This window comes from Pipistrellus hanaki, assembly GCF_964339955.1.
Source record: "Pipistrellus hanaki genome assembly, chromosome: X".
Lineage (NCBI taxonomy): Eukaryota > Metazoa > Chordata > Mammalia > Chiroptera > Vespertilionidae > Pipistrellus > Pipistrellus hanaki.
In genome coordinates, this window is record NC_140524.1 from 2,045,320 (window position 1) to 2,116,631 (window position 71,312).

The 71,312-nt window shown below is 51.5% G+C and overlaps 1 protein-coding gene across 1 annotated transcript; it reads left to right on the forward strand.

Annotated features, from left to right (window-relative positions):
* Nucleotides 1-43,417: 43,417 nt before the first annotated feature.
* NYX (nyctalopin) lies at nucleotides 43,418-57,254 on the forward strand. Its single transcript, XM_084870117.1, has 2 exons — nucleotides 43,418-43,493; nucleotides 54,370-57,254. Exons 1-2 carry the CDS (start codon nucleotides 43,472-43,474, stop codon nucleotides 55,776-55,778), a joined length of 1,431 nt encoding a protein of 476 aa, XP_084726243.1. The 5' UTR covers nucleotides 43,418-43,471; the 3' UTR covers nucleotides 55,779-57,254.
* The last annotated feature ends 14,058 nt before the right edge of the window (nucleotides 57,255-71,312 follow it).

The following is a 71,312-nucleotide window of genomic DNA, read 5'->3' on the forward strand; positions in this document are numbered from 1 at the left end:
CACACTCTATCCACGGAGCCAAATCATCCAGGGCCCATTTTCAGTTTTTTGAGGAACCTCCATACTGTTCTCCGCAGTGGCTGCACCAGTCTGCATTCCCACCAGCAGTGCACGAGGGCTCCTTTTTCTCCGCAACCTCGACAAATGACATTTGTCATTTGTTGATTTGTTGATTCTCACAGGTGTGAGGTATACCTCATTGTTGTTTTAACAGCCCAAATGTCCATCGACTGATGAATGGATAAACAAAATATGATTTATCTGTACAATGTACAATGCAATATTATTCATTAACTAAAATGAATGAAGTTCAGCCAAAACCAGTTTGGCTCAGTGGATAGAGTGTCAGTCTGGTCAAGGGCATGTACCTTGGTTGCAGGCACATTCCCAGTAGGAGGTGTGTAGGAGGCAGCTGGTTGATGTTTCTCTCTCATTGATGTTTCTAACTCTCTATCCCTCTCCCTTTCCCTCTGTAAAAAAAATCAATAAAATATATTTAAAATAAAATAAAATAAAATAAAATAAAATAAAATAAAATAAAATAAAATAAATGAAGTTCTGACACAGGCTACAACATAGACAAACTTTGAAAACATTCTTCTGAGTGAAGAAACCAGACACATAGGAATACAAATTATATGATTTCAAGTGTATGAAATGTCCAGAACAGGCAAGTCATAAAGACAGAAAATGGATTAATGGTTGCCATGGGCTGGAGGAGGGGGAATGGAGAGTGACTGCTATTGGCTATGGAAGTTCCTTTTTGGTTGATGAAAATATTCTAAAATTAGCTAGTGGTGGTGGTTGCAAAACTCAGTGAATAGACTAAAAATCATTGATGTGTACACTTTAAAAGGCTGTTTTAATCATGCTGAGTGAAATAAGCCAGTCAATGAAAGAGAAATACCACATGACCTCACTCATTTATGGATGATAAAGAACATTATAAACTGAAGAACCAAAAGATAGATATAGAGACAGTAAAGCAACAAGTAGACTGTCAAATTACAGCAGGTAGGGTAGGGAGATCTGGGGGAGATAATAGATCAACCGAAGGACTTGCATACATGCATATAAGTACAACCAATGGACACAAAACTCTGGGGAGGGGGGGTATGTATGGGAGGGGGGCAATGTTAAATTATGTACACAGATAATAAATGAATAAAAAAATTGGGGGGGGGGAAGGCTGTTTTATGGCATGTAAATGATATGTCAGTCAAACTGTTACCAGAAAATACATATGCCTGGGTCCACTCTCAGAGATTCTGGTTTGGTGAGTCTGAGATGGACCCTGGGTACCTACCTTTTTAGTCAAATATACTAAAGGTTGGGGAGGGAGTGGTTTACAAGGACAGAAAAAGGCCTTTCCTTTTCTTTGCGGTGGCCTTCCACTATGTATGAGAAGCCCCTGGTAATTAAACCCCAAGATTGTTGGCTCCTTTGATTCAAACAGCCCCTCTCTTTAAACTGCAGGAGAAGATGAAGCTACTCTCAAGGCTACATTCTTGCATTCTCCTCCTCCATGCTGTTTTCACAACTCAGGAATAATTCCCACCAAGGAGTCTCTAGTAGAAAGTTTCCTTCTCCCTCTTTTCAAACCTCTTTTGAACTCTTCATAACTGTTTTTCTAAGCGTGTTTTACAGCCTTGGGGAATATACTGATAAGACACCTCTCTAGGACGTCTACCGGATTGCCTCCTGGAAAGCAAACAAACTAACTTTTCAAGACAATCCCCTGCATTTGCTCAACTTCAACACTTATGATACCACTTTTGTCTCTCACCATCAGCCTCACTCCATCACCAGAGAACCACAGGCCCATTGCATATCCACCTACCACGGCTCTTTATTCAGTCCCACTGAGACTCACGCCTCCAACTTTAGGACATGGGCGCTTTATTTCACAAATCTTTGACAATCCAGACCAAAGGGTGTGGGGGGCCCAGAGGGTTGGGCTATAGAGGGACTGCTGGCTCATTGTAGAGAGGGACCCCAACCCTGCTCTGGGGACATGCTCTGTGTCCTCATGGGCTGAGTGGCGCCTCCGCAGTGGTGCTGGTGGAGGGAGGCATGGGGCCTGTGGGGAAGGACCCAATGGGTGAACCCAACAGGGGCCCGGGGGAAGGCATGAGGTGGCTGACAGGCCCTAACAACTCCTCGGGGCCCGGGCCTTGGTAGAGCTGGGCAGTGCCTGGTGGGTCCAATGTCAAGCCTGAGGCCACCTCCCCACAATTCCCCCCATCTCTGCCCCCGTCCATGGAGCCTCCCGCTGGCCCATCAGCTGGTCCTGGGCCTCCCAGACTTGACGCTGGCTTCTTTTTTTGCTGTGATGTCTTGCGCTTTCTAGTCTTTACAACATCTTTCCGCATGGTCACTGGTCGGTTCACCTGACAAAAGGGAGACCATGAGTGTTCCCCAACCTCAGACTTTGGCCTTCCCACCCCACTCCTTAAGAATAGGGAACTGGGCCACGGGCTAGGGAGCAGGCCCCAGCTGTGGCACAGATAATGCCTAAGGAATCATGAGCTTGTGAGGCCCTAAGCTGGGGAAAGGCTGGGGGAGCCTCTAGCCATAGGACTAGCTGATGGCTGGAGGGGAGGCGGAAGGAGATGAGAAATGGAGGAGAGAGAAGGGAGCAGGAGGGATAAGGAAGTCAGGGAGGAGATGGAAGTGCAGAGAAGAGAGGGATTGGGGTGGGGGGAAGGAGGAGGGAGGAGAATAACAGGAAGAGAGGGAAGGGAGATAGGAAGAATACAGGAAAGGAAAAGGAGAAGGAAGGGAGTGTTGGTGGGATGGGGGAGCAAGGGGGAGGCTAAGAGGCAGGGCACACCTGGTGTCGCTTGTAATAGAGTCCGCAGGCATTGCATACGGGGTTTCCATTGGCATTCATCCGCCACACTGCCGTGGTGGTTGTCTGGCAGTTGGCACACTGGGCACCTGCCCACTTGCTGACCCTCTGGGGGCAGAAAGAATGTGAGGGTCGTGCACTGGGCAGGGGGGCGGGGACACAGGAAGTGAGGGTCAGGGTGAAGGCAGGGCTTCCTGGACAAGGCGTAGACTGAGGGTTCTCCTGGGGCTTTCCAAATGGTGTGGGGGCTGCATCAGTGGTTCTCAACGTTGGCGGACACTGGATGCACTTGGGGAGTGAAAAACCATCCTGATGCACAGGCAGCGCTCCAGACCAAGTGAATCAGCACATCTAGGGAGGGCCCCACAGTGACCCCAGTGTGCAGCCAAGTATGAAAAAGGCTGTGCAGGGAGTGGACACGTGCCTGCTTGCAGCCTGAGGGTGGGCTCAGGGTAGACACTCCTGTACAGAGCTGGGTCCCTGAGTGGATGGGGCAGGGAGAGTGGTCGGGGTTCTCAGAGTGTAAGGACAGAGATCCTGCAGGGAGTGGGAACAGCAGTACCTGGGTGAGGGGAGGCGGGCCTGGGGTCTTACCTGGCGCGTTTTGGGGGTGTTCTGCCTGTCTATCATCTGACCATCAGCATTGTTCTGGTATGACAGCGGAGTGGCTGTTGCTCTGCAGTACTCACACTCCCTGGCCTCTGGAGAGGTGGACAGGGGGAAGAGGGACCAGGCTCAGCTCAACTTTGCCTTGGACCCGCCCCCTACCTCAACCTCCCTGTCCCTTTTGGGGGACCTCACCACAGGTGGCCATGGGCAGGGTTCCATGAAGATTGGTAGACGAATAGGCCGATGGATTCGCGGAGCTTCTGGTGGGAGGAAAGAAGCCCCTTGCAAAGCCAGGGGCCCCTCTGGGGACAGGGATGTAGGAAGGCACTGCAGGTCCCCGTGTTGACTGGTCCGGACTCAGTCGCTGTGTCCTGAAGGTGCCTCTCGCATAGGAGTCTTCTAAGACCTGAGGCAGGGGGACCTCCCAGGTGGGGCACAAAGGGCAGGGAGGGTAGAGCCCAGTGTTGCCATAGGCCCAGCTGGTGTATGCTGAGCCCCATGGGATCCCCTCCATACAGCCGGGACATGGGTTCACTTGGTAGCCTGTTGAGGGGATGGGTATGGGAAGGAAGAAAGAAGGGGACACAAGGTCTGACGCCATCCTGCTTTCAGGGTGCAGTGGTACCCAACAGCCCCAGCATGGTGGCCAACCTCCCCACCTTCCCATAGGTTGCCAGAACAGCTGCTGGCCCTGAGGGACTCCTGGATCTGAGCCCCACTGGTCACCCTGGCAGCTGCAGTCACCTGAAGCCACTTCCCAATGGACTTTGAGCAAAACTATGTGGAACCCCATGGGCCACTCAACAACGAGGGCCACCCCCACCTACTTACAACATCCATTCCCGATGAGGCAGTATGGGGATGTACATTCCCAGACCTGCACATACGCAGAGAACATGGTCCACATAGCCTTGTGAAGGCTTCTGGCCCTTTCTAAAATGGCCTCTTTGTTGGGTTATACCCTAGCCAAAGGTCTCCATGGCAACCCCAACAGCATGGAACCCTGCCAGGAAAGCCAGTGCAGAAGCTGCCTGCATGTGCCCCAACTGGGGCTGAGGATCGAACCTAAACCCAGGTGCATGCCCTTGACTGAGAATCAAACCTGAGACCCTTTGGTGCACAGGCCCATGCTCTAACCACTGATCACACCAGCCAGGGCCCATGAGGGGTTCCTATGGGCCAGGCCTGGAAGTTGTGTGCAAGTGTCACACATCCCACATGGTTTGAGGTGCAGGTTCAGGGTTCTGATTCAGGCTCTGGAGGAGGCAGCGTGAAAATGAAGGAGGCAGGACAAGAAAGATAATTTGGGGTGGGGGGCATTGGTATATGTATAAAAATAATAACTTAATAAAAAATATATTAAAAAAAAGAAAGATAATTTGGAAATTGGGGGCCAAGCCGAAGCCCAAAGGAGGACCCCGCTTTGCTCTGGCCTTGCCATCCCTTTATCCAGGTTTGGGGTATACCCATAGCCCTTGGGCAGGCAATTCCAGTAACAGCTCAGTGACAGCCCATTGGCAAGGATTTACATGAGACTAAAAGGTGGAGGTTGCTTCAGCTCCTTTGTCTTCACCAGACAGTGGGTGCTTGGCTCTGACCCTTGGCAGAGCCTCAAGGTTGACCAGCCTTCCGGACTCCTTGTCCACCTCTCTCTGCTAGTGAAGGCAATGGGCAGCTTCCAACAGTCATGTATGTCACTGCTCACTCCATTGATCAGAACTGTCACATGTCCACCTGTCCTTGTAAGGGGGGCTGGGAAAGTGAGTGAGTCAGGAAGAAAGGGGAACAGGGTTGACAAGCCTATAGCAGTGTCTGCTTCAGGATTCCGTAGGCTCCCCAAAGCTATGCTGTTTCATGTGAGAGCCACTGGCCACAGTCAGAACAGTGGCTCCTGCACAAGGTGAGGGTAAGGCTTCCAGAACAAGGCTGTCAGAGAGAGAGAGAGTCTCATCGGGGCTCCTGTACAGGGTCAGGAGAGTGTTTCCAGAGGGCAAGTTTCAGGGCTCCTACAAAAGATCAGGTCAGAGATTCCTGAAGTGAGTCAAGTTATAGATTTCTGTTGGAAGTCAGAGAAAGGTTTTCTGCAGAATCTGGTTATAGGCTCCAGCACTATTATAGACAAAGCTTCCTGTAGAGGGTCAGGCCATGGAGCCAGGACAGAGATATGTCATGCGTTTTGGGGGTGTTCCGCCTGTCTATCGTCTGACCATCAGCATTGCTCTGATACGACAGCGGAGTGGCTGTCGCCCTGCAGTACTCACACTCCCTGGCCTCTGGAGAGGTGGACAGGGGAAAGAGGGACCAGGCTCAGCCCAACTTTGCCTTGGGCCCTCCCCCCACCTCAACCTCCCTGTCCCTTTGGGGAAGCTCACCACAGGTGGTCATGGGCAGGTTTCCATGAAGATTGGGGAAGGAATAGACTGCTGGATAGGGGGAGCTTCTGGTGGCAGGAAAGAAGCCCCTTGTAAATCCAGGGGCCCCTCTGGGGACAGGGATGTAGAAAGGCACTGCAGGTCCCCGTGTTGATTGGTCCGGACTCAGTCGCTGTGTCCTGAAGGTGCCTCTCGCATAGGAGTCTTCTAAGACCTGAGGCGGGGCGACCTCCCAGGTGGGGCACAAAGGGCAGGGAGGGTAGAGCCCAGTGTTGCCATAGGCCCAGCTGGTGTATGGTGAGCCCCATGGGATCCCCTCCATACAGCCGGGACACGGATTCACTTGGTAGCCTACTGAGGGGATGGGTATGGGAAGGAAGAAAGAAGGGGACACAAGGTCTGACGCCATCCTGCTTTCAGGGTGCAGTGGTACCCAACAGCCCCAGCATGGTGGCCAACCTCCCCACCTTCCCATAGGTTGCCAGAACAGCTGCTGGCCCTGAGGGACTCCTGGATCTGAACCCCACTGGTCACCCTGGCAGCTGCAGTCACCTGAAGCCACTTCCCAATGGACTTTGAGCAAAACTGTGTGGAGCCCCATGGGCCACTCAACAACGAGGGCCACCCCCACCTACTTACAACATCCATTCCCGATGAGGCAGTATGGGGATGTACATTCCCAGACCTGCACATACGCAGAGAACATGGTCCACTTAGCCTTGTGAAGGCTTCTGGCCCTTTCTAAAATGGCCTCTTTGTTGGGTTCTACCCTAGCCAAAGGTCTCCATGGCAACCCCAACAGCATGGAACCCTGCCAGGAAAGCCAGTGCAGAAGCTGCCTGCATGTGCCCCAACTGGGGCTGAGGATCGAACCTAAACCCAGGTGCATGCTCTTGACTGAGAATCAAACCTGAGACCCTTTGGTGCACAGGCCCATGCTCTAACCGCTGATCACACCAGCCAGGGCCCACGAGGGGTTCCTATGGGCCAGGCCTGGAAGTTGTGTGCAAGTGTCACACATCCCACATGGTTCGAGGTGCAGGTTCAGGGTTCTGATTCAGGCTCTGGAGGAGGCAGCGCGAAAATGAAGGAGGCAAGACAAGAAAGATAATTTGGAAATTGGGGGCCAAGCCGAAGCCCAAAGGAGGACCCCGCTTTGCTCTGGCCTTGCCATCCCTTTATCCAGGTTTGGGGTATACCCATAGCCCTTGGGCAGGCAATTCCAGTAACAGCTCAGTGACAGCCTATTGGCAAGGATTTACATGAGACTAAAAGGTGGAGGTTGCTTCAGCTCCTTTGTCTTCACCAGACAGTGGGTGCTTGGCTCTGACCCTTGGCAGAGCCTCAAGGTTGACCAGCCTTCCGGACTCCTTGTCCACCTCTCTCTGCTAGTGAAGGCAATGGGCAGCTTCCAACAGTCATGTATGTCACTGCTCACTCCATTGATCAGAACTGTCACATGTCCACCTGTCCTTGTAAGGGGGGCTGGGAAAGTGAGTGAGTCAGGAAGAAAGGGGAACAGGGTTGACAAGCCTATAGCAGTGTCTCCTTCAGGATTCTGTAGGCTCCCCAGAGCTACGCTGTTTCATGTGGGAGCCACTGGCCAGTCAGGACAGTGGCTCCTGCACAAGATGAGGGTAAGGCTTCCAGAACAAGGCTGTCAGAGAGAGAGAGTCTCATCGGGGCTCCTGTACGGGGTCAGGAGAGTGTTTCCAGAGGGCAAGTTTCAGGGCTCCTACAAAAGATCAGGTCAGAGATTCCTGAAGTGAGTCAAGTTATAGATTTCTGTTGGAAGTCAGGGAAAGGTTTTCTGCAGAATCCGGTATAGGCTCCAGCACTGTTATAGACAAGGCTTCCTGTAGAGGGTCAGGCCATGGAGCCAGGACAGGGATATGCCAGCAAGCCCTGCCCAGTGTCTGGGCAGGGGGTCCTGTGCCAGGTGAGGTTGTAGGCGCCTGTATAGCATGAGGTCTGGACTTAAAGCAGGGGTCAGGACAGGAGCCCTACCACAGGCTCAGGAAAGGTTTTCCATGTAAGTTCAAGACTGAGGTTCATGTTGAAAGTTGGATCACAGGTTCCTGTGGACTCTGTGGGGTGGGGCGTGAGGTAGGGATTGTGTGCAGAGTGACGTCAGGGCTCATTGTCAACAATGGAAGCAAGGCTCCTGAACTCAATCAGGGTTCCCAAAGAGTTTGCTGATGGGGATTTCTTTCTTTTCTTTTCTTTTTAAATATTTATTTATTATATATTATTGATTTTTTACAGAGAGGAAGGGAGAGGGATAGAGAGTTAGAAACATTGATCAGCTGCCTCTTGCACATTCCCTACTGGGGATGTGCCCGCAACCAAGGTACATGCCCTTGACGGGAATCGAACCTGGGACCTTTCAATGTGCAAGCCGATGCTCTTTCCACTTAACCAAATCGGTTTCGGCGGGGATTTCTTTTTTAATGTAATATGTTTTTATTGATTTCAGAGAGGAAGGGAGAGGAAGAGAGAAATATCAATGAGAGAATCATTAATCGGCTGCCTCCTACACGACCCACACTGGGATGGAGCCCACAACCCGGGCGTGTGCCCTTACCAGAAATTCAACCGTGACCTCCTGGTTCATAGGTTAATACTCAACCACTGAGCCACACCAGATGGGCAATAACTCATACAATTTAATAGCAAAAACAAGACAAAGAATTTGATTAAAAAATAGGCAGAAGATCTGAGTAGAAATTTTTCCAAAGATATACAGATGGCCAACAGATTTATGAAAAAATGCTTAATATCACCAACCTTTAGGGAAATGTAAATCAAAGCCACAATGAGGTAACTGCCACCTCATGTCTACTAGAATGGGTATTACCAACCAGACAAGAAATAACAGTGTTGGTGAGGATGGAGAGAAAAGGAAACTCTTATGCACTGCTACTGAGGATGTAAATTGGTGCAGCCACTATGGAAAATAGTTCCTAAAACATTTAAAAAATAGAATTATTTTTTATTCAGCAATTCCACTTCTGAGTATTTATATAAAAAAAAGAAAGAAAGAAAAGAAAACACTGCCTCAAAAAGATAGATGCACCCCCATGTTCATCGTAGAACTATTTACAATAGCCAAGATATGGAAGCAACCCAGATGTCCACTGGTGGGTAAGTGGATAAAGAAGTTGTGATATCTCTCTCTCTCTCTCTCTCTCTCTCTCTCTCTATATATATATATATATATATATATATATATATATATATGCACATACACACTGGAATATTACTCTGCCATAAAAAGAATGAAATTTTTACAATTTTCACAACAAAATGGATGGACCTAGAGGGTAGTGCGCTAAGTGAAATAAGTCAGACACAGAATGACAAATACCATATGATCTCACTTATATGTGGAATCTTTAAAAAAGGGAAGGAAAGGAATGCACAAAATCCCCCACCAAACCAAGGTCATAGATACACAGAAAAGATTGGTTGTTGCCAGAAGCAGGGGTGGGGCGTGAGAGAAATGGATGAAGGGTGTCAGAAGGTACAAACTTGCAGCTATAAAATAAGTAAATCCACCCGGCCAGCATGTCTCAGTGGCTGAGCATCGACCTATTAAACAGGAGGTCACAGTTCAATTCCTGGTCAGGGCACATGCCCGAGTTGTGGGCTCCATCCTCAGTAGGGGGCATGCAGGAGGCAGCTGATCCATGATTCTCTCTCATCACTGATGTTTCTATCTCTCTTTCTCTCCCCCTCTCTTCCTCTCTGAAATCAATAAAAAAATATTTTTAAAAAAGGAAAAAAATAGTAAATCCTTCTATGTAATGTATAGCATGGTAACTATCCTATCTAATAAAGAGGGAATATTCTAATTGAATTTTCATGCACCGAGCCTCTAGTAGTTAATAATACTCTATCATATATATTTGAAAGTTGCTAAGAAAGTAGCTCTTAAAAGTTCTTATAGAACAAAATTGTAACTATGCATGGTTATGGATGTTACCTACACTTCTTGTGGTGATCATTTCACAATATCTACAAATATTGAATCATTGTGTTGTATACCTGAAGTTAGTATGTCATTAGAGCCCCGGTGCATGGTTTCATGCACCCGTGGGGTCCCTTGCACCAGTGTCAGATCGGGGCCGGGGAGGGACTGTGGGAGGGCTCCAGGGTGTGTCTGGCTCTTCTCACCCAGTCCTGATCGGTGGGACCCCAGCAGCAAGCTAACCTACTGGTTGGAGTGTCTGTCCCCTGGTGGTCAGCGTGCATCATAGCAACTGGTCAAACGGTCGAACAAAAGGTCAAATGCTTAGCTTTTATTATATAGGATATGCCAATTACACTTCAATAATAATAATAACTATTGATCCTGGGGCATTCTGATCATAATAGTTCTGTGATGGAGACACAATACCTTTCCCATCAGCATTGTGGCCTTTGGGTAGATCTAACCTACAGGAAGTGAAAACCCAGCGTTTACCCTTCTGCTCCCCAAGGACTATGGGCAGAAACATGGAGGCGGGGCCAGAAGAGGCATGGCAATGGGTCCCAAGGTTACTTTTCTGGGCTCCTGGCCAGAGAGAGGGTGGAGAATGGGAAAAGTTGAAAGGGGAGCTACAAGCAGAAGGCCTTTGGTTACATTCACGTTGTTTGGGACTCTGAGAGAAGTGTGCCCCAGACTTCCCCCTCCACCCACACCCTTAGGGCCACATGGGAACGTCTTGGGGGTACAGCACGCTGAGACAGAAGGCGCAGGAGCATAGCTGGCCACGAATGCCTGCCATGGATGCAGGGCCCGGACGGCACGTTCTCTTGGGGCTGGATTCAGGCCAAGAAGAGTGAGTCAGGCTACAGGTAGAATGTAAGAGGAAACATCTACTGAGCGCCTAAGTTCTTCCCTGGGAAAGACGTTGAGAGTGGTACAAAGGTGAACTACAGTGTGAGGTCCCAGAAAATGATCCTTGAGCCCTGGCTGGTGTTTCTCAGTGGCTAGAGACCAGCCTGCGCACCCAAGGGACGTGGGCTCAATTCCCAGTCGAGGGCACTTCCATGGGTTGCTGGTTTGCGCCACACCCTGGTCAGGCAGGTGCGGGAGGCAACCAGTCCATGTGTGTCTCTCATGTTGATGTTCCTCTCTCTCCTCTCCTCTCTCCTCTCTCTCCCTTTCTCCCTCCCACGTTTCCACTCTCTTCAAAAAGCAGTGGAAAAATTACTCTTTGGTGAGGATTAACAACAACAACAAAGATCCTTTACGCCAAGCTGCTGTGCTCACGGATGAGCAGGGTGTGGAGAGCCATCAATCGGGGAGGACAGGGCGGAAGCCTGGGCGCTCCGGGCCAAGGGGAGGAGGGTGGACAGTCACAGAGCGCCGGGAAGTGCGGCAGGAAAACTGCTGTGTCAGAGCAGCGGGGCAGGGCCTGGACCTCAAGGAGGAGGTTCGGTTCCGGTGCCTGCGTGCTGGGTGTGCGCCCGCTGCTCTGGGGGCCCTGCGCCTGGTCCCCTTAATAATGTCTTTCTTTTGCAAGTAGCTTTCTATTTTCTTTCTTTCATTCATTCATTCATTCATTCATTCATTCTAGTCCTCACCTGAGGGTGCTTTCCCAGATTTTTAGGGAGAGTGGAAGGGAGGGGGTGAGACAGAGAGAAACATCGATGGGAGAGAAACACATCCATTGGCTGCCTCCTGCGTGCGCCTTGACCAGGGCCCAGGCCAGGGAGGAGCCTGCAATCGAGGCACGGGCCCTTCACCAGAACTGAACCTGGAACCCTAGGATCCACAGGCCGGTGCTCTATCCACTGAGCCACACTGGCCAGGGCTTAAATGTGCTCTTTTCTGAGGGACCTGGAGGACTTCTGTTGGGTCCCAGGCTGACAAGAAAGCAGGTCCCAGTGCCAGAGGCCACCCCGGCCCTCACTGGTGGAGCCCCTGCCGCGGCCACGTGTGCGGAGGGTGGGGCGGTGAGTCAGGGCCTGCGACAGCCCAGGGCAGCACGCCAGGGGCCCGGGAGCAGCGAACTCCCCTCCGCTTCCCTGGCAACCGGGGCAGGTGGCCCAGTCCAGGTGCCACCGTGGCAGAGGCTGTGGGAGTGCCCGGGGTGGGCAGGCCACCTGCAGGGCCAGGCCTGCCTGGTCCAGGTCCCCGAACTGGGCCAGGAGGGCGTGCCGGCCAACGCCGGGGACATGGGAGGCCGTGTGTGCGCACAGCCCGGCTGCCACAGGCCTGCCGCTGCTTGTTCTGTCCGGAGAATCTCAGGGTTTTGCTTGGCTCTGACTTTCAGTAACACTGGGACCGAAAAAGGATGTGAAACAGAAACAGCCCCTCAATTTGGACTCAGGAAGACGTGGGAGGTGGATTCTTTTTTTTTTTTTTAATTAAAATATATTTTATTGATTTTGTACAGAGAGGAAGGGAGAGAGATAGAGAGCTAGAAACATCGATGAGAGAGTCATCAATCAGCTGCCTCTTGCACACCCCCTACTGGGGATATGCCCGCAACCAAGGTACATGCCCTTGACCGGAATCGAACCCGGGACCCTTTGGTTCCCACGCCGACGCTCTATCCATTGAGCCAAACCGGTCTCGGCATGGGAGGTGGATTCTTAAGCCCCTGGTTGGGAAGGGAAGAGCGGGGACCTCATTTTTGAGGTTCTTGGATGCAACAAGAATCACAGAAGTGACAGAAATGGTTGTCATGGGATACATTTTGAGTTTTCTAATGATTTGAAACTCTTGTGTTCCCTGCTAATTTAAAAAAATTTTTTTTTAAATTGATTTCAGAAAGGGAAAGGAGAGAGAGAGAGAGAGAGAGAGAGAGAGAGAGAGAGAGAGACCAATGATGAGAAAGAATCATGGATCAGCTGCTCCTGCACGCCCCCCACTGGGGATGGAGCTCGCAACCCAGGCATGTGCGCTGACTGGGAATCGAACTGTGACCTCCTGGTTCATGGATTGATGCTCAACCACTGAGCCACACCAGCTGGGTTCCTCCTTTCCTTTAAAGAATTGTAGTTTTAGTCTCAAGTACCCACAAGGGCAAAGCTAATCTTGCTGTTTTGTTTGACTCATTTTTCTGAACACTATATACACCTTTGTTCTCAAAAGGCCTGGTCTTCCGCCTTCCTCTGTTGCTCTAGCCAGTGGCCCCTCCCTAAAGGCCAGCTTTGGGACCTTGTGTATCTTCCAGAAATATTCTGTGAGTTTACTAACATGTCTGATTATATATATTTGTTGGCCCCACATAAATAGTAGAATTCCACACACAACCTAAACCTTCCGTCTATATAATAAAAACCCAGTGGTTGTAACGCCATAACGACCAAAGACCGGTCACCAGGAGGTGCATGGATGGGTCCCATGGCGCCGGTGGGACTTGACGCTGGGTTCCATGGCCCGCCGGGCCTGGGTCTTGTGCAACTTCACATGCTGGGCCTCTAGTTTTTATATAAAATTAAAAAAAAATCTTGGAGCTTTTTCTATCAGTGTATCTGGAGTGGCTTCATTCCGGGGGCCTCACCTTCATGTATTTCGCTAGCTTATTATCTTTTTAAATTGATTTCAGAGTGGAAGGGAGAGGGAGAGAGATAGAAACATCAACGATGAGAGAGAATCATGGGTTGGCTGCCTCCTGCACTCCCAACATGGGGATCAAGGCCACAACCTGGGCCGGTGCCCTGACGGAATGGAACCGTGACCTCCTGATTCATAGGTTGATGCTTAACCACTAAGTCATGCTGGCAGGCTTGCTAGCCTATTATTGATAGACATTTAGGTCGCACACCATCCCTTGCTGTTATAAACAATGCTGCAATGTATATTGCTCAGAGATCATCTTGCATACGAGTGATTATATGTGTAGGATGAATCCTTAAAGGTGGAGTTGCTAGGTCAAACGGATGAGCAACTTTAATTTCCATAGGTATTGCCAACTTGCGCTCGATAGAGGTTATGTCTATTTACACACTGACTAGCAACGAATGAGTGCAGCAGTTCCTCCACACCCTTTTAAGCACAGCATGTTAGCTTTCTATGGCTGCGTAACATTACCACGAACTCAGTGGCTTCAAACAATACCCCTTTATTAGCTCGCAGTTCTGGAGGTCAAGGCTGGCATGGCGTGGCTGAAGTCTCTGTTCAGGGTGTCTCAAGGTTAAAAGCAAGGTGTTGTCTGGAGGCTCTGGTGAAATACCTGCTTTCCAGCTGTTTATGCTATTGGTAGAATTCAGCTCCTTGTGACTGCAGGCCACTCTGAATTCATAATAATCTGGCCACTCAGTGCATATCCTATATAACAAAAGGCCAATATGCAAATTGTCCCCTCAACCAGGAGTTCGACCAGCAGGCAGGCCAGCCAACCACCCATGTCCCCTCCCCCTGACCAGGCTGGCTGGATCCCACCCATGCACGAATTCATGCACCGGGCCTCATATATATATATATATATATGTGTGTGTGCGTGTGTGTGTGTGTGTGTGTGTGTGTGTGTGTGTTAGAAACATCCATGATGAGAGAGAATCATGGATTGGCTGCCTCCTGCATGCCCCACACTGGGGATGGAGCCCACAACCTGGGCCTGTGCCTTGACTGGGAATTGAACCCTGACCTCCTGGTTCATAGGTTGATGCTCAATCACTGAGCCATATGGGCTGGGCTCTTTCTGTATATTTTTAAATACAAAGGAATGATAGTAAGCTGTTAGCAGCTTGACACTATTTCTTTAGCAGACAAAGGAACAGAGCTTGGACTGTGCAAGCTAAGCATTTACCCACTCCACCATCTTGACCCGGTCTTTCCTTCTTAATGACTTTGTTTGTCTTATTTTACCTGGAACCACACCCTCCTTCTTGCTGCCTCCTGAAACACCATTCATTCTTTACAGCCCAGGGCAAACCCAGAGGACTGTGCCCGACCATACCAATGCTCACTCAACTCCTCCTGATTTTTTTCTTGTGCCGCATCCTATGCTTTGTGATTGTTGGTTATTCTTGGCCTCCCAGCTGGGATGTTGAGCTTTTCTATGGCAGAGAGCTAAAGAAAGATTCAGGTGTAAGACTGAGCGTGTGACATGCATAGAACTAGCAACAGCAAACTGGTAGACCAATATCTTGAACTTTGTCTCCCATGTTCATTACAAATACATGTCACCATTTACCTCAAACAGCCTTGCCTTGGTAACTTCCACCTACATTTATTTATTTATTTATTTATTTATTTATTTATTTATTTATTTATTTAATATATTTTATTGATTTTTTACAGAGAGGAAGGGAGAGAGATAGATGAGAAGAAACATCGACCAGCTGCCTCTTACACACCCCCTACTGGGGATGTGCCCACAACCAATGTACATGCCCTTGACCGGAATCGAATCTGGGACCTTTCAGTCCGCAGACCGACGCTCTACCACTGAGCCAAACCGGTTTCAGCCTTCCACCTACTTTTAGAATTATTAAGTGACTAGAAGCCTGGTGCACAAATTTGTGCATGGGTAAGGTCCCTAGGCCTGGCCAGTGATCAGAGCTGATCAGGGTCTTCCAGCTGCCAGCCAACCAGGATCTTCCTTCTGGCTGCTGGCCAGGGCCTCCCTTCATTCCACACTGCCCTTTAGTGGTCAGCATACATCATAGTGAGCAATAGAACTCCTGGTCTCCTGGTCGGGCTCCTAAGGGGACACTTGCATATTAACCTGTAGCGGCCGCCTGGGAAGGCACATGGGCATTTCTTTAAATTGTCAGCTGAGTTCCGGAGGCAACTGGCAGAGCTGCATCTTGGATACACATTTGCCCAAGATGGCGGACAGTGTAATCAGCTTGGCCTTCATATCAGCCCATGTGTTGGCAGGGGCGGGACTAGATATGTAAATCCAGGAATGCTAGGGCCTATTTAAGAATGCAAATAAGCTCCTTTGATCCTATAAAAATAAACACACTGCGTGAGTTGTCCTTGTCCTGCCTCTCCATCAGAGAGAATGGTGTCTTACCCAGCTCCCAGCTTTCAAATCCATTTCTGTGTCTTGCTTTCTTTCTTTCTATTATTTCTCAATCTCTAGCAGCCTCCACTTAGAACTGGTTAGTTCATCTCTCTTTCCGTGCTGGATGTGGAAAAGGGAGATCTCTGCCATGTCTGGCCCCTGCCGCATCTGGCCCCCACAAATCATCTTCGTGCATCGGGCCTCTAGATATATATATCTAGAGGCCCGATGCACGAAGATTCGTGCAAGAATGGGCCTTCCTTCCCTTGGCTGCTGGCATCGCCTTCCCTCTGGCCTGAGCTGCCTTTTTGCTCCGGCCCTGGAGCTGCCTTTCTGCCTTCCCATGCTGTCCAGAGGCCCGGAGTAGCTGAGATGGTGTGGAATGCCCCCAGTTGTTTGGCACCTGTGTATGCAAATTAACCCACCATCTTTGTTGGTTAATTTGCATATTAACTCCTGATAGGCTGGTGGGCATCCTGAAGGTACAATTAGCATGTTACTCTTTTATTAGTGTAGATATTAGAGCATGTTAATGATCAATCTCTCATATAATCACATTTTTTTTGGTTTGTTTCTCTTTAGCATAGTTTAATTAGTGAGATTTGTCTCCAAATCTGTAACATTTTAACGTTTTTGTTGGTTTGAATTAATTTAAGATTTTTATCAGAGAATATGTGTTCTTTTTCAAAAAAGAGTCAAGTGGGCTCTAGCCAAAAGGCTGCCTGTTCGATTCCCAGTCAGGACACAGGTTTCAGGCTCCATTCCCAGTAGGGGTGGTGGTGCATGAGGCAGCTGATCAATGTTTTGCTCTTACATAGATGTTTCTCTCCCTCTCCCTCTCTCTCTCTCCCTTCCTCTCTTTCTAAGAATCCATAAACATATAAATAAATAAATAAGTCAGGTGGAGCTGAAACCAAAGTATATGCTCTTGACTGGAATTAAACTGGGGACCCTTCAGTCTACAGGCCAACGCTCTATCCATTGAACCACACCGGCCTGCTGCTACCCTGGGCACTTGACCTCTGATCATACTTCCCACCCTTGGCCCCAGGCCTGCCCTCCGGCTCTCCCTCCCTCGGGAGGAATCTGTGTGCCATCTTTGGCTCCTAGTTGCCCGCTACTGCACTCCAAAGAGGCGGACATTGCTGGGGAAAAGGGTCTGGGAATATTCGCTTCTCTTCTTCTCTTCCTCTCCCAGCCTCGTGCCCCAGGCCTCCTGACCAGGACATGCTGCACCCACACTTTCCCTCAGCAGAATGTGGGTCACCATGACCTCACTTTAGGAGGGAGTGTTTCTCTTTTTTTCAGCCCTAAGATCTCAGAGATGCTTAGCGTTTTAGTTTGTTTTAGATGTTATTCGTCAAGACCCTGGAGTTTAAGGGAAAAGGATGATTTGTCATGACAAGCAAATAGACTCTGAAATCACAGCTGCCCCAGAAGAGCCAGAACATGTGACCAGCATCTGGAAAGCATCTGCATGACTGGCGTGGCCACAACAGACCCCAGAGAACTGAGGGTTTCTGGGCCCGAAGGACAGCAAAACAAAGTCCTTGTAATTAGGCAGCAAGCTGATGTGCCAGGGGATATTTAAAAAAAACCCTTTTGACTGTAAAATAAAACACAGACACAGCGAAACCGATGCGTGACTTAATGAACCAATCTGAGCTGAACATCCTGGGAACCTCCGCCCAGGCCACGGCTCAGAGCTTTGCCAGGCACTCTGGCCACCCGTCACGTTTCCCACCGAATCTCAGCTCCTCCCCTCACCCAGAAGGAACCCTGATCCCAACTTTTATGCTGATCACACCAGAGTGCTGCCATCTTATTGTGCATCCCTACCCCTGGAGTTTAGTTTGCTTCTCAAATGTCTTCTCACCTTTCACCTCGTTTCCTCCTTCTCTCCCTTTCTTTTTCTTCTGGTTCATCTGGTGAAGAGCCGGAGCCATGTTGTCCTGCGAGTGTCTCCCCACGCCCTGCGTGGTTCAGGGTTCAGGTTCAGGGTGCGGGTTCTGGAGGAGGCTGCACACAAATGAAAGAGACTAGAAAATATTAATTTGGGAATTGGGGGCCAGGCGGAAGCCCAGCTCAAGGAGAAGGACTTCACCCTGCTCTGGCCTTGTGATCCATTAAAAAAAAAAAAGTCTTTATTGATTCCAGAGAGGAAGGGAGAAGGAGAGAGAGATAGAAACATCAATGATGAGAGAGAATCATTGATCTGCTGCCTCCTGCACGCCCCCTACTGGGATCCAGCCCGTAACCCAGGCATGTGCCCTTGGCCGGAATTGAACCTGGGACCACTGAGCCAAGCTGCCTAGGGCCTTGTGCTCCCTTTTATTAAGACTTTGGGATCCACCCATAGCTCTCGGCAGGCAATTCCAGTAATAGCCAATCAGCAAGAATTTACATAAAACTTGCCAAAGCCGGCTTGGCTTAGTGGTAGAGCGTCGGTCTGCGGACTGAAAGGTCCCGGGTTCGATTCCGGTCAAGGACATGTACTTTGGTTGCGGGCATATCCCTGGTGGGGGGTGTGCAGGAGGCAGCTGGTTGTTGTTTCTCTCTCATCAACGTTTCTAGCTCTCTGTCTCTCTCCCTTCCTCTCTGTTAAAAATCAATAAAATATATTTTAAAAAAAGAAAAAGAATTTACATAAAACTAGAGGGTGGAAGTTGCTTCAGCTACCATTGTCTCAATTGGACAGTGGTGGTTGGCTTTGACCTTTCAGAGCTTCAAAGTTGACCAGCCTTCCGGGTTCCCTGTCCACACCTCTCTGCTAGTGAGGACAATGGGCGGCTTCCCACACTGTCCTGTAGGGCTTCCGGAGTCTGCATGATGCCCATTCACACACATGCGCTGTTAGCCATGTTCCTCTGGCCGCCATCAGAAAGGAGGAATGGAGACTGTGACCACCTGGCCAGCTCATCCATGGTCTTTCCCCAGGAATCCTGGGAATGGGGCTGGCGCATGTGGAGCTCTCCATGTCCATCCTGTGTGTCCCCTCGCACACAGCCACTGTCGCCTGGCATCATTCCCAGCTCTGGCTGCCTTCAGTGAGGTGGCCGGGCCAGCAGCCAGCTGCTCACCACAAGAATGCTGTGAAGCCCGCATGGAATGGGGCCCGTCTGCCCACAAGACAGCACTGCAGCGGCCAGGCCATCTGCCCACTGGCAATGCCCCTGGCAGGTGGCTTCCAAAGCGAGGCTGTGGCCGGGGAGGAAAGTGACTGCCTGAGCTCATTCTTTGCAGGAGCTTGTTGCCCTGTCCTGGGCGGGCTGACAAGATGCGCTGGGCTGCCCGGGTGGCAAAGGAAGCTGCTCATCCTCGTGCCACAAGAGCGTGCAGAATCCACGTGGTGGACACTGCACAGGCACCTCTGTCCGGAGACCCAGTGGTTAGGCCCCCACGGCCCTGAGCCTTGAGCCAGGCCCTTGTGGGGACAGCCACTGCATGCCTCCCACCGCTCAGGCCCCAGGAAATGACTGCTGTCCCTCTCACCCCTTGTTCTGGAAGTCGAAGGCAGCCATTGACGGAATCCAGGGAGCCTGTGGCTGCTCCTCCTTGACCTTGGAGGTGGCCTCTGCTAGGGGGGCCGGCAGGAGCTGAGCAGCAGAGGCTGTAGATGGAAGAAGAGATGAATGGACTCGCCAAACCCTTCCTTCCAGACAGCATGACTGAGAGATTTCCATGGACCGAGTGTCATGTCCCACCGATGGTGGCTGTCCTTGTTGCTGCTTCTTTGTGTGCCAAACTGTGGTTCCACAGGGAACCCTATGAGACAGTAAACAATTCATGTTACTCCTGAATTTACATGTATGTATGATATCTATACACACACCTGCACATGCATGCACACACACACACACACACTTATATAGGAGACAGGATTTTGATTTTGTACAATGGAACCCAGATGGACATTGATCACTAAGAATGCAAAAAGTTATGTCTATATCCTATCTAATAAAAGAGTAATATGCAAATTAACACACAGCCAATAAGGAGGCAATATGCAAATTGATGTGACAAAGATGGCAGTGCGGGCCGGATCCATGGAGTTAGCCAAGTCAGCCGGAGAGCAGTGGGAGGCAGGGGCTTGGCTTTTTTGGTCGCACCCTGGGGGATCAGGCCTGAACTGGCAGTCGGACTTCCCTTGAGGGGTCCCAGATTTAAGAGGGTGCAGGCCAGGCTGAGGGACACCCCCCCATGCATGAATTTCGTGCACCGGGCCACTAGTATATATATAAAAGCCTAAGTGACCCTTACAGTGGAAGGACCAGAACAACCAGTCATTATGATACACATTGACCACCAGGGGACAGATGCTCAACACAGGAGTTGCTCCCTGGTGGTCAGTGAGCTCCCACAGGGGGAGGGCCGCTCAGCCAGTACCTGGGCTCATGGCTGGCGAGCACAGCTGCCACAGCAGGAGCCTCTCCCACCTCTGTAGCAGCACTACCGAGCGGCAGCAGCAGGCGTGCAGAGCGGACGGGCCTGCCTGGGGGTGGGCCTGGCCTTGCTGCATGCCTGCGGCCTCTGTGGGGCTGAGGGGACTGGGCGCCGCCATCTTGTGGCTGTGGGTGCCGCCATGTTTGCAATGGCGTGAGGGTCAAGTAGCACAGCCGCTCTATTAGAGAGGATACGCACTTGGAAAAGCCTCGGTGAGAATGATGAGCAGTTGCCGCAGGCCCACTCCTGGAGGCCCGGTTGGGGGGTGGGGGAGACCTGGAGCTGCCTCCCTGGGGAGAAGCTGGCTGCCGATGGGGCTTCCAGCTCAGGGCTCCAGGAACAGCACAGAAGGTTCCCTAATTCGCTGGCGGGGCGGGGGGAGGTGCTGGGGCACACCCTGGTGAAGCCGGATCTTGGCAGCTGCTGAAGGGTAGGCGGGGCGGAGACTCAGCCAGAACAAAGCTCAGGCCAGGCCCGGTGCCCCTTCCTGGTCAGCTGCCGAGCCCCTGGCCTGGGGTGGGAAATGTCAGTATTTTGTAAATTGGCCCCAAATTGAAGAGAGAAGGGCACTTCCAGTGGAGGGTGGGAAGTGGTGTTCCCCTGGGGGGGGCGGGTAGGAACTGTAGAAGGAGCACCCCCTTCTGTCCTTACCCGGTGGTGGGAGGGAGCAAGGGGAGGCCTCAGTGAGGGGCTCCGTGGGGTGGGCTGTGGCCAAGCCAGCATGACTCTTTTCCTGGTTATTATTATTATTATTTTTTGTTAATCCTCACAGGAGGATATTTTCCATTGATTTTAGGGAGAGTGGAAGAGAGAGGGAGAGACAGAGAGAAACATTGATGTGAGAGAAACACACGGATGGCTGCTCCTGCATGAGCCCCGACCAGCGCCTGGGCCCGAGTGGAGTCTGTAACTGAGGTGCATGCCCTTGACCAGAATCAAACCCAGGACCCTTTGGTCCTCAGGCCTTCGCTCTATCCACTGAGCCACACTGACTAGCGCCCTGGTTGACATTGACCTTTAGGTCAGATGGCAATGCCTGCAGAAGCACTGTTGCTGCCTTCTGTTTGTAGAAGGGCAGAAAGCTAGTCAAACCTACCCTCGCCAGAGTCCTGGGTAAGGACCTGCCTCTTGAATTGGCTTTGATCTGCTCAGGGTCTCACAGCCAGTCCCATCTTAGATCTGGGCGAGAGGGGCCCCTGCCTGCGCCCCCCATTTCAGAGAGCCCGCAGGCTACAACACACGTCTCTGAACACAAGGGCGCCGCTTGGCTGAGGATCAGCTCATCAGCACTGGCACAGCCTGGCCGTGACCTTGAACATCCCCTCCCAGTACTGACAGGATGTTTAGACATCCTGTGTCCATCAGACAGAAGGTAACCATGGCCACACGCTGCGGAGACTTGTGGGTTGTGCTGCCTAAGGCGGCAGAGATGAAGAGCACTGCAGAGTGGGAGGAGGAGGGGCGGCAGTGCGCGGGGAGAGAAAAGGCATCATGGAACTTGCCAGAACACAGGAGTATGAGCAGCCCCTCCCTCCCCCCGGTGCTGAGTGTCTGTCCACTCTTCTGCTTCTCTTAGAACCCCGATGCATGGATCTGAAAGGACTCATGCATTGAAAGGATTTTTCACATCACGGCAGGCGAGGGACAGTGAAATATTAATATAAATATTTCAAGTGAACTATACTTGAAAACCTAAACAATACAGACAATATTTTACAACATATAACAATATTAAAGACAATTTCTGTTACTCTTAATTTGGTAGACATGTAGCTCTCGACCAAATGTGTGCAATATGATGCCAGTTTTTAAAAATATATATTTTTATTGACTTCGGAGAGGAAGGGAGAGGGAGAGAGAGACAGAAGCATCAATGATGAGAGATAACCATGGATTGGCTGCCTCCTGCACGGCCCCCACTGGGGATTGAGCCTGCAACCTGGGCATGTGCCCTGACCATGCATCAATCCTTGACCTTCTGGTTCGTAGATTGTCGCCCAACCACTGAGCCACACCAGCCAGGCCCATTATTTCAATTTAGAAATTTGATGTAAATATTTACAACGTGTACAATTTTAATGCAAGTACATCTCGTGAGATAACAGGAAGTAGATATATTGGTCTCTGTCCCCAGTTCCCGACTCAGAGCTCCGGAAATTCTTGTAATTTCCTACGTGACGCGGGTACTAGGAGCATCTTTTGTTCTGATATTGGACTCCCAGACCGTTCCAGTGGCCAGATTTAGCAAATAAAAATACAAAAGCCAAGTGAAATTTGAATTTCAAATAAACGATGAATAATTTTTTTAGGATGAGCATGTTCCGTGAGAACTTGAAATATACTGACAGCGCCATGCGGTTTGTGTCTGCGATGCAAATTTCCTGGGCAGCTGCCCTCTGCTTCATTGGCAGCCCGCCCTGAGCCCCCAGGTGAGGAGGGGACCCACAACCACTCCAGTCTGCTCTGAAGCTGCTGTCAGGTTTTTCTTAAACCTTTCTTACTGGGAAGTGAAAAATCCCAGAAAGGTGTCTCAAACGGACACTTGTGATTTAAGAAATGTTTAAGAAATGTTTATAAAGCAAACACCCAGCCAACAGCACCCAGATCAGGAACTAGGACACGGCCCCACCCTTGAAGTTTCCACATGCCCTCCCAGGCACAGCCCTCGTCTGTCCTCAGAAATAATTCCTCAAAAAAAAGAGGGGGTCAGTGGGGAAAAAAAGAAGACCTATGTATTACTCTCTGTAATACTTTAAGCAATCAAATAAAATTTAAAAAAGAGAGAAGAAAGACAAGGAAAATAAATAATTCGTCTCTCCTAACTTTAAAATAAATTTAAATATATATATATTTTATTGATTTTACACAGAGAGGAATTGAGAGGGACAGAGAGTTAGAAACGCCGATGAGAGAGAAACACCAACCAGCTGACTCTTGCACACCCCCCACTGGGGATGTGCCCACAACCAAGGTACATGCCCTTGACCGGAATCGAACCCGGGACCTTTCAGTCCGCAGGCCGACGCTCTATCCACTGAGCCAAACCGGTCCCGGCTCCTAACTTTAAAATAATTTTAATATATTTTTATTGATGTCAGAGAGGAAGAGAGAGGGAGAGAGAGAGAAACATCAATGATGAGAGAGAATCATGGATCGGCTGCCTCCTGCACATGGGGATCAAGCCTGAAACCCAGGCCTATGCCCTGACTGGGAATCGAACCCGGGACCTCCTGGCTCATGGATCAGGGCTCAACCACTGAGCCACGCCAGCTGGGCTCTCGTGACTTTTATAGTAATTATTTCCTTGCTTTTCTGTATCTTTTGCCCACTCCTGTGTGCATTCTAAAACAGCATGGCGTAGCTTTGCCTGTGTTTGAACTTTAGAGAAATCAATGGCACCACAGGCATTGGAGGGGAGCTAACACTGTGTTGTGGCCTGTCGCTCCCGTGTTCGCTCTTCCTGCTGTGTAGGATCCTATGGTGTGAGTACCACGTGGTTTAGTTCACCTTTCTGATGTTAGTGGACAGCTGAGGTTTTTCCAGTTTGGAGCACTTATATGCTTGTTAAAATTTAAGCCAGAAAGCAGTGTCATTTCTATATACACCTGAGAATATATAGTCCCTCTTCCCCCACTTCTTTTACAATACTTAAATGTAGGTATCACAGGCTTTTACTGTGTTTTTCCGTGTATAAGATGCCTCCACATATAAGACTTTTCCAACTCCAGATTAAGAAATCAATATTGTAAACATTTGCTGGTCTCCTCTGAAGGCCTTCTTCGTTGCTGCCATCTTAAGAAGCTGTTCTTCCTGTTTTCCCCACTGTCCGACCATGTACTCAGCGGGAGGAGGTCCACGTGGTCTCTCTGCAGCGCTAGGTCCATGCTCTCTTGCACAGCTGATGACATTCTGTTTGAATTTTGCAGAGTAAGACCATCGCTTGCCGGTATTTACCTTTTTATTTTCTGACATCTTTATGGGCTCAGAATGCTCTGGTCCCTGTTGCATCTGCGCACTCCCTACCTCCACCTCCAATTACAGCATCAGCTGACGTCAATAACAGTAAGGCTCGTGATTGGAGGAAGCCTGTTTGACAAGGTGTGGGCAGCTGTGCACCCACATGGCTCCCTCCTCAGCTGACTTCTATGTATAAGATGCCCCTTGGTTTTCAGTCTAATGATTTTAGAAAAAAAAAAAAATAGCATCTTATACACGGAAAAATACGGTAGTTTGTGATTTCTGAAGTTTCCATGCCTGGGAAAAAGGGAATACCAAGCAACTACCCTTAGTTTTCTTGACCTTTTTATCTTGCCAGCTTTGTGGTTGTTCCATCAGCTCAGCTGGCCCACCTGTGAGTGTGGGTCTGTGTGCGGGAAATCAGGCTTTTGGGAGGAATCAGAAACAGCTCCTGCTGACCCGGGTCCATCTTCCCAAGAGAGATGAGGTCAGTCATGATACTTTCCTGGAGAAAAAAAGGAGTGACTTTAGGAAAAGAGTTTTAAAGCCGAAAACGCCAGATAATGTGAGAGCTTGTTGCAATGTTTACCCACTTTCCGTAAGAGATGAGTGTTCGTAACACCAGCCTGTCCTTCAGAAGTAAAGGAAGATGAAAGTGTTGGAAAGAAACGTGGCAAAAAGAAACAAAGAAACATGGTGATTAAAAAATGTATTTTGGCTGGGAAAAGTCTTTTAAGGCAAGTGTTTCCAAACCCAGAATCCACAAAGCAAAAACAGGTTCGTTTAATTATATGATATTTAAAATGTCTGTGAAAACAAAAGTACCATAACTAAAGACAAAAGATAAATACAGACCGAAAGGAAATCTTTGAAATACACACGGCAGTCTACAAGCTGCTTTTCTTAATATACACAGAGGTCTAATTAATGAGAACTAAGACCAGTAATCAACAGGAAACAGGCAGAGGTCAGGAACTGGTCACTTACAGAAAAAGAAGTATAGCCGGGGCACATGCCTGGGTTGTGGGTTCCATCGCCAGTAGGGGGGCGTGTAGGAGGCAGCCAATTAATGATTGTCTTTTATCATTGACTAGACTCCAGGTGCACGAAATTAATGCACTGGCGGAGTGGGGGTCCCATCAGCCCAGCCTGCATGCTCTCCAATCCAGGACCCTTTGGGGGATGTCTGACTGCCAGTTTAGGCCCAATCCCCTCTCACATTCCGGGACCACTGGCTTCTAACTGCTCACCTGCCTGCCTGCTTGATTACCCCTAACTGCTTCCCCTGCTGGCCTGGTTGCTCCCAACTGCCTCCCCCTCCAGCCTGGTTGCCCCCAACTGCTCCCCTTGCCTTCCTGATTGTCGCACGCAGCCTGCTGCTCAGTCGTTTGGTCGTCCCTCACTAACCTCCCTGCTGGCCTGGTCACCCTATGCAGCCTGTTCGGTCATCTGTTCAGTTGTTTCGGTTTCAATGGTCGCTTAGGCTTTTATATATGTAGATGTTTCTATCTCTCCCCCTCCCTCCCTCTCTGAAATCAATAAAAATATATTTAACAAAGAAAGAAAGGAAAAGAAAGATAGATCCCCGTGGTAGTTATTAAAGATGTTCCCAAGTCCTGCCTCTCTCATTTCTCCCCACACAGGGTAGAATTGAACTCTCCCCCGCCGCTGATGAGATCTGAGCAGAGGTGACATGTCCCTTCTGAGTGAACACCTGACGTGCCAGCACCTGCCATCCCCCCCCCCCCCCCCGCCCCAGTGACCGTGGACACAGTGTTGAGCTGGGGTTGGGCCTCCGAGGGACAGGGCTGCGTGCTTTTCATCTCCTCAGCCTCCTCTAGCCCATGGTGACTAATCCCATCTCCCAGAGAGAAAGCCCGAGTGCAGAAAGAGTGACCTCATTGGTGTGCACGTGTGTTTATGTGCTTAAGACTTTTCTGGAAGAAATCCCGAGGAACTTAATAGGGCTTACGACACAGGTGCTGAAAGGAGGCAGAGACCGGGGAGGCGGCTTCTGCTTTTCACATCACAGTCTGTAACGCTGGGTTTGAAAACCAAACAAAACCATGACCACGGTTAGTGTGAGCTTCAAACCAGCTGATGTTTCCACAAAAAGCTTTCCACAAGATCTCTGTTTGTGGCAGCCTGATGCAGAGTAGCCCCAAACCGGAAATAGCCAGGTGTCCATGGAGGAGGAGAAACAAATTCTGATTGAGTCACACAGTGCGAGCCTCACTGTCTAGGAATGAGAATCAGTGAACTGCAGCAAATGTAGCAACATGGACGCGACATTGAGCGGAAGAAGCACACGAAAGAATATAGTTCATCCCGTTTATGTCAAGTACAGAAACTGGCCAAACTAATTGATGGTGTTAGAAGTCCCATCTACCAGGTGGGGTTTTAAAAAAGTATATTTGTATTGATTTTAGAGAGGAAGGGAGAGGGAGGGAGAGAGAAACATCAGTGTGATGCCCTGGCTGGTTTGGCTCAGTGGATAGAGTGTTGGCCTGCGGACTGAAGGGTCCCAGGTTCGGTTCTGGTCAGGGCACATGCCTGGGTTGTGGGCTTGATCCCCAGTAGAGGGCGTGCAGGAGGCACCTGATCCATGCTTCTCTCTCACACTGATGTTTCTTTTCTTTTCTTTCTTTTTAAAAAATATATTTTATTGATTTTTTACAGAGAGAAAGGGAGAGGGAGAGAGAGTCAGAAACATCGATGAGAGAGAAACATCGATCAGCTGCCTCCTGCACACCCCCTACTGGGGATGTGCCTGCAACCAAGGTACATGCCCTTGACTGGAATCGAACCTGGGACCTTCAGTTCACAAATGTGTGGTCTCAGAATCCCTTTACAGTCTTTACAATTATTGAGGCCCTTGAAGAGTGTTGTTACAGCTCTCAATCTTGGCTGCATTGCAAATTAAAAACTGAGTCCCGGCCTGCGTGGCTCAGTGGCTGAGCATTGACCTATGAAGCAGGAGGTCAAGGTTCAATTTCCATTCAGGGCACAGGCCCGGGTAGCGGGCTCAACAACCACCCCGCCCCCCCGCGGTTGCAGGAGGCAGCCGATCAATGATTCTCATCACTGATGTTTCTCTCTCTCTCCCCCTCTCTTCCTCTCTGAAATCAATAAAGATATATTAAAAAAAAACACACAACACTGAGCAAATGTTAAAGAATGCATTTGTTAAATCATTTAATACAAGATAAGAAGCCCATGCAGGCACAGTAGCATAAATCATATACGTTTATGAAAAATATCTTTCCCAAAGCAAAACAAATTGAACCAGAAAAGCGCCCTTGTGCTGCATTCTTGCCAGTCTCTCCTGTGTGACTTACAGGAGCCAGCTGCGCCCTCCAGGGGCCCTCCACCTCTGTGCCACCAACACACAGCCCCGGACAGATGTCATTGCGGCCAGGGTGGCTGGGAGGAAGGCGAGCGTATCTCAATGTGATTACAGAAGCGCTTGCAGCCTCAGGGGACCCGGCGTTGGCTCTGCGGGAATTTCTTTCTTTCCTTTGCTTCTGTGTCCCGAGAAATGGCTGCGATCAGATGATCAGATCATATCCTTTCCGGGCGTTAAAACAAAGCAGGTCCTTGCAGGAGCTCACTCAGCACCGTGCCACCCGCTTCCCTAATGCTGGCATCTTGCAGCATGTACCTTAGCCACAATGAAGGAGCCATGTCTGTATATTGTTATGAACTAAGCTGCAGGCTTCCCTCAGATGCCCCCGTTTCTCTGCTAATGTCATTGTTCCTTCCAGGATCCCATTCAGACAGCACATTCCATTGATCGGTTTTTCATTTCTCCGGATTCAGTAACGGTCTTTCATGCTTTGTACATGCAGGCACGATGGGGGGGCCCCCGCTCTGCAGTGAGGACGTGCGGTGAGCTCACATGAGCTGGGTGCATGGTCATTGTGAGCATCCAGAACCCAAAGCAGCCTCTGACCCAGAAGCCCCCTCACGCCCCAGGCCGCAGCCAGCTGTCCGGGATGAGAAGCAGCTGGGGCCCCAGGGCAGGACCCGGACCCTGGAGACAGGAGAGCTCACACAAGGTCAGGCGGGGCGGTGCTTTGCAGCTGGTCCCAGATAACAAGCCGTTATCTCCGGGCCAAGGACAGGGGAGCACGAGAGCAAATGGTTAAAAGCCTCCAGAAAGGGAGGAGGCAGGAGAGGGGGAGGGGAGGGGGGAGTCTTTTCCAGCCACTGAACAAAGAACCCAGCCCTTTGGGGGAGGGGAAAGGAAAAAGGGTCATTTCTCTCTCTCTCTCTCTCTCTCTCTCTCTCTCTCTCTCTCTCTCTCTCTCTCTCTCCTCTCTCGTGTTTATTTTTAATTTTTATTTTTTACTCCCTAGAGCAGAGAAGCCAGCATCCTCAAGGCTGGGCAAGATAAGATTGCCAGGTGCGCCTCAGGAATTCTGGGAAGGTCACAATTAAGAATAAAGGGACCTTGAGAATTCATCTGCACCAAGATATTCAGCAGAGGAATTCCGAAACCTACAGACAGGGGGTGCAAGGCCTCGGACCCCCACCCAGCCTGCTCCTCAGATTATTTGAGCTGCTGTCTGCGCTTCCTAAGCCGGATGCACAGGTTTGCTGGCCTTGCTTCTCTAACAAAGGCACCGGCTTTAATTGCCTTAATAAATTAGCTTAATCACAATGCAGTCAGTGCTGGTTTTTCTGCCAACAATCTGCTTCTGAGATCTGGTACATGAACTGGAACTTGAAGGGAACAGGATCAGTCAGGAGGATCTACGAGAAGAGCTGGGAGCCTGTGGGAGTTCTTGAGAGATCACTACCGGAAGAACTCTATGTTTACACTAAAGCTCTATGGTTCTAACTTCCTTTCCCTTCACTTCCGGTTTCCCTCCATCTGGGGGCGCAGGCCATGACTGCATGCCCTGGGTTGCAACCTTTTCTTTTTTCCAGCCCTTTTCCGTGGCCACACCCAGTCGATAATGTTTTCAGTGGGTAGAATCCTTCATTGGCTGCCCGTACTTGCAGTTCATTCACTCTCCTTGTAGATAGCAGGGCTCAGCAAGCTTTCTGTAAACGACTTAGGCTTGTGGCTATAAAAGCGGCCACAGACCATACAGAAACATGAGCATCTATTTTCATATTTTTACATGATCCATGTCATGTCATTAAAGTTTTGGCCTAGTTGTCACCCATATTGCTATTTATCTAGCATCTTGTTTTCATAATTCACCATTATCAATAGTTTGAATGCTTTTGTTTAATATAAGTTTATTGAGTGAGGTGGTTATTTGGGTTCTGTTCCCCAGAATAAAATGACTGTGCCAAACAGTATGAATATTTTTATAGCTCTTGCTATACTATCTAATAGAGGGAATATGCAAATTGACTGTCATGCTGTCACAAAGATTGTGGCACCCACAGCCACAAGATGGAGGTTCCCAGTCCCCTCAGCCCTGCCAGGGGGTGGCAGGCGTACAGTGCGTCCAGACCCTCTCTCATCCCCCCAGCCACCCAGGGCCACCCACGGCTCAGGTAACCAGGGCTGGCCAAGGCTTGCACTGCCAGCAGTGGCAGCAGCAGAGGTGTGATGGGGGTGTTACCTTCCCCTGATCGCTGGGTCGTCTCCTGCCCCTGAGGGCTCCTGGACTGTGAGAGGGGGCAGGCTGGGCTGAGGGACCCACCCTCCAGTGCATGAATTTTCATGCACCAGGCCTCTAGTATATGATAATTGTATATTTTGTATTATGTTTTCATTGTTTAAAAAAATAAACAGTGTTGGCTCTTTTGATTGCCTGGTACACAAATGGAACTCAAAACAGTTTAAACCTCAAAGAAAACCTCTTGGGGGAAGGCAGAAAGGGGAGTTGGTTATTTAACGAGTACAGAGTTTCAGTTTTGGATGGTGGAAAAGTTCTGGAAAAGAAAGTGAGGCCTGGCCAATGTGGCTCAGTGGTTGAGTGTTCACCCAGGAACTGAGAGGTCACATGTTCAATTCCCGGTCAGGGAACATACCTGGGATGCAGGCTCAATCCCCTGTGTGGGGTGTGCAGGAGGCAGCTGATCAGTGATTCTCTCTCATCACTGATGTTTCTATCTCTCTCCCCCTCTCCCTTCCTGTCTGAAATCAGTAAAAATTAAAAAAAAGAATAGTGGGGATGGTTGCATAACAATGTGAGTGTGAAATGCCACTGAATTATACTCTTTTTAAAAATATATATATATTATTGATTTTTTACAGAGAGGAAGAAAGAGGGATAGAGAGTTAGAAACATTGATGAGAGAGAATCATTAATCAGTTGCCTCTTGCACACCCCCTGCTGGGGATGTGCCCGCAACCAAGGTACATGCCCTTGACCAGAATCGAACCTGGGACCTTTCAGTCCGCAGGCCGACGCTCTATCCACTGAGCCAAACTGGTTTTGGCTGAATTGTACTCTTCAAAGGGCTAAAATGGTCAATATTTTACCACAATTTTTAAGACAAGAGGAGAATTTCTTGAATCTCTCACTCAGTGAGGGCTGGATTGGGGGCCCATGTGGCACCAGTAGGACTTTGGCCCTCTCGCTCTGGTATTTTAGTTCTTGGTGTGGGCTCCATGTGGCCAGTGACATAGACCCCGGTGTCACTGGGTTTAGGTCTCCCTTAACCCTCACAATCCCGGAGAATTCACCACAAGTCTCTCCCCAGGGTCCATGCCAGGGCCTCACAAAGGCTCCAAATGGCCAGTTAGGGTCACAGGCCGTTCTAGCACACTCAGCGCCTTCAGGAGGATGAGTTACTCGGGCCATCTGACTCATCTCATTCCAGACCCGGGGCCTGAGCATTGCACCAGAATCGGGGAGGGCAAGTTCCCCAGAGAAAGAGGAGAAACAGCAGATGTCCCCTGCACATGTTTTGGCTTTCCTGTGCAACCCGAGCGCAACCAGAGAGCATTTCAATGTTTCAAAACATTCTTATGTTGTTGGTCATCTGTTTTTGTTTTTAATCGCCATGCCTGCGGTTTGACCATTTGGTGGCCAGCATTTCTGCCTCTCTGTGAATACCAGCTCATTTGAATAAACCAGTTCAAGGGGAGAATGAGTCTTTGTGATCAAATATGGGACAAGTGAGGTATGTGTGTATTTAAATATGTTTTTATTGAGTTCAGATAGGAAAGGACAGGGAGAGAGAGAGAGAGAGAAACATCAATGATGAGAGAGAAACATCAATCGGCTGTCTCCTGCAAGGCCCCCTCCTGGGGATCGAGCCCAAAACCGGAATCAAACCCTGACCTCCTGGTTCCCAGGTCAATGCTCAACCCCTGAGCCACGCTAGCCGGCTAGGATCAGTGGGATGTTCCATATGCACTTGGAGGGAGACTGTCCTGAGTTGCCCCATTGTTAGTTATTCCATGTCTGTTAGACTCATTACTGCTCATGGCATTGTATTCTAGCGCAGAACCCCATGGGCCTCAACCCCCCTCAAGTTTGATCGAATGAGTTATTCAATCATATAATATTTCCCAATTTATTTTATTTATTCTTCTCCTTTCTTTCCCAAAATGGAATGCTGAGTGTTCCAATTAAAATATTTGTTTATTTCTTCTTGCATTTTTGTCCATTTTATTTGTTTGTTTGTTACAATGAGGTTGCATTTTTCCCACTAATATTTCTTTTTAAAAAAATCTTTATCGTCGAGACCAGTTTGGCTCAATGGATAGAGCGTCGGCTTGGGGACTGAAGGGTCCCAGGTTCGATTCCGGTCAAGGGCATGTACCTTGGTTGCGGGCATATCCCCAGTAGGGGGTGTGCAAGAGGCAGCTGATCGATGACTCTCTCTCATCGATGTTTCTAACTCTCTATCTCTCTCCCTTTCTCTCTGTACAAAATCAATAAAATATATTAAAAAAAAAATCTTTATCGTTGAGCATATTACATAGATCCTCCTTTCCCCATTAATTTCTTCCAGCCATTCCCCTTCCCCTCACCCCCCCACCCCCTGGTCCTTGTCTGTGTCCATGGGTGACGCATATATGCACACATGCTCATTGGTCGATTCCATGTTCTTTTCTGGCCTTGGTTGCAATGGCTTTTGTAGCACACTAGAGGCCCATTCCTGCAATAGGGCTTCCTCCGCTGCCTGCTTCCCTCCCTTCTCCACCACCCCACTTGCTTGCTTCTCCGAAGCTGCACTCTCTTCTGCAGCACTTGGCTTCTTTCTATGCTGTCTTCAGTCTTCTCTCTGGGCCTGGATATGCAAATTAACTGCCATCTTGGTTGGGTTAATTTGCATACCAGCTCATGATTGGCTTGTGGGCGTAGCGGAGTTATGGTCAATTTGCGTGTTTCTTTTTTATTAGAGAGAATAAGCATTCTCTATTTGTATGTTCACAATGGAACATACATTTGGCCATTATGTAACAACCTTGTTTAGTGATTGTACTGCCTTTTGCTATGGCATCTGCTTCATCTGCTTCCACATAACCATCCCGGCTTTTCCTCTTCACCGGAACGCCCTCTGACCCCACCACGCTGTGGGTTTCTGCTGCTTTGCATGTCTCTGTAGCCACAAAGCGTTAGATTGGGTCGTTTTACCAGCCTGAGAGGTGCCTGCTTTTTCTAGCAGAGCTCAGCCCGCTTGTAACTGATGAATTAATGCGGTACCTGGTGAGATGTCCTCACACCCCATTTCCTTTGAAGGCTGTCAGCTCCCTATGCAGCCACATCCTGCCTCGCAAGGCGCAGAGGCAGCGGCTGCCTCCTTGCCAGGAGCCGGCAGGTAGTGGCAGAGGAACGGGATGTGGGAAATCAGCAGGCTCTTCCCTCACGTCCCCTGTGAGCCAGCCCTGTGCCGTCTCATTCAGTAACCGATACATGTCTTCATGTTCCTTGAAATATGTTTCTATAGATTTGAAGGAGAGGAAGGGAGAGGGAGAGGGAGAGAGAAACATCCATGATGAGAGAGAATGATCAATCGGCTGCCTCCTGCATGCCCCCTGCCCGGGCCTGTGCCCTGACCAGGCATCGAACCTGCAACCACTCGGTCCATGGGATAACACTCTAGCAACTGAGCCACACCGGCCGGCTGTCTTCATGTTTTATGGTTGTGGTTCTCAAAGGAGGCCTCTGGAGAGCCCATAAGAGGCCCCACGAGGACAGAAGGCATTTTATGGTACATGTGAAGGTGCTGCGGGCTCTTTTCACTTTGCTTCTCTCACGAGCAAGCAGTGGGGTTATTGGGGTGTGTGTCTGAATCACAGCAGCCGAAGGGGAAGCAGAGCCCCAGCGCCTCCTAGGAGCGCAGACCAGAGAGAGCTGCAACAACGTGAAGCAGCGCCACTCTCCCCTCCTGTTGGCTTTGAAAAGCAGGGCTATTTTTTCATAAAAATGGACCATTTGGCCCAGACCAGAGTGGCTCAGTGGATAGAGCATCAGCCTGTGCACTGAAAGGTCCCAGGTTCGATTCCAGTCAAGGGCATGTACCTTGGTTGCGGGCACATCCCCAGTGGGGAGTGTGCAGGAGGCAGCTGGTCGATGATTCTCTCTCATCGATGTTTCTGACTCTCTCTCCCTCTCCCTTCCTCTCTGTAAAAAATCAATAAAATGTATTTTTCAAAAATGTCCTATTTATGTTAACCTGTAATGGGCTTATTTTGAGCAAATTGATAAATACAAATGAAAATGTGCCCCAGCTTTCATTTGAGTGGTGACTACTATTCATAGGTGTGACCTGCACAAGGGCTTTGTGTTTTTCCCGATTAGCCAATTTATTATTTTATTTTTATTTTTAAAAATGTCTTTATTGATGAAGGTATCACATATTTGTCCTCATTCCCCCACACAAAGGCTTGAAGTTGTCGGGATAAGAGGTGTGAGGCTGAGAGAGGCATGGCAGACGCATTCCGCTGTCAGTGCCACAGGCGGTGCGTGCGGAGCGGCCTTCCTGCGGGAGGGGGACCGGCCTTTGTTCGGAACAGCAAACCGGGGGCCCTGGGGCCTGGGGTGGGGGGCAGCGCCAGGCTCCTGGCAGAAGGAGGGGGTGAGAATTGGGGTGCGGGCAGGGAGAGGAACAAAGGAGAGGGAGGAGCCTGCGAGGTGGGGGGAGGCGGAGCCCAGCTGCGGGGAGGGGGCCTGGGTGGGGGCGGGGAGGCGGAGAGGCTGGCTGCCAGGCTGTCACATGCCCCCCTGGGGTCCTCTGGGGCCTCCCCATCGCAGCCTCCAGAGCCTCCTGGATGGCTGCTGCACGCCCCACGCAGCCCAGAGTGGGGCGGGGGGGCGGTGTTTCGGGGAAATGAAGGACAGCAGCTGTGTTGATGTGCAGGTTGGCATGGAGAGGAGAGGAAACAAGAGGAGGCATGGGGGGGGGGGGATGGTCAGGCCGGAAAGCAGAAACGGGAGCCACTGGGTAAAACGTGGGGTCTCCTGTCCCACCCCACTCCCGGGGCGCTGCTCCCCAGATATGGGAGCGAGACAGGGTCTTCCCGCCCATCCAGAGGCTGTGGACTCGGAGGGCAGGCAGGGGAGGGGCGGGAAGAGCTCACCCCAGACCTTGTGTGCAGTCTGCAGCTCCGTGCACACAGGCAGTGGGCGGGGGGAGAGCCTGGGGGGGGGGCAGGCTGGGAGAGGGTAATGGGCAAAAGAGGACCGATGTAATGCTTTCCACAACAAAGATTAAAGAAACAATATACATAAAAAGAAGCACTTCTGTCGCTCTGTTTAACAATGAAGACACAGGGGATTTGCAGCCATGGCGGTAGCATGGCAGAGCCCATGGCTGTCGCTGGTATCTGCCGAGCCTGGTGCCCTGGTGCCCAGGGAGGACTCAGAAGGCAGGTGCAGGCCGGTGGTGGTGTGTGTGTGTGTGTGTGTGGGGGGGGTGTGGAAGAAGGGGGCGGGGGGAGGGGGAGGGGGTTGTATTGTTGGAGGCAGCGAGGAGATTTCTCACCTAAAGGACGGCCCTTTGAACCTCTGGTCTCGGGTCACAAAGACAAATGTCTCCTGCCAGCATGCCTCCACTGGGGGGGGGGGGGGGGGGGTGGGCGGGGGGGTGGGGGGGGCAATCCACACGCATTTCGCCTGTTTTATTTTTTTTATTATTTTTAAAAAAATATATTTTACTAATTTTTTTACAGAGAGGAAAGGAGAGGGATAGAGAGTTAGAAACATCGATGAGAGAGAAACATCCATCAGCTGCCTCCTGCACACCCCCCACTGGGGATGTGCCCGCAACCAAGGTACATGCCCTTGACCGGAATCGAACCCGGGACCCTCCAGTCCGCAGGCCGATGCTCTATCCACTGAGCCACACCGGCCAGGGCCCGCCTGTTTCAGAAGGCTGGCGCGGAGTTAGCACGTGGGGCCTTCGCAGCTTCAGGATGAAAGCAGTAGGATGATGAAAGCCATCACGCTGTTAATGACCCTTGGCCAGCACCCGCCTGATGAGGAGAGCTGGGTGTGTCCGGGCATTCAGTGGATGCTGAACATACATAATGATGGGTTTCCTTCTCCAGCAGCTCAGGGTCCTCTCAAGGTGCGTTCCTGCCTCTCATTAGCCCGCAGAGCTCTGAGGCGGAAGTGAAATGGCCCCCATCGGAAAGGGGGAAGTGAAACCCAGAAGGGGCCTGGGTGTGTGTGGGGGGGCGGGGGGAAGGTTTGGGGAGAACGCAGCGGTCTCCCCACAGCGCGGTGATGAACCTGACCTTCCTCCCCGGCTTCACCCAAGAGCTGCCACTCGCAGCTTTAGATGTGAGCACACGTTTGTTCCTAACTTGAATCAGAACGGCACATTTTGGGGCCCATAAGAAATTAGAGATTACTACAATATATGCCAGCTCCTAATACTATCTAAACAGAGAGAGAGAGAGAGAGAGAGAGAGAGAGAGAGAACAATAAACCAAATGGGCCATAAAACTCAGACTTTCTGATTCTCAGTTTGTCTTTAGTTTAACCATTCTGAATTTGGGATTATGCATAGACCTGTTCGAGATTTTTAAAATATATTTTATTGATTTTTTACAGAGAGGAGGAGAGAGGGATAGAGAGCTAGAAACGTCGATGAGAGAGAAACATCGACCAGCTGCCTCTTGCACACCCCCTACCGGGGATGTGCCCACAACCAAGGTACATGCCCTTGACTGGAATCGAACCTGGGACCTTTCAGTTCGCAGACCGACGCTCTACCACTGAGCCAAACCGGTTTTGGCCTGTTTGAGATTTTTAAAAGGAAGGGAGAATTGCTAATTATTTTCACTCTTTGTAGATTATTTTTATTATAAAACCAGAGGCCCGGTGCACGAATTCGTGCACAGAGCGGGGGAGGGACTGAGGGAGGTTGACCACTGGCTCCAAGGAGGGAGCCGGCCCTCAGCCCACCTGGGAAAGGGCGTGCATCTGCTGCCACCCACCCCAGGTTCCCCATCCCAACCCGGGGCCCGAAGGCCCTGCATCCCCCCCGTCCTCCTTCCCTCTGTGCCACGCTGCCACCATGGCAGGTGGGTAGCTCCCGGGGAAGGGAGAGGACAGTAGTGAGACAAACCGTGTGTGGAGGGCTGGCTTTCAATAGTTCTCAGTGAGGGAGCTGCTCTGCTACATACGAAACCCGAACCCAGAAGCAGGTCTCTACGAATGGTTTAGCACCAGGGGCCGATGGGGGCCGGCTGGCTGGGGGAGGGGCCATGGGAGGTTGGATGTGGGAAAGCACTGACCACCAGGGTGCATTGATCATCTGCCCCTGGTGGTCAGTGGGCATCATAGGACTGGTCGACTGGTCGTTTGGTCAGAATGGTCACTTAGGCTTTTATATATATAGATAAAGGACATGTAGGAAGGTTGATAGGAATGCGTGGCAGTAAATGCAGAGAAAACTAGAAAAATTTCTTCTCACTGAATTTACTTGGCTATTTGTGTGAAAGGGGCCAAACGAGGGGCATACTTAAAAAAAAATAATTTATTGATTTTTTCACAGAGAGGGAGAGAGAGGGATAGAGAGTTAGAAACATCAATGAGAGAGAATCATCGATCAGCTGCCTCTTGCACACCCCTTACTGGGGATGTGTCCGCAACCAAGCTACATGCCCTTGACCGGAATCAAACCCGGGACCTTTCAGTCCGCAGGCCGACGCTCTATCCACTGAGCCACACCGGTTTTGGTGAAGGGCATACTTTTAAAAAGCCGTCATTGACAAATACTTTTCACACACACAGAAGTGGAGACCCCAGGCCATCGTCACCCAGGTCCCTCAGCTATCGGCCTTCAGCTATTTTTGTTTCCGTTCGGCCCCGCCATTTGCTCTGTGGGAGCGTTGTAAGCAAACCGCAGACAGATCATTTTACCATAAAATTTTCTGTATTTTTTCCCTGCTGGATAAGGACCTTAAAAATAGAACCATAACACCATTATCACACCCAACAGAAAGCCAATTCTGTATGTTATCTAATAATCTCTCTGTAAGTTCTGTCTACGATTGTTCCAAAATTTTCCAAAGGCTGGGTTGATTGATGTTTCTTAAGTCTTTTACTTAACAGATGGCCCTCCCTCGTCCTCCCGCATTCCTTTCCTGAGTCGGAAAAACCGGATCATTTGCCCTGTGGAACTTTCCACAGCCTACCTAGTCAACTGATTGTATCTCCGGTGTTTTTTGTTTTGTTTGTTTTTAAACATCTCTCTCCACCCTTCATCTTTCTTTAAATAGTAGCCAGATCTAGAGGCTTGATCACCTTCATCCCCCCCCCCCCTTTTTTGCCCAGAATAGGTCAGTGGCAGTGCTGCGTACTTTCTATTATGTCACCACAGGAGCTCTTTCATGTCTGGTTGCACCATTTTGAGGATCAGAGGATCCATGATTTCATTGCAACATAGTGATTTCCTCATCTCATCACGTGTGCATTTACTAGCTGTGATTCTTCAAGAAAGAAAACCTTTCTCTCATCAGCGTGTGCATTTGGTGACCCTGCGATGCAGTCCCTGCAGGAAAGGAAGGGAAAGGCTTGATTCGTTCCCTTCAGTTATCCCCTTCCGGAAGGCAGCCCTGGGTACCTGCAGAGTCTACAGATGAGGGCTTGTAAAGCATCATCACAGACTCACTGGAGGCCCGATGCACGAGGGGCTCAGCCCTTGTAGCCCCGGCTTCATCAGGAAGGTTGTCCAGACGGTTGTTCTGCTGTTCGGTCTAATTAGCATATTAGCTCTTTATTATACACGGAGTGGCCAGATGATGATGATCTCTGAACACATAATGATCTGGCTACTCCGTGTCTGTCCTATAGAATAAAAGGCTAATATGCAAATGGTCCCTTCCACCAGGAGTTCGACCAGCAGGCAGGCCGGCCCACTGCCATGTCCCCTCCCCCTGGCCAGGCTGGCTGGACCCCACCCATGCACGAATTCATGCACCGGGCCTCTAACACACACACACACACACACACACACACACACACACACACACAAACACACACACACACTAGTGACCAGGTTATTATGCGTTCAGAGGCCATCATAATCTGGCCACTCAATGTACAGGATGGATGGAACATAGACATGTATTTTACATGATGTGTTTCAATTGATTACAGTCAGGATTCTTATTGAGACTAGTGCCGCCTTTGGACACTGGAAGCACTCAACCTGCCTCCCACCGCAAGCCTCTCTGATGACGCTCGCCCTCTAATGGCTTGCCCCTGAGCTGGTGCGGTGCGCCCAGACCTTGAACGCTGCCTGCTGCGGCCTCTGCCTCAAGGAGCTCTGGTTCCTTCTCCTGGGAGAGGCGGAGCGAGCTCCCCAGGAGGTGTTTGTGGAGTGAAAAGGCAGGAAGGGACCTGGGCCCGCTCTTCCCTCCAGATGGCCAGCCAGGCTGGCAGCCACCATTAGGACTAAGTGGCCGCCCGGAGGACAGGTGCCGGGAGACCCTCCCCAGGGCGTGACCTTGGCCGAGTCAGGCCCTGGCCCTGGCCCCCCTCCCAGCCGGATGCGGTGCGGCTGCAGGTGCGTGACTAACGTTTCCCGCGATGACGCGCCTGGGACTTTCCCGGCCCGGCCCCGCCCCCGGAGCGCGAAGGGCGGGGCATGCAGGGGGCGGGGCATGCAGGGGGCGGGGCCGGGCGCTGGGAACCGGCTCGGGGCCTGGGCGCCCCCTGGCGGCCGCGCGGCGAGGAGCGGCTCCGGGCGGGGCGGGGCCGCGGCTGCCGCAGTAGCCGCCGCAGAGGTTTCGCCAGGACGCGGCCTGAAGCGGCGAAAACCACTGAGTCACGCGGAGCTGCCGCCGGGGCGGGCGGGGGAGTGACGGGGCCGTGCACACTGTCACTGGCTGCCCACGGCCCCTCCATTAGCGGGGGAGCGAGGGGGACGCGAGCCCGCACCCCAGGGTCCTGGCCTGCAGCTGGGGCGACGTCACTCGGCCGGACACGGAGAGAAAGCTGGGTGGTCCCGGCCCGCCCCCTCCCCGGTTCCAGGAACAAGGTCCGAACCCGGGCTGATCTAGCCGCCCCGCCCCCGGAGGCTGGAAGGGAAGGGCCAGGGGGAGTGGGTGGCTTAACCGAGAACAAAGGGGGGAGGCGCTTCAGCCACTGGGGAGCCCCCTCCCCCTTCTCCCGCCGGCAGCGGAGTGGCCACGGGGTGGGGTTCCCTCGGGTCCCTGCCTCGCTAGCGCCCCAGAAAGCCCAGGGCTTGGGCAGGAGGACTGGTCCCAGCTCCACCTCCCCCTCTCACCTGCCTTTGTGGGCCTCAGTTTCCCCACGTGGAGAAGGACGGGTTGGACACGATTATGAGTCTACTTTAAGGAGGATAAGGCCCAGGAAGGGAGGGGGCCTGTCCTGAGCCCCTTCCTCCTCCCCCCTCCCAATGGCAGAGAACAAGGGGGGCCAGGGCCAGAGGTGTCGCTCACCCCAGGGCTTTGTCGCCCCCGCCAGCTACCCCCAGGGCCCGTTAGCAAACACTGTGCGCCGGCCTGTGTGCGGGACATGGGCCGCCCTGCGTGTGTGCGGGCCCACAGCCCATATGAACATGTCTGAAAGCGCTAAGCCAAGCCAACAAAGTCTTAAATAAGGTACGTTCTGCATGCCTGCCTCCGGCTCAGAGGTTAAGCACTGACCTGGGAGCCAGCAGGTCAGGGTTCGATTCCCGGGATTGCGGGCTCCATCCCCAGTGGGAGACGTCCAGGAGGCAGCCGATCCGTGATTCTCTCCTCGTGGATTTTTCTCTCTCTCTCCCTTCCCCTCTCTGAAATCATTAAAAAACATTAAAAAATATATTCTATCGTAAGTGAGATCATGTTTGTCTCTCTGAGAGCCTGCACCCAGGGCGGAAGTTGGCGGGTGAATGCCCGCCTCCTCCCCGCAGCTGAGATAACTGAGGGGTGTGCCAGCGCGCCCGGATCCCCATCTCGGGATCTGCTGCTGGGGGCACCCCACTAAGCAAACGGGCATTCCTGCGGCCCTGGGCCTCAGGCTCCTGTGGGTAAACAAAGGCGGGGAAGAGAACGCCTCCTCTCAGCGGAACTGGGCCCCTGGGTGTGGGCACACCTGCCCTGCCCCTGCCTCTGCCCTTGCCCCTGCCCCCCAGAAGGGCCTGGTCTCTGCCTGCTGTGTGCAATGCGGGTGCATGCGGAGGGGTTGGGAGCAGAGAAATAGAGGGACCTGGTTTAGCCCGGCCTGTGTGGCTCAGCGGTTGAGCGTGGACCTTTGAACCAGGAGGTCAGGGTTTGATTCCCGGTCAGGGGAGCGAGCTCCATCCCCAGTGTGGGGCGTGCAGGAGGCAGCTGATCATGATTCTCTCGCCCTCTCCCTTCCTCTCTGAGATCAATAAAATATATTAAAGAAAAAAAGAAAAGAAAAGAAGGAGCCTGCTTTAATGGCCGAGTCCCCTCAGGGGCCCGTAGGAGACGCTGAACTGCGGAACCCATGGAGGGACTCGCTCTTTTCCTTCCATCAGAGGCCCCGGCGGTCCCGGCTCACTGCCTCCCCCCCCCGCCCCCACCCCCCCGCAGCAGCGATCAGAGAGAGGCGGGGTTCCCACCGCCCCGCGGGGGGGGGGAGCTTTCTAGAAGGCCACCTGCCCAGGCAGAGCGGTGCATCCTGGGCCCCCTTTGTCTCAGGCTCCCCTCCCCCTCCCCGCCGCGGCCCCTTCTGATCGGCGGCCAGACGCTTTGTGCGGAGCCAGCGGGGTGCGGCCCCGGGCCCTGAGCGGCGGGGTGTGTGTGTGTGTGTGTGTGGGGGGATGGGGGTGCGGCGGGGGATTGGGGGGGCTGCTAGCTCTCGGGATGACAGGGTCCTGCCTGCAGCTCCGCCTCGGGGCGGGCCAGGCGATCGCCTTCCTGCGCGCCCCCCCCCCCCAACACTGTTTATCCCAAGGCCGCGGGTCCCCCCGGCTGCAGTCACAGGGGGGACGGCCCCTCGCTCCGGCCCGGAGAGCCTCTGAGGCTCCCGAGGAAATGTCTGAGGTCAAGGGCGGGAAGGGCCCGCAGGGCGATCCCCAACCCAGAGCAGCCGGCCCTCGAGCGGAGGCCAAGGGCTATAGAATAGGTGCGGGCGCCCTCAGGGCCTCTGGCCGGCTGCCGGGGGGTGGGGGTGGGGGAGGATACACACGCTGAAGTGCCGGATGAAGACTGCAAAGGATGCTTCCTGCCCTGGCCGGTGTTGCTCAGTGGCTAGAGCATGTCTGCGGACTGAAGGGTCCAGGGTTCGATTCAGGAGGCAACCAATGGATGTGTCTCCCATCCATCCATATTGCTCTCTGTTTCTCCCTCTCCCTTCCACTCTCCCTAAAAATCAGTGCCAAATATCTCAGGTGAGGATTAAGAAAACAAAGAAAAAACAGAACCCCCCACCGCAGATGCAGATGCTGATTCCAGAGGGGCTGGGTGCTGAGGCCCCATTCCTAACCAGCTGCCCGGCTTGCTCTGAGGCCTGATGGAGTGGGCCTGGGCGGTGGCCAGCAGCCTCTCCCCAACCAGGTCTCAGCCTGATGGGCAGGCGGGCGGCACCGGTCACTGCAGAGCAAGGCCACTGGCAGCCCGCAGCCCGCATTGGGGAGAACATCCGGCTTTCACTGCCCTGGCCGCCCCACCCCCGGTTATGTAACGTGTCCTCCTCCTCGTGGAAAATGCTGGAAATGGCTTTTTGCTGGGCAGGAAGCCAGTTCCTGGGTGCTTGGTGCTTGGGGCCGGGGCTGGGGTCGGCCGGGAGGGGGGTCTGCAGAGGGTTTAAAGGGGCCGAGCAGATGGGGGGCCAGGGCCTGGGGAAAGCCGATTGGTGTGTCAGCAGAATCTGCCGCTGGCTTTTGTGATTCTCACGGCGGACACATTCTGTCATCTGGGCTAATCCTCATCCCAGACCGGCTTTTCCTGCCATTACATCTGGAGGAAGGAGAACCAGCTCAAACCTGCACAGGCGACTCTGCCTCCCGCCCCCCCCCCCCCCCTTCTCTGCGGGAGGGTATTCAGCGGCCGTGGCTGCATGGCCTGGGAGATGGATGGGCTGGGAGAGCCCCAGGGAGCCTCGGAGGAGGAGGGGACCAGGCCGACCCCCAAGGCCGGTAAGCAACACTTGGGGACCGCCCGCTAAGGCCAGCGAGTCCCCCAGTGGCTGTCAGGGATTTAGCCCAGTGGAGGGTTTCTGACCGCACCCAGGCAGGGAGCTCTGTTTGGCTGTTGTTACTGGTTGTTCTTCTTCTTTAAAAAAAGAAAATAATAAAATAATAAAAAAAATATATATATATATATATATATATATAATTGATTTCAGAGAGAGGAAGGGAGAGGGAGAGAGAGATTGAAACATCAAAGATGAGAGAGAATCATGGCCCCGCACTGGGAATCATCCCACAGCCCGGGCCTGTGCCCTGACCGGGAATCGAACCATGACCTCCTGGTTCCTAGGTTGATGCTCAACCACTGAGCCATGCTGCCAGGCTGGTTCTCCTGTTTGTTTTTTTGTTTGTTTGTTTTGTTTTGTTTTGTTAAACATGTTTTTATTGATGTTGGAGAATGAGAGAAAGAAACATTGATGAATCAATCGGCTGCCTCCTGCATGCCCCCTACCGGGAATGGAACCGTGACCTCTTGGTTCATAGGTTGACACTCAACCACTGAGCCATGCCAGCTGGGCTGTCAGTGGTTCATCTTAATCTTAACCCAACAGCATGGTTGTTGCGAGAAGTGAGTGTGAAGAAGAGAGGGAAGCCAGGCCATCAGGGAGGAAGGGAGGAGGTGGGAGAGGCACCCGGGGTCCCGGTTCTCCAGGCACCGCTCCTGGGCGCCTGCTGACCTGCGCTCTCTCCCTCAGGCAGGGATCCAGCTGGGCGGCCCTAGGCCGCCAGGCTCCTGCAGCTCCGGGATGCTGGCCCTGCTGCTGCCTGGTAAGTTGCCAGGCCGCCCCTCTGGCCCGCGTCTGTGGCATCGGGTGCGGGTGGGTGAGCCTGGGGAGGGGGTGGAGAATAAGAGAAACAGTAGATGGTGGGTTTTTGTTTGTTTAAAAACAAAACTCAGCCCTAGCCGGTGTGGCTCAGTGGATAAAACGTCAGCCTGTGGACTGAAGGGTCCCGGGTTCGATTCCAGTCAAGGGCACATACCCGGGTTGCGGGCTTCATCCCCAGTAGGGGGTGTGCAGGAGGCAGCAGATCCATGATTCTCTCTCATGGATATTTCTCTCTCTTCCCTTGCTCTCCGAAATCAATAAAAATATATTAAAAAATAAAATAAAAACAAAACTCTGAGCCAAATATATGAAATAACCTCTTGGAGATTTTCTTATTTTAATTTCAGATATGAAGTCATTGATGTAGTCACCAAAAAGTACAGCAGCTCTCTAATTACTTTATTTTAAGATCATTTTACTTTAAAAAAATCCCTTAGCCCTAAAAGGTTTGGCTCAGTGGATAGAGTATCGGCCTGCGGACTGAAGGGTCCCGGGTTCGATTCCGTTCAAGGGCATGTACCTTGGGTGTGGGCACATGCCCAGTAGGGGGTGTGCAAGAGGCAGCTGATCGGTGTTTCTCTCTCATCGATGTTTCTAACTCTCTATCCCTCTCCCTTCCTCTCTGTAAAAATAAAAAAAAATATTAAAAAAAATCCCTTAAAGGAGGGGCGTGGACTGACAGTTATCGGGGAAAGGGGGAGTGGTGGATGCGGGAAGAGACTGAACATAAACTGTGCACCTATGGATGAGGACAGTGGGGGGTGGGGAGGGGGCGGAGGGTGGAGTGGGAACCTGGTGGAGGGGGGAAGAAATGAGGAACCTTTGTAATAATATGAACAATAAAGATTGATTTAAATAAATAAAAAAATCCCTTAAAGAAACCATGGAAGAAGAAGAAAAGGAAAACTATCAGGGTGGAACTGTGATTATGGATGTTGAAATCCTGCCCCCGCCCCCCCGCCTCCCCCCAAGTTTGTTGCCCTGTTGTTCTATAGCTTTTAATAAAATCAGAAGATTCATCACAAATTAAAAAATATATGTTTGTATTAATTTTTTAGGTAGAAAGAAAGGGAGAGGGAGAGAGAGAGAAACATTAGTGATGAGAGAGAATCCATCAGCTGCTTCCTGCATGCTCCCTATTGGGGATAGAGCCCGCATCTGGACAAGTGCCCTGATCTGGAATGGAACCAGTGACCTCTTGGTGCATAAGATGGTGCTCAACCATTGAGCCACACCAGCCAGGCTCATCCCAAATTTGTCACCGCACATCTACAGGTCTAGGTGCTCAAACCTGAGCTAGCCCAAGGAAAAATCCCTTGTGAAGTTCTGCAGTGAGTAATTCTAAACGGAGACTCTGCTGTTCTGACCCTCGGGCAAATATAATTATTTAAGGTTGTAATGACCCATATAATAGCAGCGTTGGCAGAGAAAATCTACCAGATAATTCTAAAACGGGAATAGAATTTTTTCACTTTTAAAAAAAATATTTTTATTGATTGCAGAGAGGAAGGGAGAGAGAGGGAGGGAGAGAACATTTTTATTGATTGCAGAGAGGGAGGGAGAGAACCATTGATCGGCTGCCTTTTGCAGGCCCCTTCCTGAGCATCAAGCCCACAACCCAGGCATGTGCCCTTGACCGGATTTGAACCTGGGACCCTTCAGTCCCCAGACCAATGCTCTATCCACTGAGCCACACCAGCCAGGGCGAATCTTTTCACTCCTAATTCTACCTTTTCAAACAGCAGAACTTGCTCTATTCCTGGAGTCCACAGATGCACGCGGTCCCTCCCACACACTCCCAGGTCTTAGGAGAGAGGGCTGCAGAGACTTTGTCCTTGAGAAACGTACAGTCTTTTATGGGAGACCCCCAGGTAAATGAGAACAAAATCAGAACAAGGTGCAGGGAACATTATGATAAATAGGACACGGCTGCCTACCTCCAGGAGGCTGCGGAGGACAGGGCTGACATTTAGATAATTACAGACAGCCTGCTCCTGGCCGCCCCCCGCCTAGAAACCATAGGGAGTTTGATTGTCTCACTGGGACAGAGTGTTTACTTCCAAGAGCCAATATTCTTCTCTTTTCTTTTTTTTTAAGTCAAGGACTGATTTTTTAAAAACTACATATTTTATTGATTTTTTTTACAGAGAGGAAGGGAGAGGGATAGAGAGTTAGAAACATCGATGAGAGAGAAACATCCATCAGCTGCTTCCTGCACCCCCCCCACTGGAGATGTGCCTGCAGCCAAGGTACATGCCCTTTACCGGAATTGAACCCGGGACTCTTGAGTCCGCAGGCCAACGCTCTATCCACTGAGCCATACCGATTAGGGAAAGGACTGATTTTTAAAAAATATAATTTTATTGATTTCAGAGAAGAAAGGAGAGGGAGAGATAGAAATATCAATGATGAGAGTCACTGATCAACTGCATCCTGCACAATCCCCACTGGGGATGGAGCCCACAACCCGGGCCTGTGCCCTGATCTGGAATTGAACCATGACCTCCTGGCTCATAGGTTGATGCCCAACCACTGAGCCACATAAACTGGGCCAAATATATATTTTAAAAATATATTTGCATTGATTTCAGAGAGAAAGGGAGAAAGAGAGAGAGAGAGAGAGAGAGAGAGAGAGAGAGAGAGAGAGAGAGAACATTAATGATGAGAGAGAGTCATTGATTGGTTGCCTCCTGCACGCCCCCAACTGGAGCCCACAACCCAGGCTTATGCCCTTAGCCGGAATTGAACCCGGGACCCTTCAGGCCACAGGCTGATGCTCTATCCACTGAGCCACACCGGCCAGGACCAGTCTTCTTTTCAATGTGCACCCACAGCTCTGCCGCCCGCACAGAGAGCAGGCAATGCGCCCAGCCCGGTGCTGCGGGACAGGACGGTCCCTGCGGCAGGAGGCGGCTACGCAGACGCCTGTGACAAGCTGGCGAGTGGAGCAGTGACATCATGCGCTAACAATAGCCGCACTCAGAATTGATGGCCGTCCCCTCATCCCTGGCACCGCATTCCGCACGCTCCGCGGCACAGATAATGTTCCTGGGGCTGCAAGTCACAGGAGGAGGGACACCGTGTTCCCGAGAAGCAGGCGGCAGGAGCACTGCCCCAAGCAGAGACGTGACTCAGTGGGCCTGACAGAGGAATGGTCCCTGGCTCACGGGGGGGGGGGGGGGTAGGGGAGGGGAGAGCTAGGCAACCAGAAGCAGAAATTCTCTGGCCACGAGGGTCTCCTGGAGGGGCTAGGACTCTCCCACCCTCCCCCATGTCAACCTCTTTCCGGTTCATCCTCCTTCTCACAGCACAGTATCCCAATTCCTTTAAAAATATATTTTATTGATTTTTTACAGAGAGGAAGGGAGAGGGATAGAGAGTTAGAAACATCAATGAGAGAGAATCATCGATCAGCTGCCTCCTGCCCACCCCCTACTGGGGATGTGCCCACAACCAAGGTACATGCCCTTGACTGGAATCGAACCTGGGACCCTTCAGTCTGCAGGCCGACGCTCTATCCACTGAGCCACACCAGCTAGGGCAAGAACATTTTTTTATTGAAATACAATTTATGTAACATGAAATGAGCCATTCATCATTTAAAAGTGTACAATTTGGTCCGGCCAGTGTGGCTCAGTTGGTTGAGCTTCAACCCAAGAACCAGGTCAGGGTTTGATTGCCATCAAGGGCACAGGCCCACGTTTCGGGCTCGATCCCCAGTAGGGGGCGTTCGGGAAGCAGCCAACTGATGAGTCTCTCTCATCATAGATGTTTTTCCTCTCTCTCCCTCTCCCTTCCTCTACCTCTCTGACATCAATAAAAACATATTAAAAAATAAAAAACAAAAATGTGTATGATTTGGCCTTGTTTAGTTATTTTTAAAATATGTTTTTATGGATTTCAGAGACGAAGGGAGGAGAGAGAGAGAGAGACATCCATGATGAGAGGGAACCATGGACCGGCTGCCTCCCGCACACTCCACACTGGGGATGGAGCCAGCAACCCGGGCCTGTGCTCTTGATCAGAATCGAACCATGACCTCCTGGTTCATAGGTCAACGCTCAGCCACTGAGCCACACAGGCCGAGCCTAACCTCAGTACTCTGAGACGGGGTGCCTTGCTTTTCACTCGGGCAGATTTAAGTGGCAGTAGCCGGGTGAGATTCCATCCGGGGACAGCAGAGGCTCCTGGAGCCTATTGTTAGGGTCCTCCATGCTTTCCCAACTGCTCCAGCCCCTCCCCCCCTTCCCCCTCCTGCTGTCCAGCTGGTACAGACGAAGAAACCGAGACGTAGATAGGTCTCCTGAGGTTAGAAACAAAACCCCAGCGGGGCGAGAGAGCGGGAGGATAGGCGTGCCAGGGGAGTTTGGGAGAGAACCAGGGAGCCACACCCTGGGGACAGTGATTCCAGGCTGACTCCCTGGAAAGCCCCCATGTGGATCCTGGAGCCGGACCGTCCCTCCCCTTCCCCCAAATCCCGAAGAGAAATGATTGAGAACTGCCAGTGAGTTGGACCTTCTCTTCTCACGAACTGTGAGCTTTGAATTTGGTAAATGTGTTCCCGGCCCAAGCATCGGCATGGGGCTCAGCTTGGGGCAGCCAGGGAGCCTGGCTTCTGGAGTGATCGCACTGGTTCCAGGGGGACCCCTTTCCATCTGCACTGGGGGAAGCCGGGCGGCCTGAAGGTCACGGTTCGATTCCCGGTCAGGGCACAGGCCCGGGTTTCAGGCTCCATCCGCAGTAGGGGGCGTGCAGGAGGCAGCCAATCAATGATCCTCTCATCATTGATCGTCAATTAGCATTTATTAGCACTCAATGTGCAAAGCACTGGGTTACATGCAAGATAACTTTTGTTATTCCAAAGAGGACTCTTTAAATTTTAGTACTGGATGGAACCTTAGAGATCACCTAATACTCCACTTTCATTTTGCACATGTGGAAATTGAGACCTAAAGTAGACACATAACTCTTCAAAGTTACCTGCCAAGCACAACCTCTGATCTGTTTCTGGTTCCATCCCACCCTTATCAACATCTCACAACTTGATACCAATTGCTTGAAGCCAATGAATTTCTGTCTGATGTTTCTTTTTTTAATTTAAAATACTAGAGGCCCAGTGCACAAAGATTCATGCAAGAATGATCCTTCCTTCCCCTGGCTGCCGGCACCACCTTTACTAGGGTCTGGAGCTGCCTTTCCACCTTCCCAGGCTGCCCAGAGGCCCAGAGCAGCTGGGGCAGTGAGGAATGCCTGCATCCCACCCCACCCCCGGTGCCTGCATATGCAAATTAACCCGCCATCTTTATTGGGTTAATTTGCATACACACTCCTGATTGGCTGGAGGGCGTCACAAAGATATGGTCAATTTGTATCTTACTCTTTTATTAGTGTAGATATTTTAATTGATTTTTAGAGAAAAAGGAAGGGAGAGGGGTAGAGAGATAGAAACATTGATGAGAAAGTCATCGATTGGCTGTCTCCTGCATGCCCCCACTGGGGATCCAGCCCACAACCTGGGCATGTGCCTTAACTGGGAATGGAACCAGCGACCTCTTGGTTCCTGGGTTGATGCTCAACTGCTGAGCCACACCAGCCAGGCTCATCGCGGATGTTTCTGTCTCCCTCTCTCTCTCCCTTCCTCTCTGAAATCAAGAAAAACTTGTTTTTAAGAAAGCGATCCCATCCTGGGAACCCGAAAGCCAGGTGCCTGTGCACTGTCCCGCCCAGAAAATGGTCAGTTCGAAACCCAAGTCTTGCTGAGTGTGTGTGACCCACAACGCTGGTCCCGTGCCTGGGCCCCAGCTGCAGGGGCCGTGGGGAAGTTTCTGGTTTCAAGCTTGAGCAGGCAATGGACACGGCAGGAAAGCCCCTGCCTGTGGCAAGAGCGCTTCAAGGACGTGGGGGAGGGGGAGGGGAGGGGGGACGGGTGCAGGAAGAAGGGGTCCATGGGGAGAAAAGTGGACCTCTGTCATACTTTCAACAAGAAAGAGAAATTAACAAAAATAAATAAAAATGTAAGAAGAAACAAGACATGGTCTGGGGGAGCCAGAAACAGTGTCAAATGTCCACTCTTATCAGAGACTAGACGGCTGGGGGGTGGGGGTGGGGCGGGGAGAGTCCCTCAGCCTGGCCTGCACCCTCTGTAATCTGGGACCCCTCGGACATCCCTCTCACAATCCAGGACTGCTGGCTCCTAACCGCTCGCCTGCCTGCCTGCCTGATCACCCCAACCTCTCTGCCTGCCTGCATGATCTCCCCTAATCCCTCTGCCTGATTGCCCCTATCTGCCTGCCTGTCTGATCACCCCTAACTGCCTCTGCCTGTCAGCCTGATCTCCCTTACCTTGCCCCCATGCTGACCTGATTGCCCCTAACTTGCCCCCCTACCAGCCTGATCTCCCCTAACTTGCTCCCCTGCTGGCCTGATGGCCCCTAACCATCTCTGCCTTGGTCCCCAGCCTAAGTCACAGTCTGGCCTCCCTCTGTAGGAGGCAACCTGGCAGATCAGGGGAAGGCACTGCCCCCATCACCCCACTGCTGCTGCCACTGCCAGCCTAAGCCTGCTGCAGCTCTGTCCTAATTAGCATATTATCCTTTTATTAGTACAGAAATCACGTGGCCATGCAGATGGTTGCAATGGGTTCCTGACATGAAAACAGGGAAATGGCACAGCAACAGCCATTAGCAGGCTCCGTGGGAACCGAGAGTGAGCCAGGCTCCCGGCTCTGGCTCCCTCACCCTCGTTGGCGCTGGTCTCCGCACACCAGCTTCCTCCCTTGCCCTTGGCTCCTGCCTCCTCCGGCCTTGACCTGTGCGTGGTCTGTTACAGGTCCCAGCCCCGAGGCCATGCAGTGCCCGCAGGACTGACCAGTCTGTACCATGTTCACGGTTGTGGCAGGGAGGCGGCAGGAGGGGCATATGGGCACATTTTTGCTCAGATGGTGGTTGGCACAGCTGCTGGGCACACGTGGGAACTGAGGGGCCCCGAAGGCCAGGAAGTGCAGGCCGTCGGGTTACAGTCAGAGGAGCGGAAGCTGAGAAAGGCCAGTGAGGGGGTGAGGAGCGCGCACTCCCGGAAGACAAGCAGAGGCTGGGGTTGGTGAGCCACTCTGCACCTCCGCTTCTTCTCCTGTCAGAAGGAGGAGAGATTACCTCGCAGGACTGCCATCTGAAATGAAATGATCTATGTATCAAGCTTAGCCTGCAGCAAACACACATTCAAATGTGGCTGTTCTCAATGGAATGCTACGCTGCGGTAAAAAAGAAGGAATTCTTACCTTTTGCAACAGCATGGATGGAGCTGGAGAGCATTATGCTAAGTGAAATAAGCAGTTCAGAGAAAGATACATATCGCATGGTCTCACTCATTTGTGGAATATAATGAACAACATAAACTGATCAACAAAAACAGATCCAGAGACAGAGAAGCATCGATCAGACTGTCAAACCACAGAGGGAAGGCAGGGGAGGGTGGGGGAAGGGGGAGAGAGCAACCAAAGGACCTTTATGCACGCATATAAGCCTAACCAATGAACACAGACACCAGGGGGTGAGGACATGAGTGGGGGTGGATGGGGGTAAATGGAGGGGTAAGGACAGATATGTAACACCTTAATCAATAAAGAAAAAAACTTAAAAAACGTGGTTGCACTAAAAGCAAAAGAAACCCATACAATTTGATGAATTACAGTAGCACAAGACATGGGCACATCACCCAGATAACATTTCTGAATCACATCGGTCACGTGGTATTTGCTGTCTCTCTCAATGGGGCCCATCTGTGGGTCTGGTTGCCAGCAGCTGTGCTGTAGGGCCACGTAGAAAGGCGGTCATACAGTGCGTAGTCATTTAAAAAAAATCTTTATTGTTGAAATTGCTACATACCGTGTTTCCCTGAAAATAAGACATCCTCCAAAAATAAGACCTAGCGCATGGAAAGATAAGACATCCCCTGAAAATAGGACCTAGCGCAACTTTGGGAGAAAAAATTAATATAAGACACTGTCTTATTTTCGGGGAAACAGGGTAGGTCCTCCTCTCCCCCCACTAACCTCTTCCAGCTGCTCCCCTTCCCCCACCCCCCAGGCGCTCGCCACCCCATTGTCTGTGTCCATGGGCCATGCCCACATGCACACACGCTCATTGGCTGACCTCCTCCCCTTTCTCCCCTCTTCTCTGAGGTCCCACAGTCTGTTCCACATCTCTGGGTCTATTTTGTCTGTCAGTTTATTTGGTTCATTAGGTTCCACAGATGAGTGAGATCACGTGATAGACTTCTCCTCCCTGACTGGCTTATTTCGTTTAGCATGACAGCATGTATTCTCCTGTGTCAAGTTTCTCTGCTCAACAGAATGCTTTTGTGTGTTCCCCTTTGGTGCTGAGTAGCCTTCTGCTGAAGAAATAAATGCATTGTAGTTCACTTCTCCACTGCACTGCTGGGTAATCTCTAGCTTTGATCTATTATGAACCAGTCTTTATGCAAACATTAAAAAAAATTTCTTTTGGGTAAACACCTAGGAGTGGAATTGCTGAGTCACACGTTTAGCTTTAATAGACACTGCCAAGTTTTCCAAAGTTATCGAACTGTTTTCACTCCCACCAGCAATGGAAGAAAATCCAGCTGTTCTATATCCTCAGCAACATCTGGGTTGTCAGTCTTTTGAATTTTAGTCATTCTAGTGGGCATGTAGGGAAATCTCATTGTAGCTTTAGTTGCACATCCCTAATGGCTGATGTTGATCACCTCTTCATGTGCTAAATGGCTACTTAATATATTCTTGCTCTGGCCACGGTTGTTAAGTGGTTAGAGCATCACCCTGACCAGGTATGTGCCCTTGACTGGAACTGAACCTGGGACCCTTCAATCTGCAGGCTGACGCTCTATCCACTGAGCCAAACTGCCTAGGGTGATAGTTCGGACTTTAAAAGGTAAAAAGGATATATAATAAGAAAAGTTCACTCCTCTTGCATGTTTTCTTTAAAAAAAATATATATTTTATTGATTTTTTACAGAGAGGAAGAGAGAGGGATAGAGAGTTAGAAACATCAATGAGAGAGAATCATCGATCAGCTGCCTCTTGCACACCCCCTACTGGGGATATGCCCGCATCCAGGTACATGCCCTTGCCCGGAATCGAACCCGGGACCTTTCAGTCTGCAGGCCGACGCTCTATCCACTGAGCCAAACCGGTCCCGGCTCCTCTTGCATGTTTTCAAAAATTTGGCAGCTACATTTGTGACTCTTATACTAGAGGCCCGGTGCACGAATTTGTGCAAGAGTAGGCTTTCCTTCCCCCAGCACCCGGCACCCAGCTTTCCCTCGCAGAGGCAGGCCCCGCCCACCCCCTGCGGCCCGCTGGTTGGTGGCCTGGGCCTCACTCTTTGGGGCGATCATGGGCTGATGGCTAGGCCCCTGACCAATCACATTGCACCTGCCTTGACCTGCCTGGTGCCAGTGGTGGTAAGCGTGGTCCTGGATGGTCACCAGGATGGTCATTCTGCTGTTCGGCTGTTTGGTCGACAAGCAAATTGGTTGTATCTTCTGTGTCTTAATCCCATGAATTCCTTGACAAAAAGTATTTTTTTTTTTTAAATATCCTCAGGTGAGAGTTTTTTAAATTTTTTAATTTTTATTGATTTTTCACAGAGAGGAAGAGAGAGGGATAGAGAGTTAGAAACATCAATGAGAGAGAATCATCGATCAGCTGCCTCTTGCACAACCCCTACCGGGGATGTGCCTGCAACCAAGGTACATGCCCTTGACCGGAATCGAACCCGGGACCTTTCAGTCCGCAGGCTGAAGCTCTATCCACTGAGCCAAACCGGTTTAGGCAAGAGTACTAAAAAAAAAAAAAATGACACCCTGCAGCAGGAATCATTATGGTGGAGGGCCTCAATGCCACTGAATCCTGCAGACATTGACTGAGCCATACTGTGCCCTGGACCAGAAACCTGAGTCCCAGGGGTGAGCGTGCACTCCTGTCAGTCCGGGAGGAGAGAGAATGGCATGGAGGACGCTTAAAGAAACCTGATCCAATCTGCTTGACCCAGTTGGAGACCTCGACAGAAAAAGTTCTGTCTGGGTCCAGCTGACACCTGGACTTAAGGTTACATTCTTGGCCTTGTCTGTGCATCAGGGTATCTCTCCAGTCAGCAGCTGCCCTGTCACAGCCAAGCTCAGCTCAGGGTCCAAGAACTTAACCCTGAGCTTGGTGTCTAGTTCACAGTTCTTAGGGACAGGGAAAAACCAAGTCAAGCTTCTGCAACAAGAATATTGAACTACTGGCTGGTGTGGCTCAGTGGTTGAGCATTGGCCCATGAACTGGAGGTCATGGTTTGATTCCTGGTCAGGGCACAGGCCTGGGTTGTGGACTCAATCCCCAGTAGTCAGTGTGCAGGAGGCAGCTGATCCATGATTTTCTCTCATCATGGATTGTTTCTCTCCCTCTCCCGCTCCCTTCCTCTCTGACATCAATCCTATATAATAAAAGCCTAATATGTAAATTACCCCCTCAATTGGGGGGCGTGGAGCTGGCCAATTTCCCAAGTTTCCTCCTCCGCTCCCCTCCCCCATCGGCCAGACTCCACCTGTGCATGAATTCCTGCACTGAGCCTCTAGTATATTAAAAATAATAATTGGGCCGAAAAGGAGTGGGAAACCCTGTCTAGGGCCTGGGAGGCTGAGAGACCATTTGGACCATCCAGGACGGATGAGGACTTGGTGGCGGGCTGCCTCCTGCCATGCAGACAGGTAGGATTTCACCTCCAGTTGACGATCACTCCTTCTGTCTTTTCTCTCCTTCCCCCCTTCTCCCCCAGCACTGATGCTGAGCCGGGCGGGCGCCTGGGCCCCGGAGGCCTGTGCGCGGGGCTGCCCGGCTGCCTGCTCTTGCGGCCCGGGCCCCGGGGAGCGCGGCTGCTGGGTGCGCTGCGACCGTGCCGGCCTGCTGCGGGTGCCGCCTGAGTTCCCGTGCGCGGCCGCCTCCATCGACCTGGACCGCAACGGCCTGCGGCTGCTGGGCGAGCGTGCCTTCGGGACGCTGCCCGCGCTGCGCCGCCTGTCGCTGCGCCACAACAACCTGACCTTCATCACGCCCGGCGCCTTCCGCGGCCTGGGCCGCCTGGCCGAGCTGCGCCTGGCGCACAACGGGGCGCTGCGCTACCTGCACGCGCGCACCTTCGCTGCGCTGGGCCGCCTGCGCCGCCTGGACCTGGCGGCCTGCCGGCTGCTGGCGCTGCCCGAGCGCCTGCTGGCCGGCCTGCCCGGCCTGCGCGAGCTGGCGGCCGCCGCCAACCTGTTCCGCCGCGTGCCCGGCGCCCTGCGCGGCCTGGCCAACCTGACGCACGCGCGCCTGGAGCGCGGCCGCGTGGAGGCGGTGGCCGCGGGCTCGCTGCGCGGCCTGGGCCGCCTGCGCGCGCTCAGCCTGCAGGCCAACCGCGTGCGCGCCGTGCACGCCGGCGCCTTCCGCGACTGCGCGGCGCTGGAGCACCTGCTGCTCGGCGACAACCGCCTGGCCGCGCTGCCTGCCGGCGCCTTCCGCGGCCTGGGCCGCCTGCGCGCCCTGCACCTGGGCGGCAACGCGCTGGGCCGCGTGGCGCGCGCCTGGTTCGCCGACCTGACCGAGCTGGAGCTGCTCTACCTGGACCGCAACGCCATCGCCTTCGTGGAGGACGGCGCCTTCCAGAACCTGTCGGGCCTCCTGGCCCTGCACCTCAACGGCAACCGCCTCACGGCGCTCGCCTGGGCCGCCTTCCAGCCCGGCTTCTTCCTGGGCCGCCTCTTCCTCTTCCGCAACCCGTGGCGCTGCGACTGCGGCCTGCGCTGGCTGCGCGACTGGATGGACAGCTCCGGCCACGCGGTCGAGGTGCCCTGCGCGTCCCCGGGGTCCGTGGCCGGCCTGGACCTCAGCCGCGTGGCCTTCGGGCGCGCCCCCGACGGCCTGTGCGTGGACCCCGAGGAGTTAAATGGCAGCGCGTCCAGTCCGGGCCCGTCCCCGGAGCCCGCGGCCACCACCGCGAGCAGGCTCAGCAGCCTCCTCTCCAGGCTGCTGGCCCCCAGGGCCCCGGCGGGGGAGGCGGCCAACGCCACCGCGGGGCCGGGCAATGCCTCGCTGGCCCTCCCCTCGGGGGCGTTGGGGGGCTCAGGCCACAGCACCCCATGTCTCCTGGGCGCCGGCATCCTGCTCAGCGCGGCCCGGCACGTGCTGTTTGTCCTCCAGGCACACTGACCTGCCTCTCCGCGGCCCACACTGCCTGGCCGGTGGCGGGTCGTTCACTTAATTGGGCCAGAAGGTGTTCGTGGTCGGGGACAGGGGAACAGGAGGGAGAAGTTTGCCTCCAGAGATGGCCCCCGGGAGAAGACAACCCTGGAAAGGGCACCTGGGATTTGGGGAGGGCATGGGTTTCTATTCATGTCACATGGGCATTGATTGGCAAAGAGATGCAAGAATGAACATGGGCCCTCACCAGTTTGGCTCAGTGGATAGAGGCCGGCCTGCGGACTGAAGGGTCCCGGGTTCAATTCCGCTCAAGGGCATGCACCCAGGTTGTGGGCACATCCCCAGTACGAATTGTGCAGGAGGCAGCTGATCGGTGATTTTCTCTCATCGATGTTTCTAACTCTCTATCCCTCTCTCTTCCTCTCTGTAAAAAAATCAATAAAATATATTAAAAAAAGGAAAAGAAAAAAAGAATGAACATGGACCCTTCCACCTACAGGCTAGGAATTGGAAGCTCGCAGGGTCCTGGGACTCCACCTCCTTCCCTCCCCAATCCTTCCTCTTCCAGGAAACGGACTGAGTTAGAGCCAGCACCTGGCTAAGCATTAAGAACGGTGCCAGTTCCAGTGGGGCAACCCATGAGGCCCAGTCCCTGTGTTTCCTGCCACAAGCCTCTCCCCTCTGGGCCTGGGGACGCCAGGGTCCAGCAGATGGACAGGACAGGAGAGAAGGGGGGTGGGAGGAGGACTGAGACCCAGGGGGTGGTGGTTCCTGGAGTTGGACATGTGTTAGGAGGCGGTGAAAGCAAAGGGCCAGCGCTAGCTCGCCTAGCTCCCTTGGTTGGGTTGGTTGGGGGTCCTCCCTGCACTGAAGCATTTTGGGATTGATCCCTGTAGGGGGTGTGCAGGATGCAGCTGATAGATATCTTGATCTCACATCAATGGATCTCTCTCCTCTCCTGTCCCCTCCCTTCCCATCCCCTCCCCCTCCCCCCTCCCCTCCCTGCCTCTCCTCTCCCCTCTTCCTCCTTCTCTTTCTCTCCCTTCATCTCTGAAAAGAGAGAGAATCACTGATCGGCTGCCTCCTGCACGCCCCCCACTAGGGATGGAGCCTACAACCCGGGCCTGTGCCCTGACCAGGAATCGAACCATGACCTCCTGGTTCATGGCTTGAGGCTCAGCCACTGAGCCACACGGGCCGGCTGGAGCGTCCATTCTTCACGGTGAAGTACTTTGGGCCTCCAGGTCATGTTACATGTTAGCAATGCCGCGGACAGCACCGGTGGGGGGCTGGGGGGGGGCGGGCGTGTACAGACAGGTGTGACCCTTGTGCTCCTCACCCCAATTGAATGGCTCATACCAACATTTCAAAACCAAGACGGAACGCCAAGTCACAGAGCATCACGTGTCTGTTATAAGAGGAAGTTTTGGTTTGTGAGCCTTTTTGTTAAATTTGTATGCGTTTGTTCAGATTATGTATGTTTGTGTCTGGAGTGCTTAACACAATCTATGTTTATTGTGAGCTAGCATTAAACAAGTTTGAAAGTCACAAATCTGGAGCATGCGTGATTAAAAAACCCCTCTCATCTGGAGTAATCTCAAACCTACAGAAAAGCAGCAAGAAAAGTGGAATGAACACTTTGGCCTAGGCCAGTGGTCGGCAAACTCATCAGTCCATAGAGCCAAATATCAACAGGACAGCGATTGAGATTTCCTTTGAGAGTCACATTTTTAAACTTCAACTTCTCCTAATGCTACCTCTTCAAAATAGACTCGCCCAGGCCATGGTATTTTGTGGAAAAGCCACACTCAAGGGGCCAAAGAGCCGCATGTGGCTCACGAGCCGCAGTTTGCCGACCACTGGCCTAGGCTTTCCAGTTGATAGTATTTTACTATATTTGCTTTCCCTTCCTCTCTCCATGTTATTATTTCTTTTAAAAAATATTTTTATTGATTTCAGAGAAGGAGAGGGACAGAGAGAGAAACATCAATAAGAGAGAATCATGGACCAGCTGCCTCCTGCACACCCCACCCTGGAGACTGAGCCGGCAACCCAAGCATGTGCCCTTGATCCAAAAAGAACCTGGGACCCTTCAGTTCAACAGGCTGATGCTCTGTCCACTGAGCCAAACCAGTCAGGGCAGGGCTATTACTATTTTTTTTACTAACACTTTGAGTTAGTTGCAAACATCACGATCCTTGATCCCTAAATACCTCAGATGTATTGCCTGAGTCAAGGACATTTTCTCATCCATAATACCATTATATCAAAACCAGGAACTGTCATCAATACAATACTATTATTTAAACTATACTGTATATTGAAACCTCAACAGTGGTCTAAAAGATTAAAAAAATACATTTGTATTGATTTCAAAGAGGAAGGGAGAGGGAGAAAGAGAGAGAAACATCCATGATGAGAGAATCATGGACCGGCTGCCTCCTGCACGCCCACTACTGGGGATGGAGCCCACAACCCAGGCCTGTGCCCTGATCGGGAATCGAACCATGACCTCCTGGTTCCTAGGTTGATGCACGCTGGGCGTGCAGGATGATTTTCAAAGCAGCCATTTCTTTTCCTGTGGGTGGAAAACAGGTTCCTAGCGTGTGGCTTGTGTCCATTTGATTGCAATGCTTCAAAATTGTCAGTCCCTCGGTTGATTTGAATGTTCCCAAATGCAACCATTTCCCAAATGGCTTACTTTCCAAATGTGAGACCCAGATGAGGTCAGAATTGTTTGTTCAAACCGTGTGTGGTGGCCATGGTAACGGAGCGAGGATTCTGAGAATCCTGGAGACCAGCTCTTTCTGTAACCATGGCAGCCACAGCAGCAGCAGCCTGCGTTCCCGAGGAGCCAGACCCGCCTTGGGAGGAATGCCCTGCCTTGCACTTGGCGTGGGTTCCTGAGAGTTGGCCTCCACAGGCCGCTCCAGTTCTGCCCGGGGGGGGGGGGGGGCAGCGGCTAGGGGGACAGTTTTGGGGGAACATTTGTTTGGCTGGAAGGTTTTGAACAAGTAAGCAACACTGAAATAGCTTCTGGGAGACAGATTTTTCTAGAGCTACGTAGCCCAGAAGGGTTCTGGGACGTGGGAGTTGCTAACTGTCAGACAGATCCCCAGTTGCCTGGAACGAGTTCCCAGGGACTTGTGCCCAGCGTGAGCTCTGCTGAGAGAAGGGGGGCTGGTGGTTCCCGGTTTTGAGTTCCTGGAGTTCTCCAGCCCATCACTGGCTCACTAGGAGCACCTTGGGAAATGTGAGGTGCTATAGCCCTGCTGAGCTAAACGACGTGTACCTGTCAGGATGGACCATGTTATGCTGCGTAACAAACAGCCCCCAGTCTTCAGTGGCTCCCAGATGGCTATTTCATGCTTCAGCAATGTGAGCTTCTGAGGAGGCTCTGCTTATCGGAGGCACTTAGGATTCCCAGCCAATGAAGGAGCTGCCGGCTTAGGACACAGTTACCCCAACCTGGGCCCGAGGGCTTGCCTCCCCCCCTCCCCCCCAGAAGCAGGTATAACTCTAAAATGCTTCCACCGATGTGACTCACGTTCAATTGGCCCAGTTGTCACACAGCCACACAACCTCACCAAGGCAGGGAAGGCTGGTCCTCCCATATGCCCAGGGGAGAGCTGGGGTTATTGCTACCCACCAGCGACGCCCCAAGCACGAGTGGCTCCAGGCAGCTGGCCTGCAAGATGAGGCCTGGACTCTCAGAGCTGGCCCAAGAGCCCGGCCGACGTGGCTCAGTGGTTGTGTGTGGACCTATGAATAGTTCAGTTCCCGATCACGGCACATGCTTTAGTTACATGTGAGTGTGAGTGTGTGAGTGTGAGTGTGTGAGTGTATGAGTGTGTGTGTGTGTGTGTGTGTGAGTGTGTGTGTATGAGTGTATGAGTGTGCGTGTGTGAGTGCGTGTGTGTGTGTGTGTGTGTGTGTGTGTGTGTGTGTGAGTGTGTGAGAGTGTGTACTGGATCAGAAGATAAAAATATGTCTCTCACTGCAGGTCATCATCGTGATCATTTGAAAGCCAGCATCATAGATCAGTTTGATTCCTTTTTTCAAAGACTGTGAAGTTAAAGGTCAAGTGCAGCTTAGCCATTTGGCTCAGAGGTCCACTCAGTGTCAGCCGGTGGACCAAAGGGTCCTGGGTTCCATTCTGGCCAAGGGCATACATCTCGGTTGCAGGGATCCCCAGCCCCAGGTTGGGGTGCCTTGGGGAGGCAACCAGTCGATGTGTCTCTCCCCCTCCCTTCCACTCTCTTTAGAAATCAGTGGAAGCTTTGCGCAGCGGCAGCATCGTAGCCAATGAGGTTTATCCACGGGGCGGTTATTGCTAATTGAAAACACCATCCATGGAAAACTGTCCGCAGTGAGGGTTAGTGAACAAACTACAAAAAGGCCGAGCGCACAACTGCATCCCATTTGCTGACTCTCCTCCTCCAGCCGATTGATGTTCTTGCATCGCCACCAAACAGCGTGTAAACATCCAGTTAGACCCGAAGCAGCAACATGGGGAACTGGGAAGAGTCTGGGCGCTTAGGAGTCAGAATGGAAGTGCCCTTTGACCCCCCTGAAGAGGCAGGGGGAGTGGCCCGCAGAGCGTAATGGCTGTTTCATTTTAATAAGTTAATGACTAATCATGAGCACCCTTTGAACATCCCTCTCAGTCCTCGCAGGAATATCTAGCATTTTAAACATATATATATATTTTATCGATTTTCACAGAGAGGAAGAGAGAGGGAGAGAGAGTTAGAAACCTCGATGAGACAGAAACATCGATCATCTGCCTCCTGCACACCCCCCACTGGGGATGTGCCCGCAACCAAGGTCCATGCCCTTGGCTGGAATCGAACCCAGGACCCTTGCGTCTGCAGGCCACTTAGCCACACTGGTTTTGGCAGGATATCTATCAATAGTATTAAAGCACCAATAACATAAGGAAAAACCCCACCCAGGGTACCCGATCCCAGATTTGAATCCGGGTCTCTCAGCTCCAGACCCAGAGTGAACTTCCTGCAGCCTTTCACCTCTGGGAACTTTTCGGAGCCAGGACTTCAGTGTCAGAGGAGAGGATTGGGAATCTGTCCCGCGCTGAGCAAGGCTCTCTGTGGACACAGACAGGCTCACTTTACGATTCACACAGAAGGCCGTGGGCCTGCAGTAGCTCAACTGACCTCTTGTCGGAGTGGCAAGGCGGTGGCGGCAGCCAGGGAAAGGAAAGCCCACTCTAGCCTGAATCTTCGTGCACCGGGCTTCTAGTAAAGTTATAAAGCTCAGGGGGAAAATAGGAAGTCTTTGGGACCTAGGGCTAGGCAAAGAGTTCTTGAACTTGACACCAATAGGACTATGCAGAAAAGGAAAAATGGGCAAATTCTGTTACCAGCCTCAAAATTCATGTGCATGACACTTCAAAAAGGCCAACATTCACAATGTCAGAGTTTGCAGTAAGAAAGGGTTTTGATTGAAAAGTCACCTAATCCAGAAGGGGGGCGGGGCTCAGAGGCTCCTCAAATCCATCTTAAAGGAGCACACACAAAAGCTTAGGCTTCTTTTAAATCAAGGGAAGGGAACATGGTGGGGAGGGGTTGGGGCTGGTTTGGTAAAAGCTGAAGCTATTAGTCTGAGGCCCGGGAACAAAGCAGGCAGAGGGAGACTGGGTCAGGGAGACCCGCACGCCACTCTGCTGCAATCTTCTCTGATCACAATGGAAAGATTTCCTGTGCAAAGGCACCTGGAGGAGATGAAAAGAAGCTACAGCCAGGGAGAGAGGTGTCAGCCACACATTCCACACCGAAATCTCAGACCCCACAGCCTCAGTGCTAACAATGTCACTGGAAGATGGGCAGGCATCGTTTTAAAAAATATATATATTTTATTGATTTTTTACGGAGAGGAAGGGAGCGGAATAGAGAGTTAGAAACATCGATGAGAGAGAAACATCCATCAGCTGCCTCCTGCACACCTTCTATTGGGGATGTGTCTGCAACCAAGGTACATGCCCTTGACTGGAATTGAACCCGAGACCCTTCAGTCCACAGGCCAATGCTCTATCCACTGAGCCAAACTGGCTAGGGCTGGAAGACATTTTACAATTGCAAATACGCACATGGCAAGATGCTCAGCATCCTTCACCTAGACCAGTGGCCGGCAAACTCCTTAGTCCAGAGCCAAATATCAACAAGACGATTGAAATTTCTCTTGAGAGCCAAATTTTTTTTAACTTAAACTCTATAGGTAGGTACATTGTTATTAATTTAATTAGGGTCCTCCTCAGCTGGCCTTTGCTAAAAACTCAAGGGGCCAAAGAGCTGCAGTTAGCCAACCACTGACCTAGACCAGCCGAGAGCCTGGCAGGATGGCTCAAACGCAGTGGTCATGCCAAATGCCCGGGAGAAGCGGGGTCACTGCGCGGTGGCTGCTGGGAGCGGACAGGGCAGAGCCGGTTGGGCAATTTTTCCCGAAACCAAACATGCCCCGGCTCTGTGACTCAGCATCTGCGCTCCTGGCCGCTCACCCCGTGAATGAAGACTGTTCACATGGAAACCTGGCCGCCCGTGCTCCTGGCGGCTCCTGCGCCGGCACACCAGCTGAGGACTGGCACCAGCCCCATGCCAGCCACACACACGGCCCGTGGCTCCCAGGCTCTTCAGTGAAAGGGGGCGGACTGGGGATGGGCACCGGCACCAGCCTGCGGAGGGTTAGGAAGGAGTTGGCTAGTCTGAAAGAAAGCCTGTCACAGGCCCAAGGTCACATAATCAAAGTGTAACAAAGGCCCAGCTGGTGGCACTGGCTCGCCCATTCATTCATTCGTGGCTTCTCTCTGGGACTCTGAGCACCAGCAGGAGCGCAGCCAGGGACGGAGGCTGAGCCAGCTGGGCGGGGACGGAGCCGGGGCTGGGCTAAGCTTTGGCATGGACTGAGCTATGAGAGCCTCAGATGCCCTGCCGATGCCAGCTGATGGCACAGTCTCTGGGTCCTGGCCTTCTGATAGGGCACACACAGGACACTGGGAGCAGCTAGAAGTGGAGCAATGTGAGTCCTGCTCTGTTGACTGGGATTGCTCTGTTCCGATGAGAGAAGGCGCATGCTCACCTGGCTGGGAGTGGCCCGTGGCCCTGGGAGCTCCCCTGGAAACGCGGCCCCCACTCCCCCCGGAGCTGCCTGTGGCCATGGGGACATGAGCAAATGCCCAGCCCGCACTCCCTGTGACCTGCCCATTGGGCTTCCTCTCTGCCTACTTCCCTGTACTCTTCACCCTGCACCCCATACTAGCAGCTGGCCTATGGGGGCCGCAGAGCAGGTTTTGTGGGTGACCTGCTGCTCCCCCTGCTGCCGGCGGGATGGGAATGAACTCCGATAGGACTCCACCCCGTCTCTCGGGCACTGTCAGCAGCTGGGCCCCTTGGTTGTCCGGTTACACTTCAGCAGAGACTGAACTGAACTAGGAAAGCCTCGGGTGCCCCTTCTGGGCTTGGTGAAGCCGGGGGTGGAGTGTGGGGACCGGGGTTGGGTGGAGCCACCTGGGCGTGAAGGGGACACCTCGCTCAGTACTGGTCCCCATGCCCCCACCTTTGCACCCACGACGAGGAAAGGGGTCGTTACTAAACGTGGCTGCGTTGGGCTTCCCCCGGCAATGGTCTTCGCGGCCACCCTCTGCTTTCCTCCCTTGAAACGACATTCACCGGAAATGGAACCGGCCACCACGCAGGACAGACCCAAAGCGCCCCCTGGGGGTCGGCGACGGTTCTGGCTCCAGCTGGGCAGCGTCTGGCCTGTTCTTGGCCTTGGAAAGGAGCATCCCTGGGGTGCCGATGGTCCCCTCCTCCCTTCTCCCGCCCCCCCCCCCCCGCCCCCCGCACTTGGCTATTTCGGGCTGCGCAGGCCAGGGACACGCATGCTCTCTGGCCTCCCTGCTCCGGGCTCAGCACCTGGATGAGCACAGGGAACAGCCTCCGGAGAGACTGACCGCACAGCTGGCCGCCCTTCCTCCGCAGGAACGCGGTTCCCTGAGCGGCGTCAGTGCGGAGCGGAATGGCCGACGGCGGAGCCACAGACCCGCCCAGCCCGGGGCTGAAATCAGGGGCAAGTGCATGTCTCGCTCCGATCAAGGCCCAGGGAGAAAAGTTACAGGGGAGGAAAGTGTTCCCTCAATCCTGTTTTTTAATTTTTATTTTAAATGATATTTTTATTGATTTCAGAGAGGAGGGGAGAGGGAGAAAGAGAGAGAAACATCCATGATGAGAGAGAACCATGGATGGGCTGCCTCCCACACACCCACACTGGGGATGGAGCCCACAACCCGGGCCTGTGCCCTGACGGGGAATCCGACCCTGACCTCCTGGCTCATGGGTCGATGTTGAACCACTGAGCCATGCTGGCCGGGCTGGATCATTGTTTTATAGCTACCTGTATATATATATTGATTACAGAAAGGAAGGGAGGGAGGGAGGAAGGGAGGGAGAGAGAGGGAGAGAGAGAGAGAGAGAGAGAGAGAGAGAGAGAGAGAGAGAGAGGAACATCCATGAGGAGAGAGAATCATGGGGATGGAGCCCGCAACCTGGGCCTGTGCCCTTGACCAGAAGTGAACCCAGGACCCTTCAGTCCACAGGCTGTCGCTCAATCCACTGAGCCAAACCAGCTAGGGCTTTAAATATATTTTTATTGATTTCAGAGAGGAAGGGAGAGGGAGAGAGGGAGAGAGAAACATCAATAATGAGAGAGAATCACTGATCGGCTGACTCCTGTATGCCCTCTACTGGGGATCGAGCCTGCAACCTGGGCTGTGCCCTTGACTGGAATCTAACCTGGGACCCTTTGGTCTGCAGGCCGACACTCTACCCACTGAGCTACACCAGCCAGGACTATAGCTACCTATTGATTATGCCATAGTTTTGGCAGGGCTTAACTCAATGGAGCAATTTGGGGAGCATTTTATTTTATCTGTTTCATCCCCACGCACACCCCCACCCCTTCAGCTGCCAGTGTTAAGTCCAATTGTCGCCCGTGCTTTCGTCAGACAGGCGTAAATCAGATGTTCCCATGACCCCTTCTGGGGTTCAATCACTTTGCTCGAGTGGCTCACGGGACTCAGCAGCATGGCTTCCTCACCCGATCACAGGTTGGTGTGAGGCAGTAACGAATACCAGGAGCAGCGGGAGGAGGACATGCAAGGGGAGGCCCGGAAGTGCCCGGCACAGCAGCCTCTGTCCCCAAGGAGCTTGGGGCGCATCACCCTCCCACACCTAGATGGGCTTACCAACCAGGAAGGCCCCTGAACCCTGTCCTTGGGGCTTTTTGTGGAGGCGTGATTGACAAAAGCATTGGCTGCTGGTGATGAACTCAACTTCCGGTAAGGGCAGCAGTCAGCAAACTCCTTAGCCCACAGAGCCAAATATCAACAGCACAATGACTGAAATTTCTTTGGAGAGCCACATTTTTAAAACTTAAACTTCTTCTAACGTCACTTCTTCAACATAGACTCGCCCAAGCCGTGGTATTTTGTGGAAGAGCCACACTCAAGGGGCCAAAGAGCCACGGTTTGCCAACCTTGGGGTTAGGTGATTGGGGGCCCGGGGCTGAAATTTCCCAGCCTCTGATCACAAGGCTGATTCTCTTGGCAACCAGCCCCATCCTGAGGCTGTCTGGGAGTTTTCCCCCAATCACCATGGTAACATACTTAGGTATGCTTGAAAGGGACTTGTTGGGAGTAACAAAAGACACTTTCATTGCTCTTACCACTTAGGAAATTCCTAGGTTTGTAGGGGCTCTGTGCCAGAAACACGGCCAGACCAAGGCATGCTGCAACTTGGCAAACTAGGGGCCTGTTTGGTAACTTCCACCAGGACCTGTGGGAAGGTTGTACCATCTGTCAACACTATTTGATCAAAGCAACACAAATGTGCACAGGTGTGCTTTCCCATAAAGCCAACTTTCTCGAGAGTCACATATGGCCTAAAGGTGGAACTCCCCTCCCTCAGTCTCCCACCCTCTCCCCCAGAAAAAACTCCTCCCACTTCCCAACCTTGTAAATGATTTAGAGAGAGGAACTGCCTGGGTCTCCAGCAGTCTCTGTGTCCCTCAGCCCCAATCCTACCAGTTTTTACAGACCGTAGTTGTGGGGACTACTCTTCCCAGCTCTGGGACCCTGGGCTGGGGGTCTGGTGTGGGGCTGGGACCCCTTGCTCTTCTGGATGGCCTCTGCAGGGACTATCCATCTCCCCAGCCCGTTCCGCACCTCCACACCTCCTACCAGTCTCAGTGTGCTTTCTTTGCTTCTCTAGTTGCAGGACTTCCATTCAGCCAGCTTTCAGGTGGTTCTGGATGATGGTTGCTCTGTATTTTAGTTGTAATTTAATGTGGTTGTGGGAGGCAATTACCTATGCTACCATCTTGGTTCACCCATTCCTGGGCTGGGGAATTGAGCCTGCAACCCAGGTGTGTGCCCTTAACTGGGAATGGAACCCACTTCCTGAGAACACTGTGAAGGAGTGACGTCCACGGTTCTGTCCTCAGTAGCCCTGCTCAGCTCTAGCAGAATCATACCTATGGCTTTTTTTGTGAAGTCAATCCATCTTCTATTTGGTCTTTGTTTTTTTTTTTTTCTTGCTTCTTGCTATTTTTCCCGCCATTATTGTCTTTTCCAAAGAACCCTGCCTTTTCATGTGCTCGAAGTAGGACAGCTTCACTGTTGTCAGTCTTGCCTCCAGCGATAGTGGCTCCAGGACCCACTTGTTGCTCTCCCCCAAAACCCATGTTTCAGATGCATCATTTCTGTCACTATCAGCCTTCTTCATAAACCTACATGTGTTGAGTATACAGAACTAAACACACACACACACACACACACACACACACACACACACATACAGATTAGTACAAGTCTGAATACAAGTAAAACAGGAAATATGGGTAAGTGGTGGATTATATCAATGTCAATATCCTGGCAGTGAGATTTTGCTATAGTTGTGCAAGATGTAGCCATCAGGGGAAACTGGACAAAATGTACAAGGGATCTCTATGTATTACTTCTTAAAACTGCATGTGAATTCCACAATTACAACCACAGCTCTAGTCAAACACAAAGCCCAACACCCAACAAGGAAATGAGAAAGCCCAGATCTGCTTCCCTGAAAAAAGACTTGAAACAGCCCGGCTGGTGTGGCTCAGTGATTGAGCATAAACCTATGAACCAGGAGGTCACGGTTCAATTCCCAGTCAGGGCACATGCCAGAGTTGTGTGCTCAATCCCCACTAGGGAGCATGCAGGGGGAAGCCGATCCATGATTCTCTCTCATCATGGATGTTTCTCTCTCCCTCTCCTTTCCTCTCTGAAATCAATAAAAATATATTTAAAACAAAGGCTTGAAACAAAATTTAAGAATAAGGTGAGGAGGGGGTCATGCATGTTCATTCATTCTAATTCAGGGGTCTGATTGCATAGTCTTAGAACTAAAGCATCTAAGGAAAGAACTTGAAAGAGGGCGGAGGGAGCACAGTGATTTCCGTGTGGCAGAGTTTGATCCAGTTTAAGTCTGGTAGCCTCTTGGAAGCCATGAGGAGGCCTGCTGTTATCTTCTGAGACACTGAAAACCAACCATCCGGGTCAGGTTTCAAGCACCTGGGGGGAAATGTAGGCTCTAAGGAGGGGCCACCAGACTGCGGACTGACGGAAGGGGGCGCAGTGAAACTGGTTCTGCAAGTGCCAGAGAAGCTGCCCACTGGGCTTAGCTGCTGCCAGAAAGCAATGCGAGGTGCTGCTCACGGGGTCCTCTCTCCTCCTCCAGCCTGACTGGCTCCCTCCAGTGCCCTCTACTGGCAGAGCCCCAGGTGTGAGATCACAAAGTGCGGAGTGTGGGTTTATTGCTGAAAGACATCTATATATATATAAAAGCCTAAGCTACTGTTTTGAACAACCAACAACTGGTCGCTATGATGATGCACTGACCACCAGGGGGTAGATGCTCAATACAGAAGCTGCCCCCTGATGGTCAGTGTGCTCAACAGCCAACCTCCCCCAGCCAGCCAGGAGGTCCCTCCTCCTGGTGGGCCAGCCGGGTGGTCAGTGCACTCCAACGGCCAACCTCCCACGGCCGGCCAACCTCTTGCAGTCCTTCCTCCTGGCCGGCCAGCCAGCCCTGATCAGTGGACAACCTCTCCCATGGTTCCTCCCCCTGGCTGGCCCCAATCAGCCCTGATTGCTGGCCAGGTGAAGGTATCCCACCTGTGCACGAATTCGGGCACAGGCCTGGGTTGTGGGCTTGATCCCCAGTGTGGGACGTGCAGGAGGCAGCCAATCCATGATTCTCCCTCATCATGGATGTTTCTATCTCTCTCTCCCTCTCCCTTCCTCTCTGAAATAAATAAAAACATATAAAATAAGAAAATAAAGAAGAAAATACCATCCTTTCCCCACTGCCCAGCGCTCTGCCAGTGGCCAAATACGTTGGGCCTGCTTGGGGCTCTATTTCATTTCATTGGCTTGTGTATCTACCTTTGTGCCAACAGCTCACTAGTGCCTATACTGCAGCTTTATAATAAGGCTTAAAAGCTTTTAGAGGAACATCGTACAACTTGTTCTCCTTCAAGATTGCCTTGATTATTCTATGTCCTTGGAATCTCCATGTAGATTTTATAATTAGTTTGTCAAGTTCCACAAACAAAACAAAACTTGTTGGAATTTCAAATGAGATTTCACTGCATCCTTAGCCCAGTCTGGGGAGAATTGACATCTTGACAATATTGCACCTTCTAGCTGAGACTATTGTATGTTTTATTTTATTTAGGTCTTCTTTCAAGTTTTTCAATAATGTTTTATAAACTACTAGAGGCCCGGTGCATGGAATTCCTGCACTGGTGGGGGGGGGGCGTGGCTGTGGGGATAGGCCTGATGTGGGAGCGCCACTCATCCCTGTCAGCTGAGTGGCTGTGGACCCGCCCTCTGAGCAGCTGCTCCCTGGTCCGGCATCTTCCCTGGAGCCTGAGCACTCGCCTCTCCAGGGGAGTTGGTTGGGGCAGGCCCAGGGACGATAGCACTGAGAGGCGGTGGAGTAGGCCTCAGTCCTGTGGCAACCATGAACCCGCTTCCCAGCCTCCAGGGTCAGCTCTGTGAGCCTGGCGGCACCGCGTGGCCTGCGGGGCGTCAGAAGGAGGTGGTAGGGATCGTGGAGGAGGAGCCTGGGGTGAGGAGGCGATGATCTCAGCCCGGGTACCTGCCTGTCAGCCCGGGTTTCACAGGACGAATAGCCGCTCATCCAGGTCAGCTGAGCAGTGCTCCCATTATAGCTGCCCTCGGTGGTCAGTGCTCATCATAATGATTGGTTGATCGGTTGTTCTGGTAGTTCCACTGTTCAGTCACTAGGCTTTTATTATATAGGATAAGCTACAGATGGGTCTTCTGTGTTTTTCAAGCTTATTTCCAGATGTTTGATGTTGTTCAAATTTTGTATATCCCTAGTAATTTTTTGTCTGCTTTATCATTGTGAGCGAGGTATGTGAAAATAGCCCGCTATTATACTGATTTACTCCTTGAAGTTCTGTGCGTTATTTTCTTTACTTTGAGGCTAGGTTATTACCGTTATAGAATTGTTATCTTCTCGGTGGATTGCCCCTTGTTATCATGATGAAATGGTCTCTGGTAATGCTTTTTGCCTTAAAGTCTATTTTATCTAAAAGTACAATAGCTATACTGGTTTCTTTTTTAGTGTTTCCCTAACACATCTTTTCTGGCTTTTAGTCTAAAACTTTCTCTCTCTTATGCTTAAGGTGTGTCTCTTAGAAGTCTAGAGACTAAAATTTAAAAAAGTAATTTTACCATTCTTTTTTAAATTTTTAACTGAAAAATATTTTTATTGATTTTTGAGAGGAAGAGAAAGATAGAAACATCAACGATGAAAAAGAATCATTGACCGGCCGCCTCCTGCAGGACCCACAACCTAGCGTGTGCCCTTGACCAGAATCGAACCTGGGCCCTTCAGTCTGCAGGCCGATGCTCTATCCACTGAGCCCAACCAGCTAGGGCATCCTTTTAATCGGAGCATTTAGTCTATTTGCTTTAAAAAAAATTAAAAATATACATACATTTGGGTTTACATTAACCTTTTTACTCAAGGACTTCAATTTATCCCTTCTGTTCTGGATTATTTAGCTCCTTTCTTGCCTTCTTTTGGATTGATTTAGTATATTTTATTTTTCCACCTTCAGTGGCTTGGCAGTTACACTTTTCTTTTTCATTTAGTGATTAGTCTTGCATCCTTGGCTATAAAAACCTAGCATTAATTAGTGTTAATGCCTCTCCCTTGACATATTAGACCTTAAGACTTATTATATTAACCATATTCAGCTTCTTTCCAATTTAAATGTCAGTTATGTTACAAAATTTTTAGCATCTATTTTAATGTAATGTAGATTTAAAACCTCACAAGGCATTATTGTTTTTTATTTATACAGATGTATGCATCTATTTGCCTATTTGCTCCTCAAATATCTAGCTCTCTTTTCTTTAAAATATATTTCTTATTGCCTGGCTGGCGTGGCTCAGTGGTTGAGCATTGACCTATGAACCAGGAGGCTGTAGTTCGGTTCCCTGTCAGGGCACATGCCCAGGTTGCAGGATCGATATAAAAATATACATTTAAAATGTATTTTTTATTTATTTCAGAGAGGAAAGGAGAGGGAGCGAGAGACAGAAACATCTATGATATGAGAGAAACATGGATCGGCTGCCTCCTGTACACCCCACACTGGGGATGGAGCCTGCAATCTCGGGCCTGTGCCCTGATTGGGAATGAAATTTTGACCTCCTGGTTCATAGGTCGATGCTCAACTACTGAGCCACACAAGAGGAGCTATTGTATTTTAAAAAAATATTGTTATTGGTTTCAAAGAGGAAGGGAGGGGGGAGAGAGAGAAACATAAATGATGAGAGAGAACCATTGATCAGCTGCCTTCTGCACGCCCCCCAATGGGGATGAGCCCGAAACCTGGACATATGTCTTCACCAGGAATTGAACCTGGGACCCTTCAGTTCACAGGCCGATGCTCCATCCAGTGAGCCAAACTGGCCAGGGCAGGGGCTATTGTATTTTTTTTTGTGTGTGTATTACTTGAAAATCTACTTCTGTCCACTCTGTGTGTGTATATATATATATATATATATATATATATATATTGCCCTGACAGAGAGACACGGTGTTTATAGCAGTTGAGTGGCAGAATTTGGTTGAATACCTACTTTTTGCTTATTCATATTTTCTAATCATTCTCTGAAGGTCATGTGTTATTTAAGTATTTAAACAAGATAATGTCTCCCTTTTAAGTGAATTATGTTGGCTGTGGGTTGAAACAGATATTCATTGTCTGCAAAGGATATTTTATGCCTTATTTTTTAGAGTTATGGTTTGTTTTTAAATTAGAACTGGTGTTGATTTTTGTCAAAAAAATTTTTTTTGGCCATTGCAAAGATGATCGTATAACTTTTCATTTTTGTAACTGAGACATATAAAAAGCACAGGTCTTAGGAGTTCAGTGTGATGTGTTTTGACATAA

Excerpts from the sequence above, each read along its gene's own strand:
- NYX (XM_084870117.1), top strand. The coding sequence starts at position 43,472 with ATGCTGGCCCTGCTGCTGCCTG. Across the intron at positions 43,494-54,369 it reads GCTGGCCCTGCTGCTGCCTG|CACTGATGCTGAGCCGGGCG; the intron begins GTAAGTTGCCAG and ends CTTCTCCCCCAG.